We start from the raw sequence: 72,089 nt of genomic DNA, 5'->3' as shown, positions 1-72,089 counted from the left end.
TGAAGAAGACAAGGAAACAGAGAACCTCATTTGTTCACTTTTTGAGTCCGATCCCTGTTTTGATGCTGACAAAACACAAGTATCTCATGTGTGCACTTAGTGTTTTTGAACAAGTTCATGATTCAGCACACATATGAGGTAAATGACATGGAAGCCTGAAGGAACATAAAGATCATATTATCTGTCATATTCCATGAAGACTGAAAAGCAAAAGATGAAAACTTTCATTTTAATTTATTTATGCATTTAATTTTTATATCTTGGTCTGTAATAATACATGCATCTGCATGATATGTCTTGTATGCCCAGAAATGTCGTAGATTGACCATAGGAACCGAATGACCTTAGGGCACCCTTCAGTCGACCGACACTAGGTTTCTGGGCGTACTTGAAAAGACCCTAGATTTCTACACATTGTGCACAAAATCCCCAATATCACTTAACATGTCATGGGAATTACTTGAAGTGAAAATGAACTTAATAGGAAAATTTGTGAGAGGTCGGGCAACCGAACTTGTGGTGTTCAAAATACCTCGGACGGCTGAACCACTGGGAAGTCAACGGGTTGACCTAGTTTTGGGCAACCAAACCAGAAATGATCCTATCGCCCTCGGGCGACCGAACCCTTAAAATGATACTTTTTACCAACTCGGGCTGCCAAATATTTTAGTTCAAAATAGGCCTTGGGCAACTGAAGACTTGTATTTGGGTAACCAAACTTAAACCCGAGCACTCGAACCGCGGACAAAAAGATTCTGACATTTATTCAGCCAATCAAGCTTGAAATCAGGCACCCAAACCATTAAAAATGGGTTTTTAAGCTGAGTTTATTCAGGCGACCGAACTAAAGTTCAGTCATCCAAAACCTCCTGGGTTGGAAATTTTTTAAGGGCTAAAACGCCATTAATTTTTAATTAATCTTTTCCAAAATACTGAGCGTGTAACGACCTGCTTAATTTACCACATATCAATCAAATTAATTATCATTAATTTAAAACATAATAAAGTCAACCTGAACCTGTGGGTAACAGGGACACACCTATCATACACAGTGGAAACCTAAGCAGCAGTAAATATAAATTTCATTCACCAAACCATAAAGTACATTATACCACAGTTACCTACATTCCACCATAATACTGTATGTGTACAATCCCCAAAACATCAAAAGATACATCTAGGATCTTATAGCAAAAACCTACTGATCCTAGCTCAAAAACTCACCCACCTAGCGGGGTAGCATAGGCTATCTCAACGGCGGCCTCGGTCCACCTGTCTTTCTGGGTTCCCTGAAATGGTTTAAGCTGAGGTGAGACACCTCTCACTAAGGGAAATAACTAAATACAGTTATGTGACAACATGAATATCTGCGTGTTATAATAAATATATAGTACATGTCACATGCTTGAAAACACTGATAATATCATAACTGAGTAAGCATATAATTTCATAATTCTACTAAATCATATTTGTAATGCCCCAACCTAGGTCTTCCAGGGAGCACTGCATCTCTCCTCCTCCACCTGGATGAGACAACAGGGGGGCGGGCCTTATCGGACTAATGACTAACCCCACAGATCAACACGTGTCCTTTTCAGTGTGTTTTGTCCTCACTCACACACTTCTTGAGAAAACTTCCCTAGAGGTCACCCATCCCAATATTGCTCCACGCCAAGCACGCTTAACCGTGGAGTTCTTATGGAAAAGCTCCCGAAAAGAAAGGTGCACCTTGTTAACATGGGTAGTAACATCTAATCTTTTTAAGTCTTTTCATCCATGGGGTATCATCTGATATAACTAGTAATTCTAAAATTTACCCAGGATGAATAGTTAGCTGATGTCATGTATTACCCCCATGACGAGTTGTGCAGCCTAAAGGCAGGACCCGACAATGGCTGGCCGACCACTACTGAGTCAAAAATGTCTGTAAGTACGATGGGCCCTCCACACCTTGGTTCGGACTGCTAGGTGGATGTCTACAGCTCTACACTGAAATCCACATCGATTATCCATCTCCCACCCCCTCTACTAGCAGGGGCAGTTAGCACAAGTCTAAACTGAACTGAACTCAACTAAATTGTATAGCTACAGTACCGTGCTCCTGATAATTGATCTGAACTATCATTCGGGTTCTGATAACATATAATAAATGATAATATACTGTTTGAACATAAATAGATTGATAGCATTTTCTGATTTCTGTAATAACATAAATAACTACGGCCTTGCACTAATTACATTCATAAATGCGGCATTGCGCCAAAAACATGCATAATCCACGACCTTGCGTCGGCTATCAATCACGGCCTTGCGCTGAACATTTCATACATACTACTCTAAATAAATGTACTGTTTATTATATATATTCTGAAATCATAGTTTACTGTATTAACATGTTATTCTTGAAATTAGCTGAAACATGTTTTTTCTGTAAAATTGACTTAACATAATACAATATGCGTAAAATAATATTCATGCCACACAATACTAAATAAAATCATGAATTCTGTTCTGAAATCATATTTCCTGACATTTCATACTAAAGATACATATTCCTGTGTAACAGTAGTATTTTCCCAAATATACATTTCTACAAATAAGCTTATAAATAATACATACTTTCTGAACATAAATCCACTAGTAAATAATAAAAATAATTTTAATGGAAAATTACTACTTTAGTTTACTCCCTTACCTGACTACTGAAAAGTCCCTACAGTGTCTAGTCCTACACCCACCCACAGGGTTCCCCATTCAAAACCCTGAAAACAATATTTCCCTGAACAAAATTTTAGTATTTCTTCGAGTACTACATTTCCTTCAACTATGGGAAAGCCAAATACTAACTAAAAATCCTTACCTTGAATTTGGGATGGAGTTCAAGTTAGGCCACCAACGATCCACTCCAGGAGACTTGAAGAGAACTTTCCTAGGAGTGTCGTGGTGGTCTCGGATCGTCGAACTGGCAAGAATCTAGCCCAAAATCTTAGAGAGAAGGGGGAAGGGACGAACAGGAGAGAGAGAGAGAGAGAGAGAGAGAGAGAGAGAGAGAGAGAGAGAGAGAGAGAGAGAGAGAGTTTCTTCGCATGATTGCTATAGAAAAATCAAGCTTAGGCTATTTATACACCTACACTCGTCAATGAGCCACGTCACTTCGTCCACGAGGCCATGAAGGAAATTCGTTGATGAATGGCTATTCCTTATCGACAAAATTCAGAACTGAAAATAGCCTCTCGGTAATTTCTCATCAACGAGAAATGTGTCCCCGTCAACGATCTCATTAAGCATGTTCGTCGACAAACGCTACAAGACCCCTATTGAATCCTTAAATTCAATTTCCTTTCTCTCTCCTTTTCCTTATTATTTAATTATTATAATTATATGGGTATCTACATTCTCCCCTCCTTACGTTCATAAGATTCACCATCCCATAAAAAAAAAAAAACAGTCTACTTATTTTATTACTTATCCTCACTTATGGCGGAGGAACACCGTGGTTACATTTAAAGTTCTGGAAGATTACATATATAAAATAAAATTCTCCGAAAACTAAAATATTACTTACTAACTAAACTAATATATACACTAACTAACCCGCAAAAGAAACATTGCATAACTATTTACACTTTACCTGGTTATAATTGAACCTCATGGAACAATTGTGAGTATTTCTGCCTTATCTATTCCTCGAGCTCCCAAGAAGCTTCTTCTATTGCGTGATTTCTCCACAGGATTTTTACAAGAGAAATTTTCTTATTACGTGATTCCTGTTCTTTTCTGTCCAGAATCTGTACTGGTACCTCCTTATAAACTAGTGAATCACTGAGCTCTAATTCACCATAACTGATTACATGAGAAGAGTCTAGGACGTATTTCCTCAACATGGAGACATGGAATATGTCGTGTATTATGGACAACACAGGTGGCAAAGCTAACCTGTAAGCAACTGGCCCCACTTTCTCTAGAATTTCAATTGGGCCAATGAACTTAGGGCTAAGTTTACCTTTCCTTCCAAATATCATAACTCCTTTTAACGGAGTTATTTTCAAAAACACATGATCACTGATATCAAATTCCAATTTCCTGCGGCAGTTATCGGTGTAACTCTTTTGTCGGCTCTGAGCTACACTGATTCTATCTCTGATGAGCCGAACCTTATCATACGCTTGTTGTACTAATTCTAGTCCCACAACTTGCTGCTCATCCATCTCATCCCAATATAAAGGAGAACGACATCTCCTACCATAAAGTGTCTCAAACGGTGCCATACCAATGCTGGTCTGATAATTGTTGTTGTACGTAAACTCCACCAGTGGCATGAACTGAGTCCAACTACCCCCAAAATCTAGCACGCATACTTGAAACATATCCTCTAATATCTGAATCATCCTCTCAATCTGCCCGTCTGACTGAGGATGGAACGTTGTGCTGAAAGATAACTGAGACCCTAGAGCCTCCTACAAGCTCTTCCAAAAACGTGACGTGAAACGCGGGTCTCGATATGACATTATAGACACTGGCACTCCGTGAGAACAGACTATCTCCTGAATATAAATCTCTACCAGGTGATTAAGGGAGTAGCTGATCTTGATAGGAAGGAAGTGGGTGGTCTTAGTCAAATGATCTACAATCACCTAGATTGCATTCTAGCCATGCAATGTCGATAGCATCCCTAAAACAAAATCCATAGATATATGATCCCATTTTCACTTTGGGATAAAAATGGCTGCAACTGTCTTGCCAGCCTCTGGTGCTTAGCCTTTACCTACTGGAACGTTAAACACTGTGCTAAATACTCGGCAATCTCATTCTTCATACCACTCACTAATAAGACTTTCGCAGATCCCTATACATTTTCGTGCTGCTGGGATGAACTGTGTACAAAGATTTGTGAGCCTCTCCTAAAATAGTCTTTCTGCTATCAGCATCAACAGGAACACATAATCTAGAACGGAACCGCAAAGCTCCATCATCTGTAATACAAAATTCCTCTCCCTTACCATTCTGTACTCTGACCATTACCTCTACTAATTCTGGATCGTCTTTCTGAGCAGCTTTAATACTTTCTTGTAGAGTAGGCTGCACCACTAAACTGACAATACATACCTGAGGGTTACTCTCGACTAACTCTACGTCGAGTCTCTCTAGATCCATTATAATCAGAAACTAAATCTCCATAGCTGCTAGCGCTGGTCCCATAAACTTCCTACTCAAAGCATCAGCTACCACGTTTTCTTTTCGTAGGTGGTAACTGATAGTACAATTAAAATCTTTAATAAGCTCCAACCATCTTCTCTGTCTCATGCTTAGTTCTTTCTGAGTGAAGAAGTACTTTAAACTCTTATGGTCGAAGAAGATTTCACATCGCTCGCCATACAGGTAATGCCTCCAAATTTTCAATGCATGTACTACTGCAGTCAATTCAAGATCATAGGTAGGGTAGTTCTTTTCATATTCTTTCAACTGCCTAGAAGCATACGCTACCACCCTGCCATGCTGCATTAATACACAACCAAGTCCCTTCAAGGACGTATCACTGTAGATAACATAACCCTCACCCCCTGACGGGAGGATCAACACTGGTGCCATGACAAGCCTTTTCTTTAATTCCTAGAAGCTCTACTCACAGTTGTTATTCCATTCAAACCTAACGTTCTTCTTAGTTAGTTGCATCAGAGGCCCTGATAATGCTGAGAATCCCTCAACAAAACGACAGTAATAACCAGCCAGCCCCAAGAAACTCCTGATCTCCTAGTCATTACTCGATCTAGCTCAATTCACTACCGCATCAATTTTACTAAGATCCACAGAAATTCCATCCACTGAGATGACATGCCTAAAAAACACAACCTTCTTGAGCCAGAATTCACATTTGCTGAACTTGGCATACAACTTATTTTCCCTGAGTGTCTGTAAAACCTTTCTCAAATGCATCTCATGCTCCTCATAGCTCCTCAAATAGACCAGTACATCATCAACAAAAACAACAACAAACTGGTCAAAATAATGGTGGAAGATCTTATTCATCAAATCCATGAATATTATAGGAGCATTCATCAAATCAAAAGGCATAACAAGAAACTCATAATGCCCATACCTGGTCCTAAAGGTCATTTTCGATACGTATTCTACCCTTACCTTCACTTGATGATAGCCTGATCTGAGGTCAATTTTAGAATACACCTGTGTACCCTCGAGCTGGTCAAATAAATCATCTATACGAGGTAGAGGATACTTATTCTTGATTGTCACCTTATTAATTTCCCTATAGTCTATACATATTCTCATGGTCCTGTCTTTCTTCTTTACAAATAACACTGGAGCTCCCCACGAAGATACACTGGGTTGTATAAAGCCCTTATCAAGCAAATCTTGCAACTGACTCTTTAATTCTGCTAACTCTGCTAGCGCCATTTGATAATGTGCTTTAGAGATCGACGTTGTACCTGAAAGTAGATCAATAGGAAAATCTACCTCACGATCAGGTGGTAAGTCTAGTAACTCATCTGGAAACACATCTGTAAACTCTTTTACTACTGGTGTACTAGTGACCTTCAATTTATTCCCTAACATTTCCTTCACAAAGGCCACGAATCCCTGACAACCAGCGAGGAGAAATCTCCTCACTTGAATAGTTGAAACTAACTGAGGCAGGGATTGCACTCGCGACCTTATAAACCTGAATTCTGGTCTTCTTGGAGGTCTGAATATCACTTCTCTTGAACGGCAATCTATATTGGCAAAGTTAGCTGCTAGCCAATCCATACCAAATATGACACCAAACTCGTGCATGTCCAGCACTATCAAATCAGTAGATAAAATTCTCCCCTGAATATCAACTGGACAGCCTCGAAGCACCCTACTCCTACTACACCTCACTGCTAACCTGGTTGGTGTAGTTACTAACAGTTCAGTGTCTAATAATTGTGTTTCTACCCCACATAGTCAAGTGCACTCCATAGACACAAACGAGTGTGTGGCTCTTGAATCAAATAATATAATAACTTTAAACTAAAGCATGCTAATCATACCTGTCACCACGTTGCCGGTTGTCTCAGCATCACCCGACGTCAAAGCAAAAACTTTAGCTGGAACCATATTCCTCTATTGGCCTCCACGTGGCACTTGTTAGCCTCCCCGAGCAAGTCTAGGAGCAGGAGCAGCACCAGTCTGAGCCTGACAGTCTCTCATCGTATGCCCTGGCTCCCCACATCGATAGCAAATACCTCGCTTGGCATGGCACTTACCCGGGTGTCTCTTCCCACAAGTCGGGCAACCTAGAAAAGGCTGCATACCTTGGAACCCACGACTCCCCAAATCCTGCCTCTGGTCTTTGTAGTAGCCACCTCTCTTCAACAAACCCCAACTAGACCCCTTCTGGGAACCAGACGACATGGATCTCTTCCTTTGTCTTTGCTCCTCAGCCTCCAACCACTTTCTGGATTCTGCCATAGTTGCCCTATTTATCAGCTCGGCGAAATCTTGTAATTTCAATTCGACACTTGCTTATATAATTCTCTCCTCATACCTCTTTCAAATTATCTAACCTTTTTCTTCTCATGTGGAATAATGTACGGAGCAAAGCGAGATAACTTAATGAACCTCGCCGCGTACTACTACACTGTCTGCTCTCCCTGCTTCAGATTCAGGAACTCCTCAATCTTAGCTTCCCTGGACAAGGCTAGAAAATATCTATTTAAAAATATCTCCTTAAATCACTCCCATGTCATCTCTATAGGCACTGTTCTCTATTGTTCCAAGAGTTTCACTGTCATCCACCATCTCTCGGCTTCCCCAGTCAATTTATATGTAGCGAACAGCACCCTCTGTTCCTTAGTACACTGTAGTACTGCAAATATTTTTTCAATCTCCTACACCCAGTTCTCAGCGACTGCAGAATTAGTTCCTCCTAAAAAAGCTGGAAGATTCATCTTAATAAACTTCTCAATCGAGCTGTTGTAGCCTGCAAATGAACCACCCTACTCTCTGGAGTTCCTGGCAATTTTAGTCATGACTTATTGAGCCACGCTGCACAATACTGCACTTGAGTCACCACCTGCAGCGCCCGAGGGCCTAGCACCCTCATTACCACTAGCATGGACGCTACTACCTCTAGGGTCCATCCTGAAAAGACAATAAACTTAACTTAGGACCCTATCACCATAACATATCATCTAACTAGTATATTATATACTTAAGTACTTCATCATATCTGATCTTAATTCAAGGTTCAATCCGGAAACTTAGATACCCAACCCGACAATAGTTTACCATGCCTTTCTTGAAATTGCCACCCCAGGAAAGACACACAAACCATCACAGAAGTCCTGCATCTAGACACCAAACAAACCTCAAATTTCCTTATCCTATACTCTGGTATTGTTACTGCTGTATTCTAGAGTCTACAGAACCTAGCATCCTAGGCTCTAATACTAAACTATAACGACCTGCTTAATTTACCACATATCAATCATATTCATTATCATTAACTTAAAACATAATAAAGTCAACCCAAACCCGTGGATAACGCGGACACATCTGTTGTACACAGCGGAAACCTAAGCAACAGTAAATATAAATTTCATTCACCAAACCATAAAGTACATCATACCAGAGTTACCTACATTCCCATAATACTGCATGTGTACAATCCCCAAAACATCAAAAGATACATCTAGGATCTTACAGCAAAAACCTACTGATCCTAGCTCAAAATCTCACCCACAAGCTCAGTCCGCCTGTCTTTCTAGGTTCCTTAAAATGGTTTAAGCTGGGGTGAGACACCTCTCAATAAGGGAAATAAACTAAATACAATTATGTGGCAACATGAATATTTGCGTGCTATAATAAATATATAGTACATATCAAATGCTTGAAAACACTAATAATATTATAACTGAGTAAACATATAATTTCATAATTCTACTAAATCATATTATATCTAACTGTTCATAAAATCATCTTACATAACTAGTAATTCAGAAATTTACCTAAGACGAATAGCTAGCTGATGTCATGTATTACCCCCATGACGGGTTGTGCAGCCCGAAGGCGGGACCCGACAATGGCTGGCTGACCACTACCGAGTCAAAAATGTTTGTAAGTACGATAGGCCTGGCACACCTTGGTCCGAACTACCAGGTGGACATCTACAACTCTACACTGAAAGCCACATTGACTATCCATCTCCCACCCCCTCTACTAGCAAGGGCAGTTAGCACAAGTCTAAACTGAACTGAACTGAACTAAACTGTATAGCTACAGTACCGTGCTCTTGATAATTGATCTGAACTATCATTCGGGTTCTGATAACATATAATAAATGATAATATACTGTTTGAACATAAATAGATTGATAGCATTTTCTGATTTCTATAATAACATAAATAACTACGGCCTTGCACTGATTACATTCATAAATGCGGCATTGCGCCAAAAACATGCATAATCCACGACCTTGCGTCGGCTATCAATCACGACCTTGCGCTGAACATTTCATACATACTACTCTAAATAAATGTACTGTTTATTATATATATTCTAAAATCATAGTTTACTGTATTAACATGTTATTCCTGAAATTAGTTGAAACATGTTTTTTCTGTAAAATTGACTTAACATAATACAATATGCGTAAAATAATATTCATACCACACAATACTGAATAAAATCATGAATTCTGTTCTGAAATCATATTTCCTGACATTTCATACTAAAGATACATATTCCTGTGTAACAGTAGTATTTTCCCAAATATACATTTATATAAATAAGCTTATAAATAATACATACTTTCTGAACATAAATCCACTAGTAAATAATAATAATAATTTTAATGGAAAATTACTACTTTAGTTTACTCCCTTACTTGACTACTGAAAAGTCCCTACAGTGTTTAGTCCTACACCTGCAGGGTTCCCCATTCAACACCTTGAAAACAATATTTCCCTGAACAAAACTTTAGTATTTCTTCGAGTACTACATTTCCTTCAACTGTGGGAAAGTCAAATATTAAATAAAAAGTCTTACCTTGAATTTGAGATGAAGTTCAAGTCAGCCCCACCAACGATCCACTCTAGGAGACTTGAAGAGAACTTTCCTAGGAGTGTCGTGGTGGCCTCGGATTGTCAAACCGGCAAGATGCCGGCCTAGAATCTTAGAGAGAAGGGGGAAGGGATGAACGAGAGAGAGAGAGAGAGAGAGAGAGAGAGAGAGAGAGAGAGAGAGAGAGAAAGAGGTTTCTTCACATGATTGCTGCAAAAAAAATTGAGTTTAGGCTATTTATACACCTGCACTCATCGAAAAGCCACATCACTTTGTCGGTGAGGCCACAAAGGAAATATGTTGACAAATGACTATTCCTCGTCAAAGAATTTCAGAATTGAAAATAGCCTCTCGGTAATTTCTCGTTGATGAGACATGTGTCCCCATCGATGATCTCATTAAGCGTGTTCGTCGACGAGACCCCTCTTGAATCCTTAAATTCAATTTCCTTTCTCTCTCATTTTCCTTATTATTTAATTATTATAATTATACGGGTCTCTACAGAGCATGTCCCCAACGGTCATAATTTTTAGAAAATCTATAAATACCCCCTCATTACTCCAGATTAGTGAGTTTGATTAACTTTAAAAACCTCTCAAATTATTTCTTAATCAAAGTTCCCCCAAACTGATATCATTGCAAAAAATTTTCTCCTTGGGGTAAATTTATACACTTTTCGACTCTCTTTATTATTTTTGAAAATCGTTTTGAAGAGAATGTTTTACTTTGGGCATTTATTTCACATTCATTTACATTTACTCTCATTTGCAACCTCATTTATTAAAATCATTTTTGAGAGTAGCTTTAAAATTTCTTTTGGTTATTTTTTTTTTATAAGCATTTTTTTTGGAAGAAATCTTTTATTGCACAAATATCTTCTTGAACTTGAACTCCAGTTTCTCCAAACATTTTTATTAGCAAAAATCTTTGTTGAACATAATTATCATTTTGATGTTTTCATTTGTGCATTAATTATTTAGATAAATACCCTTACTCTACTGAGCACATATTTCATATCATATTAGAGTGCATGTATTGAGTTTTTAATGTGTACATTTCTGCTTGTATTTAGAAGCATTTTATCATGTACAAAAATATGTTTTATTGTCTGGTTGGGTACAGCCCGTAAATTGAGCTAGGGAGTCTCAGCCCCGTAAGTGAGATCGGTTCGGTTTAGCTCGAAAATTGAACTAGGGTTTCCCTAATCCTATAAGGAGAGGATGTAAAAGGCTTCTGCTCCGCCTGTTTAAGTGAGCAGGGTTAGTGGAATCCTTGGGGGGTATGCCCAAGGCGCGAATGTAGGCAGTATTGGCCAAACCTCGTTAACAAATGTGTGTGTCATTCTCTCTCTATCTTATTTAAATTCCTGTACTTAAATTTCAGCATGTGTATGAACATTTGTTTAATTTCATAATTATTTGCATACATGCATTTGATTTAAATAAGATATACTGCACACGTGTATGTTTACTTTCACTGTTAAAATTATTTTACATACACGCTTGTACATTGAATGAGATATGATATGTGGTGAATCGGCGAAACGTTTAAATTAGCCAAAAAAATTTTAAAAATCCAATTCACCCCCCCCCCTCTTGGGATCACACCAAAGCTAACACCATTGTCGTCATCAAATCAGAACTCTCCTGAGCAAGCTGCGGAAGAAGAAACCCAAGCTGAAATTGAGGCAATTGAAGCCACTGTGGGAGAAGAAAATGGCTAAGTGGAAATAAAGACAAACGAGGCCTCTTCAAAAGAAGAAATTACCCAAGTGCAAACAGAGGCGAGTGAGTCATCGTCAGAAGAAGACGAGGAAATAGAGAACCCCATTGTCGACATTAAAGCTGGGATTGCTGCCGGCGTCGGCGGACCAATGGAGGAAGTGGTGATAGGAAGCTAGGAGAGGCTAGAACAGAGTTTGTAGATTCAGAGGCAGCAAGTGAGGTTTTTTATGGGTGCGATTCGGGGGGAGGATAAGGCATTGACAAGCAGAGAGGAGGAGTTGATGGAAGTGTTAGAGAGGACGAGGATGGAACTGGAAGTGGAGAGATAGAGGAACGCAGGACTGGAGACGGAGGCGTAGTCTCTGAAGCTTTAGCTGTATGGGGGAATGATGGAGGACAGAGGCAGCATTAGCATGGCTGGTCGCTAAATTCAAAATGCGCACTTTCAACAGGGTTTCCCTCCCCCTCAACGTTTCATCGCATTCTCCAATTTTTTGGCCGAAGAACAGAGAAAGAGGGAGATATAGGAAAGAGCAACGAAGAAGAAGAACTAGTAGGGTTTCCTTTTGAGAGCAGCAAAGAAGGGATTTTCTTTTCTAAAACATGCGACGTGTCAAATTTTTACAGGGGAGGCGCAGCTTCACATGGAGGGGCCGGCTCCCCTTATAATTCCCCATCCTGGTTGGGTGTAAAACCTCAGTTATGCACCTATCAAATTTCCTAAACACCTGTTGGTATTTGGGGCATAACTTTTGCTAAAAAAAAAAATCCAAAAAAGGCGATCTTGGTATCTATGGAAAGCGAAGAAAAAAACCTACAACTTTCATGTTGATGGCTTTTTTTGATTTGGGTAATTCGTTGATGATTTTGGTCAAATAGCTGACAATTTCAGGCAAAATGTGGCCTATATGAAACATCGATGAATTAGGTAAATTAGTTGACAAATTGGTCAATTAGTCAACGAATGGGTCAAATAGTTGACGATTTGCTTCGAGATTCAGTCCCCATTGGCTATAAATGGCTAGTTTTCAAAGAAAACAATTATTTTACATACCCAACGTCCATAAAACAGCTAGTACTCCATTTTACCTATAAATACAAGTCCAAAAAATTGTTTTATACATTGATTTAGTAGTTCATACATTATTCCCAAGCACACTTCATTTTAGTTCATTATTTTTATGCTCAACATCTCTCTTGCTATTTATTCTAGTTGTGATTCATTACTTTGAGAGAGCTGTGAGATGTTTATTGTATCAAATATCCGCTCATTCAAGGAACATTTTTGTTGTATTACATATTCATCTTGTAAGGGTTCTTTGTGAACCAAGTGGTAAGGGATTGGTTCCCTTGGAAAAGCTCTTGGTGAGCGTAAAGGGATTTGTTCTTGCATGAAGGTTTTTGGTGAACCGAAGGGTAAGGATTCTTGGTGAACCTTGCAGCTCTTGGTGAGCAAAAGGGATTTATTCCTGGTTGTAAAGGCTTCTCCTTCTATGAAGGACTCTATAGTGGATTGTAGAATCCTTGAGTATGTCTCAAGGCGTGGACGTAGGCAATAGGTCGAACCACGTTAAACATCGATGTGAAGCTTTTCTTCCCTATACTCTTTAATTTTCATCTTGTGCATGATTTACATTTTATTTATTGTGATATAATTGCTTGTATCTTGCCAATAATTATTTTTGTAGAGAAAAACCTAAATACGCCAAAGAGTCCATTCACCCCCTCCCCCTCAAGACTCTACTGCAGGACCAACAAGTGGTATTAGAGTAAGGCGCTTAATTTATCGAAGTAAAATCCAAAGCGGAAAGATTAAATGGCGTATGTAGTGGACAGTTCAGTTTTTGAAGGGCAATGTGTGAACAAACCACCAATGTTCAATGGCACTAACTACCCAACATGGAAAAATCGTATGGTCATCTTCATTCAATTGTGCTATTTGAATATGTGGAAAATCATCTCAAATGGAGACTTCTCCTTCACGAAGAAGAATAAAGATATTCCAAAGTCAATGACGGAGCTTACAATGATTGAAAAGGGGTTAGTACAACTTAACTTCAAAACAAAATATTTTCTATATTGTAGCTTGAGCGTTAAAGAGTAAAATCACATTTGCGGATGTGAAACTGCAAAAGAAATTTGGGACAAGCTCAAAGACACATATGAAGTTAAGAAGAATGGTGATGTTGATGCTACAACTTGGAAATAAATCGATGGACTTTCCACCAATAATGAAGTATAAGAGGAAGCAGAACACTCTTGCTTCATGGCTAGCGAGCAAGAAGAGGTAAGTTCCGATAACGATGATTATGCTCTTTCATATGATGAATTAGTGAATACTTGTGTTAAAATATATGAGGAATTAGTTTTAGTAAAAAGAAAGAACAAAAATATTGAGAAAGAGCTTGCTTTATTTAAATAAAGGGAATTTTCTTTGAAAGAAGAAAATGAATCTCTTAAAAAGAAACATGACGAGCTCTTAACTACGTCTCAAAAAGACCATGAAAATTTTCAAATAGAAGTAGGAAATTTGAGAATTCAAATTAAAAATATTTTAAAAGAAAATACTCTCTTGAAAAATAAAGATGAAGATCATGGTAAAACCATTAGAGGAAAAGAAAACTCCATTAAATTCTTAGGAGTAAAAAGAAATAGTCTTTACAAAAGGAATTTGAGTTATGGTTCCTCTTTTAAATCACATGGGTATGCCTCGTCAAGTAAATATAGGGTTACTAAGGCAAAACCCTCACATGCAAACAAAATATGCTTATATTGTGAAAGAAAAGGGCACATTTGTTATTTTACCCTTATAGAGTTGCTAGAGACAAAGAAAAGAAGGTAGAATGGGTAGTCAAAAAGACTAACCTGTAAAAACCCCAAAAATAGAGATATAAAAAAAAAAAATTAGTGAATTGATTTAAAAAAAATTAATTAATTAATTAAAATTTTAATTAATTAACTAATTAATTAATTAATCGGATTTAAAAGAAATAGAAAAAAAATTAATTAAAATTTATTTTTATTTTTTTAATAAAATATATTATTATTAATATTAATTAAATATATATTTATTATTATTATTATTATTATTATATTTATCCTCCTGAAGCTTCAGCAAGCTTCAGGAGATTCAAAGTTATTTTTTTCTTCTTTGTCTTCTTCTTCTTCTTCTTTATTTATTTATTTATTTATTCTTACCTGCAACTCTCAGAACTCTCTCTCTCTCCTCACGTTCTCTCTCCCTCTCTCCTCGATTTCATGACGGATTTTTGCTCGATCGAAAATCCGAAGATACCACTGGACTCCATTCGCCGCTGCCGTCATTTCTACCTGAGCGGATCAGTGGTAGGAGCGGCGTAAGCGTATTCCCTGGGATAAGTCATTTCTCCCTTTTTCTTTAATTTCTTACAAAATATAAGCCCAATTGACGAACGGACACCACAACGAGAATTTAGGGATGATTCTCTACAAGTCTAGTGGGACGGAATTCTCGTGGGGGTGTCGGGCTAAAACTCCAAATTTGGGGTGCGACGATTATTAAGGGGCTTATTTTTAATTAATTAGCATTAATTTAGAAATGCTAAAATATTGAGCATTTTGGGTTGAAGTAGGATTTCTAGAATTTAGGGCCCGAGTGAGCGCCGCGGGTGTAATTTTGGGACCCGCAGGCAAAATTTAGAAAATTAAGTGGGGGTGTTAAATAATAGTTTAAATATTAATTTGAGGTATATGGAGTCTGGGGAAGGCTAGATGGGTATTATTTTGGAGAAATAGATTAATTAATTTTGGAAAAATGTAAATTGTAGGAGTTGAATTTCAGACGCGAAGGGCGTAGAATTTGGGATTCTAAGGAGACTCTCAGTAAGTCAAGTAAGGGGAATAAATTATAGCAGTGTTTTTAGAATTATTATTTGAATGAATATGTGAAATTGAGCATATGATGTTTTGTCTGAAAATTATTATGATATAAATATCAGATAAATTGTGTGGCATTTGAGTAATTGTAAATTGTGATATTTTGGAGAGTAAAATATAATAATGTGTAATTTCTGAGAAAATATTGAAATGAGAATTACTGATCTGATTAGTGAAAAATAATGTAATATGGTATTATTATATGAATAGAAATATTTTGCCTGGAAAATGGGATTTTGTGAATTATTGATATTGGAAAATAATGAAATGTGGTATTTATTTGTGAGTGAAAATTATTTGCATGAGAAATGAGTATTTTGGGAAAATGTGAAAAATACATGAAATATGATATATGATATTACGAGATGATGAAATGTGCACAAAAAATGATGAGAATATTTATATTGAACTGAATTGTGATATACTGGAATATAATTGATGAAATGCCAATACCGCATAATGATTGTGGGTATGTGGTGGTAAACCCTGTTGGATGGTTATGATATTCAGCACGGTACCGTTGCGAGTGGTGTTAGTGCAACCACACGGACTCTTGGAGCGTGTGGCGTGACAGTCGACTGTGCCATTGTGTAGGGTTGTTGGGCCCCCTGAGTCCGGAACAGGGTATTAGGCCGGCCAGTCGTACTACAGACGCGATATGTGATTTAATATTTGATCTAACCGGGTCGGCCAACCGCGGTTAGATCCAGCCTTCGGGCCGCACAACCTTGACCATGGGGGGAAGCATGGCGTGTATAGAAAGATCCTCAGGGTGGCCATGAGTTACAGACGCAATGTTGATATTTGATACCGAGGATACTTATGAGCCGGAAAGTAAAGTGGAAATGAAAAGTGAAAGAATGATAAAATTGGCTAAAATGAGAAATGAAAGAAAGAATGGAAATTGAGAAATAAAGAATGATAAAATTGAGAAATGGAACAGTGTGAGTTAATAATATAAATTGTAGACACCCTATTTTTGCCCTAGCTAAATAGAACAATGGGTCCCCTCTTATTTTCATTATTATTATTATTACTATTATTATTATTTTTCATTAGTATTATTATTATTACTTATTTTTACTTCTATTTTATTATTATTATTATTTATTTTTTTCATTATTATTTTTAATTTTTATTATCATTATTATTAGTATTTTTTATTACTATTATTACTATTATTACTATTATTTTATTTATTATTATTATTATTATTATTTTTCATTAGTATTATTATTATTACTTTTATTTTTATTTATATTGTTTATTATTATTACTATCATTATTTATTATTTTCATTATTATTGACATTATTTTTAATATTAGTATTTTTACTATTATTATTATTATTTATTTATTACTATTATTTTATTATTATTATTATTTTTACCTTATTATTATTATTATTATTATTATTATTATTATTATTATTATTATTACCATATTAGTAGTTATACTCATCTATATTATTTCCAAAAGAAAAATAAAAAAAAAATGTGTAATAAAATGCAATAAACCAAAAAGGAAATAGGAAATTAGGGTTTCTAAAATTTTTTTTTAAAAAGGGGGTCTCTTTTGGCTTCTGGGGGGGGGGGGGGCGCTGCGCACAGGGCCGGAGAAACAAAATAAAAAAAAACTCTCTCAAAGCTCTCCCTCTCTTATCCCTCTGGTATTCAGCCTCACCGCTGCACCCAGCAGCTCTCCGGCAACCACTTCGACCACCATCCTTGCTCCAGCAAGACTAAATCTCCACAGCATCCCTTGCTGCAGCAGCCCGCGAGCATCCGTCAGCCATAGCAGCCTCGGCCAGCAACTCCACACGGCAGCACCACCACTCCCAGCAACCTGTAGCAGTCGTGACCTGCTGCAGCTCTGCTGCACCATTCGAGCCCTCCATCACAGCCGAGAGCAAATCCAGCCGAGACCCTCATCATCTCCGGCCATCATCGCCCAGCCCCTATCCTCGGCCAACCACCACACCAGCAGCAGCAGCCGACCAGAGCTCCTTCCAGCAGCCGACCAGAGCTCCAGCTTCTCCCCGGCGAACCTCAGCTCCAACAATCGGTGGCCTCACCTCTGTAAGACATCCAGTTTTTTTTTTTTTTATTCCTATTCTTTCTGTTTCCTATTCTGATTAGTTTCCTGTTTTAGATCTAATATTGGGTCTTCATTGTGCAGGTAAGATATCCAAGTTGTATTTAGTTTATACATATATGTATATATATATATATATAGGTGTGTGTGTGTGTGTGTGTGTGTTTGTGTATACATTAAATAATTATTTTTCATCTTACAGTTTTCTTTCTATTTATTTATCTAGTGTTCATGGCAAGTTTTTTTTTTTTTTTTTTTTTTATTTTTTTCTTATATATTGGTTAATTGTTTTATATATTGGTTTTGGTTTGAGGTTTTAATGCTTAAAGTTTAAATTTTTGGCATCAATATGCATGTACTATATTGACCATATTAGTATTATTATTCGTATATTATTGATAGTAATATTATTATTATTTATATATTATATTATTATATTGTTTATATATCATTATTAATAATGTTGTTAGATTTGTTCGTATGTTACTATTAATAATATTATTATATGATTTGTATAATATTTCTAATATTGTCATCCCATCATAGGTGTATTGTTATTATTAGTATTATATGATTTATATATCATTGTTAGTAATATTATTATATAGTTGGTTTATTAATATTGTTATTATATTAAGTATATTAGTATTAGTATTACGTAGTTTGTATATTATTATTAATTACATGATTGCGTTATTCTTATATTATTGGTTTGTATATTATTATTAGTGAAATTACGGTATGGTTTGGATGTTATTATTATATTAATTATCATATTGATTTTATTAGTATTAATATTCTATTGTTTGTATATAGTTGGTATTATTATTACGTAGATTGTTTTATTATTGTTATATGCTATTATTGTGTTTATTATTTAGATTGTTTCATTATTACGTTTAGGTTTATATAGTTGATTTGCATATTTTATATTTTGGTTACGGTTAGTATGTTGATATACCTAGTAATATTGTGTTTAGTATTTTAGTGTATTTAGCATGTTAGTTTTAAGGTATGTTCAATATTATAATGGATATTACATATTATATATTTATTACTATCATATTTGTAGTATTTTAATGTACACAATATCGTTTATCTTGGTAACCTTAGTATTTTGAGATTATGTTATTATATTGTATATTAGGGTATATTTAAAATTGCTGCATTACTACTATATATTCTTAACATTGTATATCATGTTTTGATTTATTGTATTTTCATATTTTGATTTATTGTATCTTGATGTACTTTTAGGGTTGAAATTGCTTCCATATAAATTATGTACTTAGGGTTTTTGGTCATTATTGTACTCACTTTGTATTTAATATTTGTATAGCTAGGGTTGTGTATTAATTTTGGCAACCATTTTGTATTTATTATTTTCAGCAATACCTTGTTTCCATAATTCCATTATTTCTTTACTTGTGCATAGGTTTCCATGCTTTAATTTGAATTTTGGTTTATCTTTTTTATCAATTATTTCCATATGGGTGTAAAGGTATTTATAAGGTATTAGAGATATATACCATTAGGAAGATTATTGTTATTACCTTTTATTTATAGTGTATTATTATTATTATCATGTGTGAAATTATTATGTTACCATTATGATATTTAGAATGTGTATTTATTGTCAATATGTGCGTATTAATATTATTTATTATTGTCATTATAGGATTACTACTATTAATATCAATATCATTATTATTATTATCATTAGTACCATTATTATTATTTTTACTATTGTTATTTATTATTATTATTATTATTATTATTATTATTATTATTATTGTTATTATTATGTTCATTATTATAACGATTATTATTATTTTATTTTATTATATATATTTTATTATTTATTAAATATTTTTTATTTTTATAATCCCTATGATTTTAACGCGGGGGGTATGAGCCTTCGGGCTTCACGTACCTTAAGCTCTGAGGGAATATATATATATATTTATTTATTTATTTATTCATTTTTCATGTGTGTTTATTAATTCATAAAAGGAGTAGTTTAAAGAATTATTAGATTAACTTAGGGATAATTTCAAATTAATTAGGTACCGTTCGTAAGAACGGGTGCGTAGGGGGTGCTCGTACCTTCCCCTCGCGTAACCGAACTCCCGACCCCAACTCTGGTAATGTAGACCGATTCTACCCCTAACGGGGTAGTAATCATGTGTTCTAACCGCACTAAAGGTTAGTGGCGACTCCGACACTTCATGTTTTTCCTTGAAAATTAAAAATCATTTTAATTTCGCCGCCCGGGGCACACGCGCTCCCGGGACGCTGCGACAGGGTATTAGGCCGGCCAGTCGTACTACAGACGCGATATGTGATTTAATATTTGATCTAACCGGGTCGGCCAACCGCGGTTAGATCCAGCCTTCGGGCCGCACAACCTTGACCATGGGGGGAAGCATGGCGTGTATAGAAAGATCCTCAGGGTGGCCATGAGTTATAGACGCGATGTTGGTATTTGATACCGAGGATACTTATGAGCCGGAAAGTAAAGTGGAAATGAAAAGTGAAAGAATGATAAAATTGGCTAAAATGAGAAATGAAAGAAAGAATGGAAATTGAGAAATAAAGAATGATAAAATTGAGAAATGGAACAGTGTGAGTTAATAATATAAATAATTAAGGCGAAGTGAAACTCTCCGCCTGAGGGTTTACTGAGTAAGGTGAGTGCCCTGATGGGTATCAGATGTGGCCATACCCGGCTGCATAACGTGTTAGGGCAGAGGGAAGCTACCTGTATGGGTGTGTAATCTTCCCTATTCTCAGGAACTTCGCGTGTAAATATGTGTTGGAAATCATTAAATTTGATAAATGATTTTTAAGCTTATAAAAGCTTGTGTTGTATATTTATATGATTATGTGTTTGTGAATATCAGTGTATTTTCTCAAATGAAATGGTGGTTTGAAAAGTAAAGTGTATTATAATTTTACTCATTTGGCCACACACTGTAAATAATTTATTCCTTCTTACTGAGATGTGTTTCACCCAAATTATCTAAATTTTTCAGGGAACAGAGATAGGCCAGGTGGTAGAGCTCCGTGATCATAGGGAGCTGGGACCCTGAGATACAGGGTGAGTTTTGACTAGGGAGGTGTGGTTTCCTAGGATTGTATTATTTTTGGGTATGAGATAGTGTTGTGTATTTATGTATGTTGATACTCTAGGTATTGTATTCTGACTTATGTGTATATACTGGCTTCCGCTGTTAGGTTGTTTAATAAAATACTTTTTATCCGGTATCCAATGCGGGTCGGGTCGTATGAATGGTACTAGGATTGTTGACGTGGCCGATTTGTGGATATTGTGGATTTATGACGTGATTATTTATTTATTAAAAGAAAAAAAAAATTGTACGAAAATCGGGGCGTCACATAACCCCTTGGAACCCAAGGAAGAATGGGTACGAAAACAAACTACCTAAATATTAGACTATAGCTTCCTAAGAACCTACGATTAGGTAATTGATAGAAATTAGGTAGATTTAACCACACCAAGGTAAAAAGGGATTGTGATAACTAAGTTTGCACTCAAGGTATAAAATCCCAGTTTATGCATAATAAATGCTTGATTACTATGCAGGAGACTTTAAAAAATTAAGCCAATATGATGAGTTCAAATGATAAAACCCAATATGATGTTTTAACTATATATATATATATATATCCTTATTGATTGGTTAATTTCTTTTTGAAGTATTGGCTATAGCTTATGGGATTAAATAGCATGCACACCCTCACAAGCTCTATACTTATGCTTGTTCTTTACAACTAGAAAAGAATGAAACAATATTTGCTTTCGTGAGACATTAGATATCATTCCTCCAAAATGTACAAGGACTTAACTAGCCTATTTTTGGGTGAAAGTAGAAACTTTGTATTTCTAATATGAATTACTTAAGTCTTGAATAAAATTTCAGAAGCATGTTGTAGTAAGCAAACCCATCTCTTTTGGACAAGAGATGACTTCCTTAGTTATATAATTTTTTGATGATACATGCTTAAATTTGGATACTATTGAGTATATCTAAGGTATAACATATTTTATCCCTCGCATAGAATTGAGTTTTAGGGGAGTTAATTATAAAAAACATGGGCATTACACACCATCCATTCCTAAAACTCATTTTGAAAATAAATGTTGAATACTAGATCAAATTTCAAAGGCATTCTTAAGGCATGAAAATTCAGTCATCACCTAAGATCAATATACCCAACTCTGGTAGTAGAAACCTTCCTAAAATCTAGTTATGATCACTAATAGATTCTAAAGAAGTTTTCTACTTATGAATACTCAGAAGCATACTTCCGTGTTAAATTTGAGGCATCTACTAAGGAATTCGTGTTTTAATTGTCTCGAGATAAAGTATTCCTCACTCTATGCTTGATCTGTGAAAAAAAAAAATTCTTTAAACTATTAGTATTCTCTTCCCCGGGAAAGCTTTACGTAGTCATGATAAAGAATTTTTATTCATAGTATCGTATTCTAGCTCAAATTGTGAGCGTATTTTTAGTTTCAAGGGTACCTTCCCATTAGTGGCTAATCAGGAGAACATGTCTCCTATTACCAAGAGTATTATTAAATAAAGCATCGTATACTTCTAAATGCTCATTGCCAAGTTATAAGGACACACTTATCATGCTTCAATCGCAAGCATGAACTCTTTATGGAAAAAGTTCACTTTTGATTACTTTGGAATCTTGATTATAATAGCCCTTGGACTACACCCAAATCTAATAAGCATCCCATACCAAGGTATATATGAGTCATGATTTGGAAGCCAATCTAAAATCAATACCAAAGTAATTCAATAGAGGTTATCTTGACATAGGAATTATCCACCTCTTGTCTAGAGATTCACTTTATTGAGATATTTGCTCAACAAAAGCTTCAAGTGCTCAACAAAATGCTTAGGAAAATTAAATATCATATATTATGCTAATACTTATAAGAACATATCCCAAAGCTACTAACTTGCCACATAAATCATCGTCTCTTACCGATAGAGGAAAATTTGTCCTCTATAGTGGCAATAATGGAAGCCTATGATTGCCAAGTGATGAGCGAACTAGATCTTATCCTTAACTCACTTGAATCAGGTTAAGTATCGCTTTGAGAATCAAACATGAAAAGAAAATATTTATGTTTTAAAATTGAATAAATAGGCAATTCATCTTATCAAATATCTCAAAGCAATAATGGGTTCTCCAAATTCTTATCTAAACCCACACTTGTGTTCTCCAAATTCTTATCTAAACCCACACTCAACCATGGGCATCAATATGTTATGTAATGCAATTAGTTGTCAAGCATTCAACAACTTATGGTTGATTCAAAAAAAAAAAATCTTCTAAGTACTCTTATTTATTCATTGTTAACTATTCTTTACATATAAGAGTCTTTATCCATACTTCATTATCAGCTCTCAACCCTTGATAAATCAAATAGAGCTTTGTATTATTAGAAATCATCATTCACGAGTAAGTATGGAACCATTCAAACAGATGGAATAATCTGATGCTGGTGGTCCGCCTAATGACTATGTTAGGCAACATTTTGATGGGATAGATGCACGCGTTTGTTCACTAGAACATAGAATTACCACACATCTAGACAACTTAGAACAAAGGGTTAATGCTAGTTCGATAGCATGGAGAATAGTTTTAATAGGCTTTTAGAGTATTTTAAAGATAAATGAATAGTGCTTCTCTTTTTGACGATGATTAAAGGGGGAGAAGTTATGTGGTGTTATATATGTAGGGGAGAAGTGTATTATAGATTAGTGTATTTAGAACAAATCTATAGTGTTGCTTAAACGGTTCCTACATGAAATGTTCAGATTTGTTGCTTAATCTATTTTAATGAATGTTTAGTTTATTTGTTGATTTTTTGTAATATAAAATGAAATTTCTAGTTTGTGTAATTGTATGCTAAAGCTCCAATGAATATGAAACATCTAGTTAAATGTGTTAATTATGACTTATATGCATATAGTAAGGAGAAGAAAAATTTAATCTTATTTAACAATATGCATAAATTAAGGGGGAGCTTACAATTATACCTTATAAGAACACTAATGGATTGCTACCATAAAAAAGGGAGAGATTGTTGGCATTGGTGGCTACATGATCTTAATTGTCATGTTTTGATAATAACAACCCATTAGTGGTTCTAGGTAAATTAATCTTTGCATATCAAGTTATGATAAGTGCAAACTCAAATGCAAAGATCAAGTAAAATTTTAGTAGGTTAGACATCATCAAAAAGGGGGAGATTGTTAGTCTTACTGTCTACATAATTATATTTAATGTTTTTTGATGATATTAACCTATTTGTAGTTCCAAGTGTATCATATTTTTGCTGATCAAGTTAAGTACATGTACAAGTGACGAATACATGAAAGTACTAGATCAAAGGCAAAGATCGGATCGAGTAGACGTATGAGTAGGAAATGTAACAACCCGACCCTTTATACGGACCCAGATTGTTAACACTCATACAAAATACTTGTACCTGTTAAACATACGTAAACAACCTGCCCTAAATAGGGACAAACGGGTGTAACTCATACATAACTGAAATGTAAATGTTACGAAAAAACATAAACATTCATCGGGATTTCTAATAGACATATACCAGAGTTTTCTAATTGTATCCTCAAATACATATTTAAGATATAACCAATTCTTACAAGCTTCCAAAAAGATACCCTAACTAAGTTTATTACACAAGTAAAATGTTTACGTAAACTAGAACCAAAAACAACTTTCCTAGTCGCTCTAGCAACTAGGACCGACGTCCAGAAGGACCTGAAAACAAAGGTTGTATAATGGGGTGAGACACTTGTCAGTAAGGCAGAAGATATTACAATCAATGTGTGACCTCATGCACTTATTTCAATTTAAAAACAAATACATAGTATGAACATTTCCAATATTGTAATGCAACAGATGTATCAATATAAATACTATAAATTTTCCTATATTAGCCTTTTAAATCATGCATACGACTAGCTTGGTATGACATATTACGCCTATTTACCCCGTGGCACGGGTTGTGCACTGATAACTCTAACAATGCCCTGTTCGTGCAGGTACTGCCAAGTATCTATTATATAGTCCGACTGCCCCCACTTGGTCCATTATTTCACCAGTGGTTTCATTACTCTTGCAAGCCAACTATCTCTGTACCCACACTGATTCACATGTGTGGTTGCATTGTACTTTACTAGTTACGGAACTGAGCCCTTGGGAGTATGTTTCAACCCCTTTATACTAAAGTATGTTTCAACTCCTTTACTATAGTATCTTTCAACTCCTTTACTATAGTATCTTTCAACTCCTTTGGTAGCAAGTTGTGGTTCCATTTATCATATATACAATTTATAATAAAACATAATAACCTGTGCAATTCTAGTATTTTTACAAACTCATATAATCACATCGGGTATAAACCACAGCACACTATAGTGATCCAAAGAATAATGGTATTTAAACTAGCACACATCGACGACGTTGCACTTTGGGTGTAATAACCCAGGAATTTAATCAAGGACTCGTCGACGAATACAGGGGATTCGTCAACAAGGATAACATAGGGTCTCGTTGACGAGGGTATGTTTCGTCGACGAGAAGATACCGAGAGGCTGTTTTCTAAATTATGAAATTCTTCTATGAGGAGATGGTGTTCATCAACGAACCTTCTTCGTGACCTCGTTGAAAAGATGAAGTGGCTCATCGGTGAAGGCCGCAGTATAAATAGTGTTAAACTCAGTTTTATCGCAGAAAATTCACTGAAATTCTTCCCTTTCTTCTCCCCTACGGCTCCTCCTTCCTTTCTCCTTAATTTCGGCCCCGTCAACTGCTAGATCTACGATCTGAGGCTACCACGACACTCCTGGGGAAGTTCTCCCTAAGTCTGCTGGAGTGGATCGTCGGTGGGATGAAATTGGATTTCATCCTAGATTCAGGGTAAGACATTTTTGTCAATATTTGACTTTCCAGTAGTTGTAGGAAATGCTGTAGACGTTGAAATAGTGACATTTTGTTTTGAGATATATGGTTTTTAGGGTGTTGAGTGGGAAGCCTTGCCGGTGTAGGACCCGATGCAGTAGGGGATTTTAGCAAAATCGGGTTAGGGAAGTATGCTATGCTAGGCAATTCTATTATGATTCAGTATAAATTATATGTTTTAGCACATTATTATTCAGACCATATTTACAGTTTTTAGAGCCTGATAATATTGATGTTTAGTTGTGTGGCACGAGTTTACTATTAGATCAGCATAGGGTTAATAAAATTTTAAGAATACCATGATTTTCAGTATACATACAGAAACTTGTATTTTACAGTATCTTCAAATATTATGATTACGAATCACAGAACCATAACATTCAGTTACTATAGTTAATCAGATACTTCAGTTATTCAGTTATACAGATATTTCAGATATTCAGTTATTACAGTTTATTCATATTGATTTATATAATGTTATGGTTATTTCGGTTGTCACAAAATCATAGTAAAAGCAGTATTTTAGAAATATCAGTTATTTATATATAGTATTAGACCTTGATGGACCATATTCAGCCAGAAGAGCACGGTAGCTATATTCAGTTCAGAGTGCAACCCTCATTCAGATAATAAGTGGTATTCAGAAGTCGATCGTTCCTATATTGTGGATAGGCTCCCCATCAGATATGGGTTGAGGGGGCCGATCTGACTGTTAAAATTCAGTTGACTTACCTTGGTCGCCCAGCCAAGTTAGGTCCCTCCTTCGAGCCGCACAACCCTGTCATGAGAGATTAAATCATGACTTTCAGTTATCCATCCAAGGAATTTTCTCAGTTATTATATATACGTATAATCAAATTTACAGAAAATAGTCTTACCTATAGATATTAGTAGTATTATGGAAATAATATTCAGAAAAATCAATTTATGTTAAGCAACCTAGGTATGATTTATTTTGTAGCAGGTATACAGGTTTTATTCGGTTGTGTTATTTCTGGTATTTTTCAAAATCAGATTTTATAAGCATGTAGCTCACTTGCCACACACTAGCAATAGCATATTTCGTCTCACTAAACATCGTCTCATCCCATTAAATTAATATTTTTCAGGTGATCCAACTAGGCGATCAAAACAGGCTCGTGGATAAAGGGGGCTATAGTGCTACCCTGCTAGTAGGGTGAGTGCTTTTGGGAAAGAGGGGTATTTTGGTGTAGTCCTAGTTCAGTTATGTATGTATATTTTGGGAGTATTTAGCACTCTAGTATTGTATTGTATATGTATATGGTTGTAGAAGTTGGAAGTCCCAACCCGAAGTATATAGTCTGGAGGGGGGGGGTGAATAGACTTTTTTTGTGGAATACGTATTTTTCTACAAAATAAAAACTCTTGGCAAGATACAAAAAATTATATCATAATATAAATATAAATCATGCACAAGATATAAAATAAAGAGTGTAAGGGAGAGAAAGAACAACACCGATATTTTTACGTGGTTCGGCACCAAGCCTACGCCCACGCCTTAGCACCAAGCCAAGGATTCCACAATCCACTAAAAATACTCCTTCACCGACGGAGAAGCCTTACAACTCGAGAACAAATCCCTACACTCGGGAAAAAACCCCTACCGCGCTCACCAAGAGCCTTCGCTTCGGTTCACAAAGAACCTTACAACAATGGTTCACAAAGAACCTTACAAGAGATTGGAAATACAATTTAATGCTCCTTAAATGAGCTAATATGAAACACAACCAAATTCTCACTCTATTCTCTCAAGGAATGAATCTTACAAGATAAGTGAGCAAGAGATGATTGAGCACTTGTGAAGAATAACTAAAATGCAAAGTGCAAAGTGCTTAGGTTTTGGATAAAATGATATTTTTCACAAATATGATAAACAATGCTCAAAACCATATTAATACAAGTCTAATAGCTTGTATTTATAGCCCCAGAGCCAAAAGAGCCGTTAACTAGCCTTTGGAGGGAAGAAAAACTATTTTATTTGGTAAACTAGCCGTTTTCCGCCCGTTGGAGCAGTTCTACCCGTTGAATTTGTCGACTAGGCCCTGCACTCGTCGACTAACCATACACTGCACTCGTCGAAGAATCTCTTGTGTTCGTCAATGAGATCCCTAAATCAGAAAAAGTGATCAACATAAAAGTTGTGGAATGTTGTCTTAGCTTTCCAAAGACACCAAGATCGTCCCATTTGGATTTTTCTAGCAAAAGTTATGCCAAAATAACGAAGGGTGTTTAAGAGTCAAGGCTGCACTATGGTAGTGACGATTGTTTTGTTTTTCCTTGTCAAAAAGCGTTTTAATGACTTAAAATATTCTTGGACAAAAGTATATGAAATATATTGAGTTTAATGAAGATTAAAACTTGTCCAAGTGAGTTTCCCCATAAATATAAGATATCTTGTTTTATGAAAACATATTTGAAAACTCGTTTCGATATCTTATATGCTTAGTATGTCCTTTATTGAAAATATGCTTGACTTTTAGGACTTTAGAACGTAGAGCTAGTTTTGTAAAATCGGGACCAAGTTTTGAAAATGTTTATAACTCATATATTACTTAATACTTGTCCCATTTTGAAAACTTAATTGAGTATAGGATTATTTTGACAAACTCTTCGTTTTTACTTTGAAAACTATGAATTGTGAGTTTGTTATTTTTGTGCAAATCCTATATGTTCATGTGTCCTAGTATGCTTATGCAATATCTCAACTCTTACTCAGAAATCATGCAAGACACCCACTGCAAGATTTACAATACGCACTCACTGACACAACCCTTATTACAATTAATTTATACATAATAAAAACTCTGTGATGTGCTTTGGTGCTTCTAAGTTTGTGTCCTTCCAATTTTTCTATTTGATGTCTACTCAGCCCGATCTTTGCTTCTGATTTGGTACATCCGTGTATCCGACACTTTGTACCTGTACTAGATAAGATTTGCAAGGATGGAAAATACTAGAAACAACAAATAGGTTAATATCATCAAAACATATAAACCAAAATAATGTAACTGACAGGGCTAACAGTAGATACTCGACTTCAGCTTCTCGCTTCTTAGGTTGATGGTTTTATATTAATTAGAAAATAACGGAGCAGTGGAATTTCATAGTATTTATTAATATAAAAAAAAATTTAGCTGGACGCTGCACACACCCTTTCGGTTGACCCTTTTTACGTATATAACACGGTATATCTATCCGGCATCTGTTTTCCACATTTTCAATATAGAAAAATGGAACTCCAGTTCCCATAATTCATACAAATATTATAAAAGATTCTCACATTCCATTTCGATACATATGTCACACTAGTTTGATCAAAAGTTTGCTATATCGGTATAATTCAATAATCATCATTTAAATGAGAAATAAGGGATTCTAGCATCTCCTACAATATGTATTAGTGCAAATAAAGAAGTTTTGTAAAGTTTTGAGATCATACGCTAAGATCCTCATTTTTACCAAAAATCATAAAATCGACATTTTTACCTCGCGAAATTTAGCAAATAAGCAGTCAAATCATACATATAAATATAAACTAACTTTTTAGCAGTTTAGTTTTACAAAAAAACTGATGTAAACAAATTCCCCTTACCTTAAATTCGAAAATAGAAATACGTACGAATCGGTTCAAATCAACGACCCTAGATCCCCAAAACCTAAGAACCATATAACATTACTTCACTGGAATCTTGACTTCTATACTACTACCTAATCGAAATCGAAATCAGATACTTACCTCGATTTTTGGGAAAACCCAAAAATCTTCAAAACGACGATTTGATCCGCTAAAACTGTAGAGTTTCCTCTCTTGATCCTCGTAGGATCCTACGATCGTGGAAACGGACAATGAACAGCAAAGAATCGTAGAAATTGAGAGAGAGAGAGAGAGAGAGAGAGAGAGAGAGAGAGAGAGAGAGAGAGAGAGAGAGAACTCGCTGGATTTAGAGAGAGAGAGAGCTTTTGGGTTGTCTTAGCCTTTAAGCAACCAAATAGGATATTTATAGGGCCCTTGAACGAGTCAAACTCATCGACGAGGTGGCGCTTTCGTCGACGAACCCTGCTGCAATACCCCTTTTTCTTATTTATTTTCCTTCTTTACGGGTTCGGGTTTCTACAAGAAAGATTAAAACGACACTCACTCGGAAGAATTCAAGCACATCTAAGGAAGCCAATGTAGAATTGTATGTGATGAGGAGTGTTTGAAACAATATTTGTTGTAACTCTTGTGGTCTTGTTTCACGCATGTTTATTGAGCAAGAGTTGAGCAAATTGCATTTGCATATTAGTACATACGAGTATATAGGATATCACTTAAAATTAAAATAAGTCTTTCATAGTTTGAGAGTTATTGTTTTCAAAGTAAAAACAAGAGTTTTATAAAAATATCCTTTACTCAAATATATTTTTATATGGGAAAAGTTTTAAATTATATTAGTGCTATAATATTTTAAAAACTTAGTCTTGGTTGGACTTAAAACCTCAGTTATGCACCTATCAAATTTCCTAAACACCCTTCGGTATTTAGGACATAATTTTTTTCTAGAAAAGTCCAAAAAAGGCAATCTTGGTATCTATGGAAAGTTACGAAAAAAACCCACAATTTTCATGTTGATGACATCTTCTAATTTGGGTAATTCATCAACAATTTGGGGCAAATAGTCGACGATTTCAGGCAGAATGTGGCCCAGATGAAACAGTCAATGAATTGGGTAAATTAGTCAACGAATTGGTCAATTAATTAACGAATTGGGTCAAATAGTTGACTATTGGCATTGGGATTCAGTCCCCAATGACTATAAATGGCTAGTTTTCAAAGAAAACAATTATTTTACATACCCAATAGCCATAAAACGGTTAGTACTCCATTTTACCTATAAATATAAGTCCAAAGACTTATTTTATACATTGATTTAGTAATTCATACATAATTCCCAAGCACACTTCATTTTAGTTCATTATCCTTGTGCTCAACATCTCTCTTACTCTTTATTCTAGTAGTGATTCATTACTTTGAGAGAGTTATGAGATGTTTATTGTATCAAATATCAGCTCATTCAAGGAGCATTTTTGTTGTATTACATATTAATCTTGTAAGGGTTCTTTGTGAACCAAGTGGTAAGGGATTGGTTCCCTTGCAAAGGCTCTTGGTGAGCATAAATGGATTTGTTCCTGCATGAAGGTTCTGTAAGGATTCTTGGTGAACCTTGTGGCTCTTGGTGAGCAAAAATGGTTTGTTCCCGATTGTAAAGGCTTCTCCGGCAGTGATGAAGTTTATAGTGGATTGTGGAATCCTTGAGTGTGTCTCAAGGCGTGGATGTAAGCAAGAGGTCGAACCACGTTAAACATCGGTGTTAAGCTTCACTTCCCTATGCTCTTTAATTTTCATCTTGTGCATGATTTACATTTTATTTATTGTGATATAATTGTTTGTATCTTGCCAATAATTATTTTTGTAAAGAAAAGCCTAAATACGCAAAAGAGTCCATTCACCCCCCCCCTCTAGACTATACTCCAGGCCCAACAAAGTACATATTTTATCAATCTCATACAAAAGAAGAACGAACCATCTTGGGTTATGCCCGAAAACCCTGTTTCACTGTAAATAACATTTTAATTAGTTGTAGTATATAATTCTCCTTCATTTTTTATTATAGTTAAATTTGGAACTCAAACATACCGTTTCCTATGGAAATGACTTAGGGACTTCCCTAATACTACTTGGTGACACTTTTATACTAGGGAGTTATTCTCTAAGGTTTTTAGAGTGAGTCACACGCCAAGCACCCAAGAGTGGTAGGCAAGATGTCTCGCCAAGTGCCAAAGGGTAGGCAAGGTGCTTCTGTCCCGTATCGAAAACGGCTAGGAGATCCTGAGGGCTTATAAATGGGGGTGCAACACACCTAAATAAGGTGCCTTTTTTGGGAGAGGGTAATGACGAACTTCACTCCAATTTAAAATTTGAGATAATGAGAATAAGTTAAGGAAATGACTAAAATTGAATAACTTGGCTTAATCATGACTTAAGAACATATATAATTAGAATAATTATTTATAATCATGACTTGAAAATGTATTTGGAAAAATAACTTAATTAATTATGTAACTAAAGATACGTTTGGAGGAGCATCTAAAGATGCATTTAGAGATACATGTGTAGATGTTTTCGAAGATACATCTATTAACATAATTATCACTTTACTCAAATAACATTTAGACTTTATAATGTTTTTGGAAATTATAAAAAAATCTTACCAAAAGTATAATTTCAACAAAATGAATATTCCTTTTATAGTCCACATGTTTGATAAAAAATCAAAAACCTTTTAAGAAATGATGTCAATTTAGATGAATAGGTGGTTGATTGGTTGTAAAATTAACTCGTTATGTCAACTCTCATCAATAGTAAGAATCATAGAAATTGTAGAATGAGGGAGGTGAAAAGACTTAGATTAGAAGAGGTAAGGAGAGATAAAGACGGAAGAAACTAAGGAGAGAAGAAAGTGAAAGAGAAAAAGATAAAAAGATAAGACACATGAAAGGCATTGGAACCTGTTTAGCATTTGACTATTACATGATGTTTGTTGAATTGAGTTGAAGATCCTCTTATAATAACCATTGCACATGTATTTATACCCTTCTAGGGTTAAACTTACATTAATTCTATGGTTACAAGTATAAATTCAAAATAATAAATCATAATAATAGAGGAAATTTATAAAACATTTAAAATCTAATCATAAATTAGGAGTATTTCGCAATATTAAAGGTCCAATTTATTATAGTTGACGTGTTTTCCCAATGCTCATCTGTCTTGTCACTTAATGAAGTGCGACCTTCGCCTGATAACTTAGGCAACCATCATTGCCAAATATGATGGGCGAACTTCAACTAATGACATATATGACTATTGTTTGATAACTTTTGCGACCATCGTCGCATGGTGACTTCGTGTTGTATGTTGCTTGAGTGGCTACTTACAACTTCTATATTGCCAAGGTGATAAGCGATTCCATTTCTTAGGTAATTTATGTCTCACCTATAGTGTTTGACTTATGCCTATTCTAGACGATTCTTCATTTAGACATTTGGATGGACCAAGCGACGTGTGATTCACCTTTTCTAGGCAGTCTCTTTTCTAAGGCGACTATCCTAACTAAACGATCACTATCACATTTTGAGAAGGTGCACGAGGATAGCTCAATCACCATGTTAGATTAAATAGTAAAAAATAGGAAGAATTACATAAATCCCCTAGTAGTTTAACCAAAATAATGAGCAACCTTGTGGCTTTTGTATGGTCACTAAACCACTTGTAATTGTCAAAATTACAAAAAGTAACAACATTGTGTAACAATGTTGAATCAAATGTATGAAAATACTAAAAATACCTGCATCTAATTATTCAAAATAGGGAATGAATGAGAGCATTATGGCCTCCAATAACCAACATCGAGAGTAGTAGCAATGACCTCAGTGCTAGAGGCAAAAGGTGGTAATTATAACCCGCTCCCACTATAAATAAATATTTTAGATATGTATGTGCATAATTACATAATTATACACAATTATATAAATTTGTAGGCACTTAAATATATACATGACTATATATATATATATTAATTAATAATGTAATTATGTATATTTAAAGATATACACATGTATTTTTTTCTAATGCTCGAGGTATTTACATAAGTATCTATATATGTATGTAAGAAATTAATATTTTAATTACTTACAATGTATATAATTAATATATATTTATTTGTATAAGTATGTATAAAATTTAGGTGAGAAATTCATAATATTAACAAGAGAAAAAAAAAAAAAACCGACCATCTTAAGATGCTGCAATTGAATTGTAGTGATAAATCCTATATAAATTAGGTCAAAAGATAAGATTTACTTGCCAAAGCTATATTCCGATAGGTCACAAAATAATCCTTATATGCATAAATATATAAACAACTCCACCTGTGATATACTTAATGTCCTAATTTTTTTCACACACAACTGGTCTTAAGCCCAAATAAAGGAGGAGGGTTGGGTTAGGTAGCTAAAATTTTTCAGATCGCTATGATATGAATCCTTACCAAATTTTTGATAGGGTGTCCCATACAAGTAATGTGTTGCACTTGTACCACTATGGTATAGCAAAAAGTGGGCGAATGTGGGCTAGATCATTGCCTTGAAGTAACGCGCCATGTCAGTGCTTGAGTATGGTGTTAAATACATAAGGGTTCTTGTATCATTCTGGATGTGGGCAGGTAAAGAAGCTAGTTTAGGAAACTAGGATTAGATTAGCAACTTGGAATCTATGGATACTTACGGGTAAAAAACATGAAAATTGTGAACACAATGATTAGAAGAAAAATTAATATAATTTGTCTTCAAGAAACTAAGTGAGTGGGGGAAAAGGCTATAGAAATTGATAAATCATGATTTAAACTTTGGTATACTGGAAAAGAAAGACATAAGAATGGAGTAGGAATTATTATAGACGAAAAAACTTAAATAACATTGTTGATGTAAACATAGTAAGTGATAGAATTATAAAAATCAAGATGATTTTATGCCAATAGATAATAAATATAATCAGTGCTTATGTCCCTCAAGTAAGTTTAGCTGGAAAATCTTAATAGACAATTTTGGAAATATATGGATAGTATACAATGCATGCTGGGGACTGAGAAAGTATTCATTGGAGGAAATCTGAATAGATCAACAAGTTGGAAGGGATAATAAAGGTTATGAGAGGATATATAGAGGATATGGATAAGGAGACAAAAATGAGTCTGGGGAGATGATTGTAGACTTCGTTATGTCGTATGAATTTATTACAATAAATACTTGCTTTAAGAAGAGAGAAGAACATTTAATAACTTTTAAGAGTAGACAAAATAGAAGTCAAATAGAGTCCTAGTGTTAGATATATGTATTAAAAAATAAAAAAAATAATTATAAAATAAATTAGTGTAAGAGAATTAGGCTGTAGAACCTAAAGGGAAAAAATATAATTAAATTTAAAGATAAAATGATCAAAGAGGAGGATTGGACTATAGATGATGTGATAAATACAAATACTCTTTAGAGTAGATTAGCTAGCTCTTTTAAAAATATAGCAAAAGATATTTTAGGTGAATCAAGAGAAAGATTCTTGAATAGTAAACAAAGTTGGTGGTGGGATAAAGATGTCCAAAAAGTCGTAAAGACAAAATGAATTTGGTATAGAACATGACAAAAATGTATATATATGGATAACTTTGAAAAGTATAAAGAGGCAAGAAAAGGTGCAAAAAAGACCATTAGTGAAGTTAAACACATATCAATTAGTAGTTTGTATGATAGATTAGATGCAAAAGAAGGGGAAAGAAATATATTTAAACTTGTTAAAGTTAGAGAAAGGAAGAGTAATGACTTAGGAAATGTAAAATGTATAAAAAGTGAGGATGTTATTGTCTTGGTCAAGGACGAAGACATAAAAGATAGATGACGAAATTACTTAGTAAGTTGTTTAATGAAACCAAATAAAAGACTTAAACTTAGAATTGACAAATAAAGAAAATAATAAAAATATGAGATTTATTCGCAAAATTGAAGTTAACAAAGTTAAGTTTGCACTAAAAAGATGAAAAATGAAAAATCTATAAGATTGAATAACACCTCAATTGAAGTTTGAAAATGCTTAAGTGATAACATAATTATATGGTTAACTAATTTATTTAACACAATTATAAAAACTAAGAATATGTCAGAGAATGGAGGAAAAACACTTTAATACCTATATACAAAAATAAAATGAGATATTCAAAATTGAAATAACTATAGTGGAATTAAACTTATAAGTCATATAATGAAATTCTGGGAAATGGTAGTTGAACAGAGATTAAGGTTAGAAACAAGTTTCAAAAAATCAATTTGGTTTTATGTCTGGGAGATCTAGCATAGAAGTTATATATTTTTTAAGAAAATTAATGAAAAAAGTTCAAAGAAAAGAAGAGGGACTTGCATATGGTATTTATTGACTTAGAGAAAACATATGATAGGGTACCTAGGTAAATTCTATGACAGGTTTTAGAAAAAAAAAAAAGAAGAAGAAGGTGTATGTAGTAGGTATACTGATGTCATTAAGGATATGTACGATGGAGTAATGACTAGTGTAAAAACTATAGATGGTGAAATTATAGAATTTCCAATCACCATAGGTGTATATCAAGGATGTACTTTGAGCTCTTATCTATTTACTTTAGTGATGGACTAATTGGCTAAGAGCATTCAAATTGAGGTTCTATGGTATATGTTGTTTGTAGATGATATTGAGTAGAGACTAATCATAATTATGGAGAGAAGCTTTGGAATTTAGAGACTTTAGGATGAGTAAAAATAAGACAGAATATATGAAATGTAATTTCAGTAATGGTAGAATGAATATTGGAGACAAAGTTAAACTTGATGATGAAGAAATAAATAACAGTTGTAGATTTTGATACCTTGAATGTATTATGCAAGTTGAAGGAGAAATTGAAGATGATGTATTGCATAGAGTTAAAACATGTTGGGTAAAATGGAAAAGTGCTTCAAGTATGCTTTGTGATCATAGAATATCCTAAAATTAAACAGGAAGTTCTATAGAACGACTATAAGACTATTTATGCTATATGGATTAAAATGTTTGACGACAAAGAAACAAAATATCCAAAAAATAAAAATTTTTGAGATGGGAATACTTAGATGGATGAGTGGTATAATACAGAAAGATAAATTAAGGAATGAATATATTTGCGGTAAGTTTGGTGTAGCTCCTATACAAGATAAGATAAGGGATGGACAACTCAAATGGTTTGGATACTCGCAACATAGGCTACTTAGTGCTTTAATGAGGAAGAGTGAGTTAGTTACTATAGGGAGCAGTAGAAGGGGTAGGAGTAGACCTAAAATAACTTTAAATGAGATAGTGACTAAGGATTTAGTTGCTCGAAATTTGTCAAAAGGAATGGTCCATGATCGCATAAATTGATCGAAAAAAGACTCATATAATACATCACCTAGTGGGACTTAAGACTTGGTTTTGTTGTTGTTAGATATATGTGTAGACCATATATATGCAATTACGTAAGTGATTACTTAATTATATAATTATATGGAATTTTCGTGATATAACATTGTTGAGATGAGAATGCTAAGATGGATAAGTGATATAAAGTTAAAATAGAAGTTAAGAAATAAACGTATTTGAAGTAAGTTAGGCGTAATTCCTGTAGAAGATAAAGTAGGAATGACTTAAATGGTTTGAACACTTGCAATGTAGGCCATCTAGTACATTAGTGAGGCAAAGTGAGTGGCTGTGAGGGCTAGCATAAGGGGTAGGGGTAGAGTTAAGATAACTTGGAATGCCATAGTAAGTAAGGCTTTAATAATCCTGAAATTGTCTAAAGAAATTATACATAATAACATAAATTGACGAAAAATGATTCATGTAACTGACTCCACTAAGAGAGACTTAAGACTTGGTTTGTTATTATTCTTGTATATGGAATTTCGTAGGTGTAATTTTAATGCATCATTTATACTTATAAGGTTAGCATTTACATAGGTTTAAATCCATGTTTATACGTAAAAATACTCTCAACTATTTAAAGAATTATGATATATAATTTATGGAATATTGAGATGTATGATTCTTTGGAGGTTTTAACTAAAAAAGAACATTCATTTAAGGACATTTTTATTCAAAAAGTAGCATCATTTAACACATTGACCTCCATAAAAAAAATAAACGATGTTATAATTTTTCATAATTTTAAAAATCATAAGGGGGTTTTGTGACTATAATAAAATCAAAGGGCAAATCTTCGTTTTTCAATTGAACCATAGAGAGGGTTTATGTAATTTTTTAAAGAAATAAATAAAGGATTGTAAAAAATTTCATAGTATTATATGTTGTTTTTAAAAATAATTATACAACAAATCAAATGCAACTTTAGTTATGTAACTCTACTTATACTAATCAAATACAAAAATGAAAACTTGAGGTCCCATTTTTATCCTGGTTATGCTACTAACCAAATGGGGATTAGTGTTTTTGCGATCCTGCTCATTGCCTTTGTGTTCTTATTTTGTTGCGCCTAAAATTGAAATTAAATGTTATTATCTTTTATGAAAAATATGCTAAAGAATAATAATTTCCAATTTTCCCACTAAAATGCATATTCTTTTTGTATTTCATGTTTGATGATGAAATAATAAGATGAAAAATAACTATTATCTTAATTTTCAAATTCTTTTGTACTCCTCCATATGCTTTTAAAATGACTGCTTCACAAATCAAATGTAACTTTAGAGTTTGTCTGGTATTGATTTCAAGGTTTTTGTTTTCATTTTTGTATGATGAAAAAATATATTATGAAAACACATTTGTCAATTTTTTGTTTCAATTGTTAGTTTAAAAAAAAAAAACTTGAAAACTTAATTTTATGATTTTTTTAAAGACTAAATCATTCATTTTGTACATACTTTTTGATTAGAATAAAAATAAAATGATCATATAAATTTAAAATATAATCAAAATATAAATGTTCATAAAATTTTAAAATATTAACAAATAAGTCATTTATGAAATATTTTTACGATTTTTCAATTGTTCTATATACAATAGCATTGTTATGGTAAAGTGAATTTTGAAATAATAATCAAATAAAATGTAGAATTTAATGTTTATAATTTTGCATTTTTATTATTTTAATTATATTTTGAATTGTTATTTGATTTAATGACAATGTTTATTAACAATTTTAAATTAAAAATATCAATAAAATAAATGATTGATTATTATTAATTATAATAAATTTTCTCTCTTAAGGACAAGATTTGAAGTTGGAATTTTAATTCCTTTCCGACTCCAACCAAACAGCGCACAACTGTTTGTGTGGTATATGCTGCGTGTTGCCTTCACGGCCCCCCTCTATGTCGCGCTTAAAAACTGAAACTGGATGCGCGGCAGACTCTACTAGGGCCTGAGGCCAAACTCCAGACCCCAACTATATTTCTTCTCTTCCCCTTCCCCTTCCCCTGGGTGCTCTCTTCTGAAATCTCACTTCTCAGGCGGCAGCAACAAGCAGGCTGCAGGCCGTCGCAGCAGCAGCTGCAGCAGTAAGCCAGCAGGCAGCAAACCGGCCCTCAGCGGCGCCGTCCGCCAGGTCTCTCCCTTTTTCTCTGTGTACGTGTGGATGTGCCTCGGGCTTTAGGGTTTTAGGTTGTTTAATTTTGCTTTTGGTCCCCTATTACTCATCCATTTTCATTTCTGTTGTTGATAGTTGGCTCGGGATAGCTCTCCAGCTTCCCTCTTTAGATAATCAGCCATGACGGACGGTCATCTCTTCAACAACATCTCTCTCGGAGGTCGCGGTGGAACTGTGAGCTCTCTCTCTCTCTCTCTCTCTCTCTCTAAACAGGTTTTTGTTGATGTTCGTCGATCCGTGACTTAAATGAAATTGAATTTGATTCTTTGTGTTTAGTTATTAGCCATTCAAATTTTGAAACCCTAATTGCTTTCTCAAACCCTAATGTCTGTTTGTTTACGAGACCGTAAACTTTATCCCTTCATCTCTCTCTCTCTCTCTCTCTCTCTCACACACACACACACACACACACACACACCCACGCACCGACCCACGTCCGCGCGCACACAAAATTGGTTCAGAAAATTCTGTTTCTTTTTTTTTTTCTCCAAACCCCAACTCATTACATCTGAAGGCAAAAGGAAAAGCCCATTTTTCAAGTTGTAAAAAATTTTTAATTTAAATTTTCCCTAATTTTGGACTTAAATGGAAAGTTGAGGTATCAAGGTTGTTTTCTGTTTTCTATTTTTGTTTCTCATGGAGGAGAAACAAATTATAAAAGCGTATTTGTTTCTATGGTCAGATTTCTATTTTTGTTGTTTTCAGTTGTTGCCAAAAACTTGAAAATCAGATTTTATGGTTTTTAGTTATTTTGGAAACCTGTTGTCAAAATTTTAATATCCAAAAATATTTTTTTGGATTAAATTATTTATTTTATGCACTTTTAAATTAAAATCAAAATTCAATTATCATATGAATTTAAATAAAAATATACATAAATTTCAAAAAATAGTAATAAAGTCAATTACAAAATGCTTTTACTATTTTTCAATTGTTATGTCGAATAAAATTTTTATTGTAAGTAAAATTTGAAAGTAGAACAATTACAGTAAAATAATTATAATAAGTTTTATTTTTACTCTAGTAGTTCTTTTTAATGTGTATTATTTGTAATTTTATTATTTTAATAATATTATTTGATTTAAAGATGAAAATGAGAATTCTTTAATTAAGTTTTTAATTTTTAATTTTGTATTAGTTTTATAAATGTTAACCAAATAGATTGTTGGTTTCTAGTTTTTAGTTTCTGGTTTCTGGTTTCCGGTTTTTGTTTTTGATTTTATTTTCTCTAATTTTTGACAGTCATACCAAATGGCCCTTGAATGTTTTTGTTGGTTTTCCAAACCTCTCCATCTCCAAGGGGAAAAGCGGAACTTGAACGCTAACCAGGTTTAATGTTGGGAACTGCAGAATCCAGGGCAACTTAAGGTGCATGCCGGAGGTATTCTATGGAAAAAGCAAGGAGGAGGTAAAGCAGTGGAGGTTCATAAGGGTGATGTTTTGGGGGTTACCTGGATGAAAATCCCCAGAACGAACCAGCTTGGCATTCGAGTCAAGGATGGCTTGTACTACAAGTTCATTGGTTTTCGTGACCAGGTAATTTACGTTCTTAATCTAACATGTATTCTATTTTTCTTTGCTGACTGTTGAGATATTTGAACAACGTCCTTCCTTCACTTTTCCTTTATAAAATTAGGTGGTCCTTCTGATGGCTTGGTACTGGTTTGAGCATTTGCAAAGAAATTTATGAGTCCTGAATTATATTCATTTTCTTCTTGTTCTCTCTGTCTCTCTCTCTCTCTCTCACACACACACAATCTGTGAAGTAACAAATAGTTGGGTACTGCCTTTCACTGTTATCCATTCAATGAATATAAAAATATATATCATGATTTGGTTGCTGACAACTTTATCTTAGAGAGCTGAGATACAAATTCAAGTATGGGATGATAATGAATAACAGATAAGACTTGAAAAAAAAATAAAAAGTGTCATGCATGCATGCCGTTTACATGATAGGAGCTGTGCACACATGCGTTGCATAGGAAGTTGCTGCTATGTGGCTGATGTGGGAGAACCCACTGCATGAGGCTTTGCTAACACAGTCAATCAGTCAATTTGGCCCTTTATTGCCCATGGTTTAGTAAACTGAACACTTTTATGGGGCTTAAAATTTTAATGCGTGTCTGAGTCATTGTTGAGTTGGCAGAGTTGGCATTAGCTTTTGCAGTATTGTACTCTTGTTAGATGCAAAAAGGCTTGGACTGCAGATGCCTGGGACAGTGGATGAGACGTGTAATTATCAAGGATGCTGCAGAATTCATGTGTAATCAAGCCTGGATCTGCTGCAAGAAATGGCTTGTTTGCAACTGCAATACTTAAGTTTTAAAATTTTCTGTGCATTTAGCTGTTGTTGTGGTCTCTTTATTGTGTTGTTAGTGTTATCATTGACGAAATTTGCTAAGATTTTTTTGAGACTTTGGGTTTAAGTTTGTTGGACTTTTCCTTGGAAAGTTGAAGCCAGCGCGTTTGTGTTCCCTTTTTGTCACTGTCACTGTAATTCTATTTCTAATCACAAATGTTGAGGAAATCTGCAAGTTGAATTCAGTGGTATGAGCATGGGCATAATTTTATTTCATCCTACTGGCCCAACATGCAATTCATGGTAAATCTGAGAAAATGTACTTTTATGCCATGAGAGTTTGTTTTGTCGCAGTTGGTCATCATTTTGAACATTTTAATGTCAGATCAAAGCATGTGATTTGGATGTTTCTTAGGGTGTTGATTGGTGTTTTGGTTCATTGGATCTTTGTATTTAAGCTTTTTACTAGGTTTGGGGGGACAAGAAGGGTGGTCCTTATTTATTTATTTATTGTTAGACTGTTTGGGGGGGGGGGGGGGGGGCTCTCAACCGCTTATATCTTTATAATTTTCTAAAATTTATGGGTTTTACCTTCCTCGTATATGCATGTGTGAAGATTTAGGATTTTCTTGCAGTTTTTGTATATGGAGGTCTTGTATTTGAGTGGGTCATCCTATAATATTTTTCTAAAACTTGCCCTGCAGGATGTCACTAGCTTGACGAATTTTTTCAGGAACTCTTTTGGGATAATTCCAGAAGAGAAGCAGCTTTCTGTCAGTGGACAGAACTGGGGAGAGGTTGATTTAAATGGTGAGTGAAGTTATTTTTTTGTTGCTGCCTTCCCTTTGTGCTTGTAACTAAATTACTTCTGATTGTTTTTTTATAGAAAAAGAAGAAATGCTGTTAAAGGAGGAAGAATGTAATTAAAAGGAGCATGAAAAATCCTCCTAAGAAAGGAAAATGAACAAAAAAGAAAAAAATCACAACCAAAATAGAGCAGCTTTCCAATCACACTATAAATCTGAAAACCCCCCACCCCCCTTAAGACACCCATCTGCAAAAAACCCAAAGCAAAGTCAGATACTGAATCTAGTCCAAATGTAGTTACCATATCAAGATTTGAATCATGAATCGAAACTCCATTTTTAGGAATCGAGAATTGAATCAAATTGTAAGGTTTGGTACAAATTCCAAAATAGAGTCCAAATTATGTGCATATATTGATATACGAGCAAAAAGAAAAATGGTAAAATAGATTTAAATATTAACAATAAAAAGTCATTTTCATGTGAATGCTTTCCCTAAACAATAAAAAGTAAGGGAATGAGTCAAGAAAAATAACTAAAAAAAATTTGAACTTTATGTTGTTTAAGGGAAGGAATCAAGGAAAAAAAAAAAACTGAAATTATGGTGTTCATTATCAATTAAGAAAAGAATCATATTTCATACTTGAAAAAGAGAAAACAGTTAGCATAAAGAATTTACAACAGTTGAAGAAACTACTAAAAAAACATCTTGAATTTTGGCAAATGACAACACAATGAAACATGAGTGCCCCCTTAGCTGATGAGTGTTCTGTCCCATCTTCTTAGTGGTTGGACACTATACTCCAAGAATGAGTAATGATTCTGTTAAAATGAGACTTAAAGTTCTATTTCTCCTTTTTTTTTAGCATAAAACTGACAGTCAAGGAATGTAAGGTAATCGTGTAAAATAAAATCCATAAAAACAAATATTGTTTTTGGGGTTTTAAACCAATTGTGTCTGTTAGGATATGATAGGTCTAGAATTATGCGAATCAATGGATTCAGATTGATTGACTAGATTCACAGTGTGAATTGATTGATTTGCTAGTAAGGTTCAAATTGATTTGGCGTTGGTTTTTATGAATTGTATGAATCGAACTGTGAATTGTTTGATTCTAACTATGATCCCAAAGCAAAGATGAAGGCATCTTTTTTGTGGTAATCCCACACTTCCAACACTTCATACCATTTCCCCTCCTACCAAAGGCATAAAGGAAGTAGCCAACAAATCCTCCATCAAATGAGGACAACCCAACTTCATACCATTTCTCCTCCTACCAAAGGCATAAAGGAAGTAGCCAACAAATCCTCCATCAAATGAGGACAACCCAACTCTCCCCATAGGTCCAAACAAACCAAAAATCTTGTTTCAAACCCTCGGAGGACAAGAAGAGTGCAAAAAGAGATGGGGATGAGAAACTGATCCTGAACTATCAAAATAAAGAGATCACTCATTTGGAGATAAAGCCTTAGAAGGCCTCCTACTTTGCAACATATTGGTGGAGTTGACTCTGTTAAGAACAATCAACCAAATAAAAGATTTAATCTTTGAAGGGAATGCTGGCCTTCCAAATACAACAGTAAAGCTCAAATGATATGTTTATGTGAATCAAATGATCCAAAAAGAAAAGGCTTAAAACCAACCACTCTCCCCCCCACCCCCAAACACACACACTTACACTTTCACACGCCAACAAAAAAAAAAAAAAAAAAAAAAACAAAGAAAAAAACACAAGAGAATGGAAACCCTTGAGCAAACCTAGCGAGGTTGAGAGTTCATCCACCTCTCTCTTATTAAGAGATCTTTGAAAGTGGAAAGCCCAAAGAAAGACATTCCCCAATTAATGATAAAGAGCGAGGAGATAACCCCATTGTGCAACAAGGACAGGCGCTAAAGGTGAAGAGCATGAATAAAGTAGAATCATCACCTAAATATCTTGGCAAAGCAAATATGAGACCTGTTTACCAAGAGCAAATTTAGTAAATGGGATAAAAAGAAAGTAATATTGGGAAACACATTTCCAATTACTCTCGAAGGAACATCTTATCCCCATATTTGCTTCCCAACCATTCTTGTGCCTGCTAAATTTGCTTTCAATAACTTCGTGCCAAAGAAAAATTTTCTTAAGGAAACCACCATAACCATATACCCAAAAGAGTAATGTTTTTAGACACCAAATTGCCAAGTTTCTCATGGTCCTCTCAATTCTCTTAGCAACACTTCAGGGATTCTGAAAATGGACAAGAAGTACTGAGGTACGAGAGAGACAAGCTTGAATGAGTGTAATACAACCACCTACATAGAAAAAGAGCACTCTTCTGCCCATCAAGCCACCTAGAAATATTCTCCAACACAAAAGCCAAAAATCCAAAATACCAAAGGGTTACCTCCCTAAGGAAATCCTTATTAAGTCAAAGGCCACTCAAAAATTCCACAACCAACTAAAGTGTCAAAATCCAATGTTTGACAATCTCTCAAATTAATACCAGCTATCCCACTTCTCGCCAAATTTAATTCAAGCCTAAAACCATCTAAATAATTTGTAAGATAGTTAGCACATTCAAAATAGATACTAGATTCCATATGATCATCTAATAAAAAATTGTGTCATGAGCAAACTGAAGTTGAGACACCCTACTCCCTCACTCCCTGCTCCTAACCCTCTCATAAAGCTTCTATCCACTTCCTTATCTGTCAACTTGCTCAAAGTTACAACCATGAGAGCAAGCAAAAAAGGAGAAAGTAGATCCTTTTGTCCAACACCCCTTGGTGCCTTTTGAACCAAGACGTAAAAAAAAAAAAGCCATCCTTGGACCACAAGGCTCCCTGCTTTTCAAGGGTAGGGGGAGGGTCATCACGGTTACGCAGCCTTACCCCTGCTTTTATGCAGAGTGGCTGTTTTCTTGGACTTAAATCTGTGACCAAACGGTCACAAAGGAGCAGCCTTACTGTTGATCCAATGACCAACTTAGGTTGACCATTAATAATGACTGAAAAAGAAGCATTAGAGAAGCATCCCCTCGTCCACATCCTACATCCATCGGTAGAACATTTTCTAGCCAAAACTGGACCAAGAATTTGCTACTAACTTGATCATGAGCCTTTTCAAAAAAATCTAGTTTGTTGACAATTCCCCCTTTCTTTCCTCCGAACATCCTTCACAACCTCGTTTGCTTCTAAAATAGCATCTACAATCTGTCTATCGTCCACAAAAGCACTTTGACCCTATGATATAGTCTCTCCAATCACAAACCAAACTATTTGCAAGAACTTTAGCAATAATCTTACATTGGCAATGAGATCAATAGGTCGAAATCGGCAACCGCAATTGGCTGAACTCATTAGAAGTCTTCATTAAGTCATCCCTAATCACATCCCAACAATCTTGAAGGAAATATATGTTGAAACCGTTTGGGCCTAGAGTTTTGTTCTTGATGCAGGACAAATGTTAGAATAGATAGATAGATAGAGCATACTTATGAAACATACAAAGCACATTTAAAACATAAATTTTAAAATAAAACGTAAAACCTTTTATTCTAATGGACAAAAGACAGAAGAGAGAGAGAGAGAGAGGAAGTTTGGTGAAGCTCGAGGACATAAAGGCTCGGATTTCAAATGGTTTGGAATCCGGGGTGAATTAGTGCGGGTGCTCTTTGGGCCCCATTGTTCACTAAATTCAACACTGGATCCTTACAGCACAAATGAGCCGACACAATAGACAAAATGAAATTCTTGCATACTGATGAAGAGAAGAAACATAGCTGCAACTTTTGAATTTTGAGGCAGCATGTCAAAATCAAACTTTTGTTGCAGTGGATGAGTGCTCCTGCATCTTTTGACAAATATTATTTCTTTTTTGAAGACTTCATCTTTGAAGCAGCTTCAACCGTCTGATCTTTCTTATGAATAAATTCGTACTAGTTGTTAATATCTGAACCAAGTAAATTCAGATCAATGGTCTTATGAGAATCACAATCATTAGAAGAATCAAAGTCGTCTGATTCAATTGTGTGATCATCTTGATTAACTTGGACTTCATGTTACTTGATTTAGATTTTCTTGAACAAAGTGAAATAGTGTCATCTTCTTCAAGGACTTTCTTTTTATCTTTTGACTTTGGATATGAACCTTGTAATGGAGAATCATATCCAGAGGCTTGAACAAGCCAGGCACGAACCTTGCCTTCCTGCATGGTAAATTTGTCCCGCCATCTGACCTTGTAAATTCTTCTGATAGTTTTTGAAAAACATATTGAATTTTCTTTTGGAAGAATTATAACATAGTCGTAACAAAAAATCCAGGTTATCATAAAATATGAACAAAATAGTAGAAGGCTTGAAGAATCGTTAGACAGGTCCTAAGGATGATGAAAATTCTTTTGAAACAATTCAAAGTCATTTTGAATTGATTCTGGGAAAATACGTTTTTCAGGACCGTAGAATCTAAACCATGATAAAAACTATTTGGGGAATTTTTTCAAAATCTTTTGATCGAAATGAATAAACCAAGAATGTCTGTAGTTACGAACAAACATGGTGTTGAACCAGGCATCAATGTAATCTTTGTAATCATAGTTTTGAGGACAAAAGACTCCCCGAAACCTTCTTGAGATACGTGGGTGCTTACCCCACTCGGAAGGAGAAATAATTTTCAAAATTTTGAGTTTTGAAAAATTGACTTTTGAAACATCTTGAAGATCATAGTTATGATCTATGAAAACAGAGTTTGTTTCAATTAAAATTAATTCATAAAACTTCCGATCCTTCAGAGGGTCAGGAGTGTCAAAGTGACATCCTCTGAAGAAATAACTTTTGATAACTTCAAAGGGGGAAAATGATTCCCATTCGGGTTCAATGGCAAACAAATCTTCGATGATATTTTTATTACACCCTTTGTAGACTTATGGTGAGAAGAGGAAGAACTTTGTTGGCCTTCCATGATTTCCTTGAATGAAGGGGTTTGGACTGTTGAGGGTTTTGTAAGGGGTGAAAATCTATTCTGAGTTGGGACATCTTTTGAGGAGGTGGCTTTTGAATAATAATCACTTGTTCTTTGTTGAGGCATTTTTCCCCTGTAAGAAATCTCTTGTAAGAAAATCGGGTATTGAGTTGAAGTTCCTTTGATAAATTCAATTTGAAAATCAAAAACTGAAAAGATGGCTTGCCATCTAGCAAAGATTTGTTTTAAAACAATATTTTTGACATCTTTTTCTAAAATGTCTTTTGCACTTTTACAATCGATTCTAAGCAAAAATTCTTTATTGAACAAATCATCTTGAAATTTTTGAATACATAAAACTATTGATAAAATCTCTTTTTTGACTGTTGAATAGTTGACTTGAGGTCTTGACCAGGCACCTGAATGAAATCTGACTAAGGTTTCTTTTGATCCTAACCGTTGTTTGAGAATACCTCCAAATCCAACATTAGAGGCATCTGTTTCTACTATCATAAAGGCTTTTGGATCAGGAAGATTGAGGCAAGGTAAGGTTTTGACTAAGGCTTTGACCTTAATAACTATTTGAGTATGCTCATCTGTCCATGCTGGCGGATTCTTTTTCATTCTTTTGAATAGTGGCTTTAAGATTATCCTTATATTAGGAATAAAATCTGCCACATAATTTAGACATCCTAAAAACATTTGTAACTGATTTTTGTCTTTGATTTCATTTGGAAATTTATCTGCAAACTCTAATGATCTTTGAATTGGAGTTATTGTATTTTGTTAAATATTATGACCTAAGAATCTAACATTTACTTGAAATAATTTGATCTTAGGTTGTGAAACCACAAGTCCATTTCTTTTGATTACTTCAAGGAATATGTTCAGATGTTTGAAATGTTGTTCTATTGATTCAGAGTATACTAAGACATCGTCTATGTATACAATTGTGAATTTTGTGTAAGGATTGAATATTTCATTCATAATATTTTGAAATTCGGAAGGTGCATTTTTAAGGCCAAAGGGCCTTACATTCCATTCGTAATGTCCAAATGGTATCGTAAATGCAGTTTTGTATTTATTTTCTTTAGCAATCTGAATTTGCCAAAATCTAGATTTCATGTCAAACTTTGAAAATATTGCAGCATTACATAATTTATTTAGTAAATCCTTCTTATTAGGTATTGGAACCTAATTCATTGTAAAACTTTGTTCAAAGGTTTGTAATTTATAACGAGTCTTGGGTCTCCACGTTCTATTTCAGCTTGATTCTGAACATAGAATGCTGAGCAACTCCAAGGAGATTTACTTTTCCTTATTAGCTTTTTATCCAGTAAATCTTTAATTTCCTTTTTACAATTTTCTAATAACTCTTGATTCATTTGAATAGGTATTGCTTTTGTAGGTATTTTGTCTTTTGTAAAATCTTTTGTGTAAGGTAACTTTACCATATGCTTTTTCCTAGACCAAAAAGCATTAGGTAAATACTAAAGAAAAAATTCAAAATATTCATAAGACAATTGCAGTAAGTATTGTTCAAAATCCAAATGGAAATGTCAAAATAAATTTTCAATCATTGTTAACCAAAAGTAGAAGTCTAGGACAATCAAGTTCGAGACAATCTGAAGATTTAGGTAGGAAAAGTATTTCAAGTGTTTATACTGAGCCAAATAGATATCATAATTACAGACTCAAAGGAATTAATTTTGAACCTGAAATTCCACAAGGAATTAATTTAATAACTATGCGCCTTACCTTTGTGAGGCGAGTGCCTTCGCCTTGCGCTTCATGCCTTGGCTCCAGGTACCCTTTGTGCTATATATATATATATATATAGAGAGAGAGAGAGAGAGAGAGAGAGAGAGAGAGAGAGAGAGAGAGAGAACATTTGACTACAATGTCTGATACCAATTTGATGCAGATATATATGTCTATATGTATATATATATATATATATATAGAGAGAGAGAGAGAGAGAGAGAGAGAGAGAGAGAGAGAGTGACTGCAATCTGGTTCAAACAATAACTGGACAATAACTTACATGTCCAGCACTTATACCCACTGCTAAGTAGAACACATATTTACATAAAAGCCCCAATAAAACAAGAAATTACAAAATAAATGTAAAGTACTTAAATACACAAAATAAACCTAAATTGACTAAACTTCTAAAATAGCAAGACTCTCCCAAACTAAAATATAAAAACCTAGATACAATATGAACATCTAATATCCTCTGTTGCTGGTTGGTTCTCCATCAGTTCCTCTATCCCAAACACCACTGCCCTTCATTCCCCTCCAAAGGCCTCTCCAAGCAAGTCACCTCGTTAGAAGAAATTGGGCTCCACTCCAAACCCTCAATCATAGGTCTAAACCCCATCCTTTCCTTAAAAAGGCTTGAAGATTCAATCAAATAGGAATCAAAGACTACCTCAACCGCATCCTTGTCCCAAACAAATAAAATTCCAAATCCCTAATGAAATTCCTTCTCATCTTACGATAACCTATGAAATTTTTTTGAATTGCAACCACGCTCCTTGACTCTTGCATTTCATCTTCTGCCTCCAACTCTTTACTTGCCTAAAGACCACCGCTTCCAACTCATTTTTGTATTAGATTCTCTTAGCCTTCTTACACTCCATCAAACACCTTACTTCCTCCTCCTTATCCAACAGGCAGAGGTCAATCTATCATGAAGATAAAAACTAGATTTTTTGGCCCTAATATCCCTATAAACTTCCACATTCTACTTCTTCCACATCACCTTAAGCCTCTTTTAAGTTTTTTCATAATCCTAAAACGTTCCCACCCCTTCCTCACCTCCTCATGCCAAGAGTTCATGAGCAAAGAATGAAAAGATTCATGTTCAAGCCATGTCTTTTTGTACCTAAATGGAGCAGGACCATATTTGACATTGCTAGACTAAAGAAAATAGGAAATGATCAGATGCTGGTCTAGACAAAACACTTGGGAAACTTATCTTTCCATGCACTACAGGACAAAAACCTCTCTATCTTATTAGTGTCCGATCTATCCCACTCATAATCCAGGTAATAGAAGAGCATTGTACAAAAAAAAGTCCCTCAAACCACACTTCTCAAATAAAACTATCAAAATATAACACCCTAGAAGTGGTCCTACCTCCCCCTTTTCTCTCCTGAGAAAACCTGAAAATGTTGAAATTTCCCCATAAAATTCACCTAGGATGTTGAAAGGCATACATTGCAGTTCGCTTATCCCATAAATAAGGCCAAAGAGCTGTCCTCGGAGGACCATAGAGCGACATGATGCACCACTGATCCCTACCTCTAATTTCTAACAACATTGACAGAGAAAACAACCCAACAAGACAAATAGAATTAGCATCCCACACAATCAACACCCCTCTTCCCCTGATGTTCCATTCGAAGGAAGAACCTTCCATTCCTTACATCTACCCTTCCAAATTCTCCTTATCACCCCTATCCACACTGTCAAGTTTGATTTCCTAGAGAAAAACAGTATCAGTAGAACTTCTAAGGAAAATCTCCCTAATTCCCTTCTTCTCCACATCCCCAGACCCTTGGCATTCCAATCGATAATCTTCATTATTTTACTAATTTATCCCCCTCCCACCTCGCCCTTTGATAAAAACAAATAACTCAAAGAGAAAGCAAATTTGTTTAATTCTTTTTGCACCATCTTTTCCATCTCTCTGTCCTAGGAGATGCTACCATTTTCAACTTTTGCCCTAATGGACTCGTTGACTTAAAATCAAATCCTCAAGGAGTTTTGTGGATCCCTATTGCTTCCACCCCCCAGTGGGATAATGGCTATATCCTCTCCCTTATTTAAATCTTTCCTTTTGGCACAAATAAATCTCAGCCGCTTTGAACAAGTTAAGAGTGGTTATAATACCTTTTTGAGGATGGTAGCCCCCTTGAACCTCCAAAATAGGTTCAATCCCAGCTTTCTCCTTGTTATTACCTGAAACCAAATGAAAAAGAGTTCCCCACACCCACCATTTCTGAAGTGCCCTCATTACTTGGACTGAATTCGGAAAATGGATGCTCTAGTCTTTCATCCCATTTCTGCCCTCTACTGATCTAGTAACACACATTAATCTGATTCATGTAAACTCCATGTCATAATCTGACACTGAAAAAACACTCGCTGAACGGGAACAGTGTGATCTGAATGAATGGGCAAATGAGAGTAAAAGCCATATTTTCCTCCATTTCCAGGTAGCAAGGTATATTTGGAATAAATTGTTTTCTTGTTTTGGCGAGGAGGGGGCAGCTCTGGAAACCATTCATGTTTTTTTGATGGTGAAATTTTGGGGTTTTGGGAAGAATGAAAAAGTTAGAATTTTCTGGAACTGTGCAGTGTTTGTATGCAGTTCTGTGGTTGCTCCTGCATAAAAGGAATGCTAGAATTTTCAAAGATCAGAACAGTTTTCCAAACTTGCTTTGGGAGAGAGTTACCATTTATGCTTTTTTAAGCTCATTCTTTTGGGGTTTTATGGGGTCTCTCGCTCTCCAATATCCATAGGGATTGGAAGGCTGCTCTGATGTAATTTTTGACTTATTTTTTGCTTTCTTTTTGGAGGATTCCTTATACTCTGAATTGTAATTATTTCTTCTCCTTAATAGTTTGCTTTGTTATTCCAAAAAAAAAAAAGATCTGAATGAATATGCAAAATCTGTTTATCTGAAGCAAAATCCATAACCTCTTCTGTATTAGATTGAGACCTGGAAGACCTTTCAAGCACCTGCATGCCCATTCATATAGCTATGTCTTTACTCCAAAACCCTTCTTCGTGGATAGCTGATGCCCTTTTGAATCCTTTCACTTATATACATCATTCGAATCACAGTCACCTGTAAACCCCTTGATTTCAAACTCTTGATTCCCTTTAAAAATGCCTTGCACCTCTCATATATGGGCCAGGCCCAGTGTAGGTGTGTCTCATTCAGGTTTGAACAGTTTTCAAGCCCATATTATTTGGCCTCATTTTCCCCTGATTGAGCCCATTAAAATTTTGAATGTGATTTTGCCAATTCACTGAGATCCTTTATTTTTTCGAAATGAATTAAACAAATCTTGAGATCCTCTCCCCTTCCCAACATTACGCCATTCAGTCAGTCTTCTCAGATCATTTTCGACTAACAATTTTGGACCACCACCTCACTGCACCCATGGAATTCTTTGCTGGAGCGGATAGAAGAGCATCTGCATAGGACCTATCCAGACTTATCTGCACCATAAATCTTCCCTTTTTGTTTTTGATTTATCTGATATTTCTTAAACTGCAGTTGCCAAGGCAAAACCACAACTCTCCAACCTTTGATTTGCCCTCTACACTTGCTGAAATGTCCTTCAAAGTACAGAAAAGAATCCATTTGGGAAACGAACTGAGCTGCTTCCTCCTTGATCTAACTCTCCCCAAAGGTGCTGCTTGTTCTTTATTAACTTCATTTGAAAAAGCCCTCCTTCCATCTTGAACACCAAGCCCCAATTACAACCATCCAACCCAAAATGCCCCGACCTAAATGCAGAAATTTTTGAAGCACAATGCATTCCATTTCTTCATTATTCAATCTCTGCGGCTCTGCCACTCAGTTATACGAACTAAATTATTCTGTCAAAACTGAAGATCTTTCTCTCTGCCTTGAAAGAATGATGATACCCCATTTTTTGAAAACTGTTGTTGGTTAATGTTATGCCAGTGGGTTGAGTGAGGTTGCCAGCAAAGATGCAATGTAAAAGGAAGAGATTCTGGGTTTAATGAAGTTAACGCAGTGAGTTTGCCAGCAAAGATGCATTGTTGAGAGGAGATTCTGGGTTTAATGAAGTCCATCCTAGATGAGAGATGAGATGAGAATGATATGGCATACTTTTTTCTTTTGGTGTATGGATAGTTGGTCTCACACAGTTTCAAATCAGCCACCTCCCTCATACAAGTTTTCCTCCTGTTGTGGCTAACTGGCTGCATACTTACTCATGCTTCATTTTAATTGTCACTGTGCTGTCATGCTGGTTTGATGATTTTGATTTTGAAAAATCTTCTATGCCATTTTCAGGAAATATGTTGACATTTATGGTCAATTCAAAGCAAGCGTTTGAGGTGTCTTTGGCAGATGTCTCGCAGACACAGCTTCAAGGAAGGAATGACGTCATCTTGGAATTCCATGTGGATGATACAACTGGGGCTAACGAGGTCTGTTTCTTACAGTCTCTGCTTATAAAATTGTAGCTTATGTTCTCTGATGGGTATGAGGCGTGCAATCTTAATGCATGTGATGCCGCTGGTGCCTGTAGTGATCTCTATATTTAAATCTGGGCTGATAGACTACAGAAGTGGAATCTGTGATAATGTTGTTCGTTGATAATTTTTGTTGCAGTAACTAATTTAATTGCTTTTATCTCACAGAAAGATTCATTGATGGAGATAAGTTTTCATATACCTAATTCCAACACTCAATTTGTTGGTGATGAAAATCATCCTCCTGCTCAGGTGACTTAAGCTTGCTGTATGAGAACTGTTTGCTTACTCATGGGCCATTTTTGGCTGACTTTATGTTAATTTGCATTACTCTAGGTTTTCCAAAAGAAAATTATGTCGATGGCAGATGTTGGTCCAGGAGCTGAAGATGCTGTTGTTACATTTGAGGGGATTCAGATTCTTACACCAAGGTATATGTTTGACAATGCTGAGTGCTAATTGAGGATAATTATTTGTTCTAATAGGAATCATTGTGATCTTTGCTCATCTGTGCATATTATGCTTCTTCTTGGATGTCATTATTTCTTTTCAGATAGGGGTAATTAAACTTTATTAATTTTTTTGTAGGGGTCGTTACAGTGTTGAACTTCATCTTTCCTTCTTGCGGCTGCAAGGACAGGCTAATGATTTTAAAATTCAGTACAGCAGTGTTGTTCGCCTTTTTTTATTACCTAGGGTATTTTTCTTGCCTCATATTATTTTAACATTGTGTATTGATCATGCACACATATTCAAAACTCAAATGAACCTTTTCTCTATTTATGCAGTCTAACCAACCACACACCTTTGTCGTTGTTAGTCTTGATCCACCAATTCGAAAAGGGCAAACTTTGTACCCACATATTGTGTTGCAGGTATGGTTGTTCTGGCCAAGTATCTATTTGGGCTTGGCTTTTTATAGTTCTGCAACTAATTTTTTCATCTCTCTTGTTCTTCAGTTTGAGACGGACTATGTGGTTCAAAGCGAGTTAACGCTAAGTGAAGAGCTTTTGAATACCAAGTACAAGGACAAGTTAGACTCAACATATAAGGTAATTTATAAAACATTGTTTCAATTTTATATTCCATAATTAATGACTCTTTTGTATTTTGGCATAAATAAACTTAAGAAATTTGAAATAAAAATTGTTTGTATCAGTAATGAATCTATTTTGAAATTTATGAGTTTTGGGAGGCTTCGGTTTGTGAATTTGTGGTGTTTTTATTTTTATTTTTTGCATGTTTTACTCGTTTTGATCCGACAGGGATTCATTCATGAAGTATTCACCCTGATATTGCGTGGTTTATCTGGCGCCAAAGTTACTAAGCCTGGAAAATTCCGTAGCTCTCAAGATGGTTATGCAGTCAAGTCGTCATTGAAAGCTGAAGATGGAGTGCTATATCCTCTTGAAAAGAGCTTCTTCTTTTTACCCAAACCTCCAACTCTTATTCTCCATGAGGAGGTACAGACATATAGTTGTGCTCAACTTGTGTGATATATATATATATATATATTAATAATTTTATCTTATTTGTTGATTACCTGTTATGTGAGAATCTTACTTGTTGGGTTTTGTTTTGGCTTTTCTTTATTAATATTAGATTGACTACGTGGAGTTTGAGAGGCATGCTGCTGGAGGCTCAAATATGCATTACTTTGATCTACTTATAAGACTAAAGACTGAACAAGAACATCTTTTCCGAAACATTCAGAGGAATGAGTACCATAATCTTTTTGATTTCATCAGGTTAATACATGTATTTTTCCCCCTCAAAAAAGGATAGAAGTTATTGTGATGCAAAGTACTTACCATTTGGTAATATGCAGTATGAAGAAATTAAAAATCATGAATTTAGGAGGCGTTCAAACTGCAGAAGGGGTTGCTGCTGTTCTGCAGAACGAAGATGATGATGCTGTTGATCCACATCTTGAGCGGATCAAGAATGAAGCTGGGGGAGATGAGAGTGATGAAGAGGTAATTTATTTCACTTTTATGCATTTCTGGGTTGAATCTGCTGTGAACTTATTATTATTGAATCTTGTTGGCAGGATAAATATTTTGTTGCTGTTTGGTCTCCATATTGCATCTGAAAATAGTTGTTGGTTATTGTTTGTTTCCATTTCCTCAGCATCAAAATTGCATTAATTAAAATGTGTTCTTTTGCATTGCACACTAGCTGAGAATAAAAAATGATGTGGCACTTTTTTAAACTTTTAAAGAACATAATTGGTTTTATTTGTTGTCAAAATGCACTGCCGCGAGCTGTTTTGTAGCTTTATAACATGGATGCAGGATCAAGATCTGGCTACAAATTCTTTCTTTTATTTTTTCTAAAATTTAAAATCTCTGTTTTATTCTTCTCCCATGACAGCTGGAACTTCATTAGTTTTAGCCAATTTAGATTACAATCTCGCATGATTGGCAACACCATAGATGTGACCTGCTTTGACTGAATTTTGCTTTAACCAGAAACAACGATGAAATCTTTTGTAAACGTGCCACTAGTGTCTTCTTCACCCTGGCCATACTAGTGCCCCATACTAGCACTAGCAACTTAGTAGGGCCTTGGAGGTTGCTTGTGAGCATGCTAGCATCTCTATCACCAAACCATAATCCATGGCCTAGCATTACTACCTGTAGGCTTTAGCAAACCCCAGCCTGCGATTTAATTCTTATTTTCGTCAACTTCGTTTGCACAATTTAACTGTTGCTCCAGTCATTGCCTTCAGATTATCCAGTTCTTGGAGGGGGGAGGGAAGGTTGACAACAGAATCAGAACAAGTTTTCTATTTTTAAGCGAACAATATAAGTTTTTGTTTTCAAGACATTTGAAGGTCTTGAATGTTTTTATTAGTTGATTTTTGATCTGGTTCAAATGCCATCATGAGATTTTGATGTAGCATGTGCATGTGTAGAGGAAGGGGGGATGGGAGGGAGACTTTTATAGTTGCACCATTTTGACTTCTAAAAGTTTCTGAATTAAATGGAACACTGCCTCTTTATGCTCAAACAGGTTTTATCAAAGTATCAAACTCATTTCTAACATGTTTCCCCACCAGGATGAAGATTTTGTTGCTGATAAGGATGATGGAGGCTCTCCCACTGATGACTCTGACGATGAGGATTCTGATGCTAGTGAGAGTGGAGGCGAGAAAGAGGTATGCCATTTCTGTTAGTTTCATTTGATCAATCTATATACATCTTACATTCTTTGTGTCCTCATTAAATGAATGGTTATGCAGAGGCCTGCTAAGAAGGAGTCCAAGAAAGAAGCATCTTCTAAGGCATCTTCTTCTAAGAAGAGGTCGAAGGATGTAGATGATGGTGGTTCAAAGAAGAGAAAGCAAAAGAAGAAAAAAGATCCAAATGCACCAAAGAGGGCCATGTCCGGTTTCATGTTTTTCTCAAAAATTGAAAGAGAGGTGGGTTATTTATTTATTTATAATTTTTATAGATTTTGATTATACTTTCTATGTCTAGTTTCAAATTTATTTCTTTAGTATTGGATATGTTTATATGTACCTTTAACTAATATGAGGCTGATCGTCTTTATCAAAAGAAAAGCATTAAAAGAGAGAAATTTATTGAAGTTGTAAAAAAATATTTAAAGGGAATGGAAAGGTATGAAAGGTAGAAAGCAAGTTGTCCTTCAACAGATAAAAAAAGCCAAAAAATCACAAAAGAGATGAATCTTCTTGCAATCAATCGATGAAAGACATGCTTTGATGTCAAAGTCCAAAGAGAAACACAGTAAAAGACTCTTATCCTGTAACAAGTGGAAAGGTTCTAGCATTGTTTTCCACTCTAAGCCAAAAAATGGCAAACCAACCAAGCACATTTTACGAAACACTTTTGAATTGAGTTTTGTTGAAACCCCAAAACTTTATCATTTAAAAAAAAAAAGCTATCCAAGTGTGAGGAGCCGGCATACCTCTCCAGCAGAGGTAAAAGGAGTAGACAGCTGCCTAGCCTGAGAATGAAGAAATGAGTGTTTTCACTTGTCTCATTAGGAACTGTTACTGGTTATTGTGGTTATTTAATATTATTAATGTGTAATTGCTATGTTAGTGTAAAAAAATTGCTATGTTAGTAATTGCTAGATATAAGGGCATTATGGTCATTTTCATGCACTCGCATATATTATAAACAGATGGAGAGACTTATCTTTGTTATAAGATCTTCCAGTTTACCCAATGCTCCAACATGTTATCATAGCAAGCTCTGATCTAAGGCCCAGTCCGCTTTTGTTAAAGAGTCAAATTCTATATGCAGTTCTGGTGGCTAATGAAGAGGTTGTTAAAAGGAGAGATAAACTGGGCATTATTTTCAAATTAGATTTTGATAAAGCTTACAATATGGTTGATTGGGGATTCCTGGATAAGGTGATGATTAAGAAGGGTTGTGGGTTCTTATGGCGTAAATGGATCAAAGGTTGCCTTAGTTTGGCCAACTTGTTTGTTATAATTAATGGAAAGCTTAGGGAGTGGTTTGGGATGTCCAGCGGGTTAGGACAAGGGGATCCATTATCTCCTTTGTTGTTCACGTTGGTTGTGAATGGTTTGAGTAGGCTTTTGTCGTGTGCTCAGGAATATGGTATGATTAGGGGTTTGGAGGTAGGTAGAGATATGGTGGTGGTGTCACTTACAATTTGCTGAAGTTCGTATTTTCATTTTACAGAGTAATATTGTGAAGTTTTGGAAGGTTTGTGCACTGCCAAAAATTTTTGAGAAGATTTCAAGACTGAATTAATTTGGTTAAAAGTGGTTTGGATGGCATTAACTTGAGCAGTAGGGAGTTGGAAGGTTTTAGATCTCTTACGGGGTTGCAACTTGCATTCTTGGCTCCATATCATATCATGGCCTTCCTCTTTTTGGGTAACCCGTCGTCCGCTGCTTTTTGGGGATCTGGTGCTTGAGAGGGTAGGGAAGAGATTAGAAAGGTAGAAGAAGGCTTATGTTTCTTTGGGTGGCAGGACTACTCATTAGTGTTTGTCTCTCAAATACTCCTCTTACTACCTCCCTCTTTTTAAAATTCCTATGGAAGTAGCTGAGAGTTTAGAAAGCTTATGAAAGATTCTTTGTGGTCTGGCATTGGGGAGGATACGCGGGATCGTCTCACTAGTTGGAAGGTGTTTGGGAGACCAAAATTGGAGGGAGGACTGGGCATCTGTAGTTTGGTTTCTAAAAAAATTTCTTCAGTAAGCAAATGGTTCTGGAGATTCCCCTTAGGGTCTAGTTCCTTTGGTACAAAGTAATAAGATTATCTATGGTATTCATAAAAATGGGTGGGATGCTAAGGGGACTGGGAATTGGTTCTCATGCTTGCCATTGGAAATTTCTCTCTCAAGTTTTTGGCTATTTTTGGGTGGATGGGAGTTCACTGGAATACCCTTTGTATCAATTGTATAGACTTTCATCTGCACATAATGGTCCTTATTTTGCATTTTATTCTTATGAGAGGGGTCTTTTGTATCAAGACTTTTATTTTTTCAAGAGTCTTAATGAGAGAGAGAGAGAAGTGCTCGCTTGCTTACTGAGTGTTCTGTATTCATTCATTTTCAAAACCAGGGGGATATTATTTGTATTGGGGCTCTTCGGATTCTTTCTCTTCTAAGTCTTCTTTTGTTCATTTGACTAAACCTATCACTCCCTGTCATTTTCATCTGTATAAGTAGTGTGGAAGGCTGTTGTTCCCTTCTAGGATTTGAGCTTCCAAATGGGCTGGCTCTGAATAGGGTTAATACAAATGACTTGCTTCAGATTAGGAGGTCATATAAGGCTCTCAGTTCTCACGTCTGTTTGATGTGTGGCAAGGGAAGTGGGACAAATTGTCATTTATTCCTACACTGTGAGGTGGCAAGGGTGCTGTGGAATAATTAGTTTTCTTACAGTGGTGAGGATTGGGTGGCTCCAAAGACTACTTACAAATTCATATCAGTACAGTTTTGGGGCTTCGGGAGGAAGAGAAAGAAGGAAAAGGTTTTGGTTTAGTGTTGTTTTTGCTATATATGGACTCTTTGGCTTGGAAGGAATGCAAAGATATTCAGAGATCATAAGAATCCAATGCATTTGATTTGGGGAAAGCTTCATTTTTTGGCTGCATTTTGGGCTTATTCTTTTGGGGTTTTTAAGGGTAGTTTGCTGCCCGATATCCAGAGGGATTGGAATGCTGCACATTGATGTAAATACTTTATTTTATTTTATTTTTTGTTTTTGTTTTTGTTTTTTGTTTTTTTTTTGCTGCAGAGGATGGCTTGTCCTATTTTTCCTGTAATTTATTTTATTCTTTCCTGTAGTATTGATAAAAAAAAAAATTCTGACCTAAACCAAGTGCATAGCTGTCAAGCCAAACCCTAAACCTTGTAATCCTATGTAAACCTGCCACTAGAGGAGGATCATCCGCACCAATAGAAAGCAGAAGCAATCCCATATACAGCAACAGAACATACTGGCCGAAAGGGCTGCGAAATTTCAGAGGGAGGCCCATGCGCCTCCAAATGTCAGCCAGCAGTGCTGGACTCATGTGCCTGTGTGCTATTGGCACTGTTTTTGCTTCAATTTCATCCTGAATTATCTTAAATACTTTGATGTTCCTTAATATCAAGTTGGTCAGGCCTTTTGTTCAAAGATTTAACCTTTTTTACTCTTTCACTCGTGGCATTTTGCAAATGGCTGTTTGGCACTGTTAAGGTTGTCTGTTAGTGTCATGAGGTTGTGGCAGTGTGTGTTAGTTTTGTGGGACTCTGGCAGTGTTATCTTAGTTTGTTTGTGACTTGTTCGTAGTTGTTTTAGTTTGCCTTGTTCATGGTTGTTTTGGCTGTCAACCTTGTTTATTGTGGTCTATTTGTGAATGTTGGGATGAAGTCCATGAATTCCAGAAGTATGTTTCCTTCATCGTTGCCACAGAAAACAGCCAAGAAGTTGGACAGAAAGAATTATGTGCAGTTGTCTGAGGCCGTCAAGATCTATTTGACAGGGTTAGGTAAATCCGAACACTTGTTTCAATTTGGGAGAAGCCTATAGGTAGCAGATATTGGTGCCAGCAGCAGATAATAATTGTGGTGTTATTGGTTGGAAAATTTTTTTTCTTGTGGGGTTAGCATGATGAGAGAAAATGCTTAGTGGCTTCTAGGCTGCCAGTCTACTACAGTATTAGTCGAACTGGGAGATTGATTTTTTAGTCCTATTTTTTTGTGTTCTTTTTCCACTTTTTCCTGTATAAAGCTTAGAAATTCATTTTAGTTGTAATTTGTAATTTTTTATTCATTTTAAAGCTTATTTATTTTGATATTTAGTGTTTTTAATAATCAGTCAATAAATTTAATTTTTCTCTTGTTAAAATGGCACACATTTGCATATTATAAGTTCAGTTTTATTTTTTATATTTTTATTACACAGATGAAAACATGTTCTGTTACATTCCATTTATGTTTTTGCTTGAAACATGCACGTTGTGTATTTTATATTTTGTTATATTCATGATTTCTTATCCTAAATGTCACTTATAATCAATAGAGCAGTGGAAAGTTGCTAGTGGATGCTTCTTCATGGTAGCAACTAAAAACCAAGATTGACATCCAAATGTAGTATAGGTTATATTTTAGATTGATTAAAATTTACCATAAATCATTTAAAGCACTAGTATGTAGGCTTAGTTTGTTTATGACAAGACGTGATCTGTTACTCATTATGTAACATTGCAATGGCTGTGACCATTATACGATGACCAATACTGTTGGACTGCCACTATTTTTTTAAAATCATGCTTTCAACACTTTCTTTCTTGTATATACTGATTTTACTTTTTTACCACTGAAAAAAGGGGGGAGACAATTGTGGAGGAAGCTGCATAATTTATCAAGCTGATTTTCCTTTGATTGTAGTGATTTTTCCTCAATATCTGCAGCTTTGGACTCAATTCTTGAATGGACAACAAGAAAAACACTCATTTTGTGCGTGGAGTAGTTTGAATAAGCTAATGTTATATTGCAACTCTTTAAAATTTGTTGGGAGGAATAGTTGAAATGATTTTGTTCAGAGATTTGAGGATTCTAACTTTTTTGTGCATGGGGATGTGTGGGAGCTTTAGGTTTCGAAAATTGTAATGGTATGAAGTGTGAATTTGGAGGGTTTAGGTTCTATGGTGATCATTTATTAATAGCTGTTCTATTATTTATTATCTTTATGCTCTACTGGAATTGAGTTTAAGGGTGCTTGCTCTTCAATATTACATTACATATCTTGTTGAGTGCAGAACTTGAAGAAGACCAATCCTGGAATTTCATTTACGGAGGTGGGGAGAGTGCTTGGAGACAGGTGGAAAAAGATGACAGGTATTATGGCAAAATCTCTGAGATTTTGAAATTTTGCTTTTGTATCTTTCATGATATCATATGATTCATTAATCTCCTGCCATTGATTTACTCTGAGGTTTGTTAATTTGAATGTCCGATTTTTTTTTGTGCTCAGTGGAGGAAAAAGAACCCTTCGAAGCGAAGGCTCGTGAGGATAAGAAACGTTGGAAAGATGAAGTGAGTGGCTACAAGAATCCACAGCCAATGAACATCGACTCGGGGAATGAATCTGATAGTGCTTAAGGTTTTTTGGTTGTTGGGGAAGTACTTCATCTGTTTTTATTTTTATTTTTTGCCTTCTTGTTTTGGTTGTCATCTATACATACAAACACCATAGTTGGATGCTATCATGAACTCCTTCCATATTTTGGAAGATTACTTCTGTTCCATGTTTAGAGACAATATGAATGCTTCCTTTTCTCTGCAAGTGCACGCTTGGTTGGAATATATATGAATAGAATAGAATCAACTACGTGGCTTGATTGCTTGCGTATTCTTCCTCGAATTCTTATATTCCATTTTTGCTACCCAAATGTGTTGGAAGAGGCCTCTCTTGTTTACCACAATCAATCTTTCATGCTCTTTGCATTCTTATGATCCCCCCTTTTTGTTTTTTTTTGACCTAATCATATTATTCCATTTATGTTTTGAATTTCATTTTACCTTTTTGTAATTTAATTATAATTCCTTAATAACATTTTTGAGGATTTTCGAGCAAATTAATGGGATACCATGTGATATTTTATTTTCAATTTTTCTTTCATAAATTTCACAATACTATTCTAATCCACTAAGTGAAATGGTTGACACCTCTTTTTTTTAAAATTTTTTTTAGTAGATCAACAAATAAAGTTAGTTCATGATCCACCCATCAGGGGCGTCTCTCTAGCTGTGTGTTTTTCCCTCTGCAATTTTTATTTTGCTCATAGTTTCATCTTCTCACTTTTTTAACTAGCCTTAACAAAAATATCTGGAAAAAGAAATTGAAGGTATTAATTTTTAATGTTTGGTTATTAATATTTGATTTTTAAAAAATATTTAAATTAAATGAAAGCTTATTTTAATAATATTTAATATTGAGTAAATATTCTTAGAAAATGAATTTACTTGATTTTTTTTTTTTGAATTAAAACCTTAATTTAAATGGATGTAGGGAAAAAGTAGACAAATTTGTGTGATTGATGCATTTTGAATGAGTACTTTTATAATGTTTGGGCAAAACATTGTGTCGTGGGTGTCAATTTTGTTGGATATTATTTTATAGTTAGTTTTCGATTTAACGGCATTTTAGGACTACTATTTTTCAATGAATAAATTTGTGTAAAGTAATAACATAGATTGTCACAACTGAATTTAGAATTCATTAAAAAATGGCACGCATTATCTTATAAAATCTTAAGGATAAAATGTGATGAAAGTTATGGCTATTTTTCTAAATAGCCTAAGTTTATGATTTAGTAAGAGGCATCGATACTGTTTGTGTTATTTAATAAAAATAATATTTATAAAACGCGCAAGCATGACTTTGTGCTAGTGCGCGCACACAAATATTTGCAAAGCATATTTGTGTTTATATGTGTATATCTTTTTGAGGTAAGCACAAGAGAGTCAAATTAGGCTTATAGATTTCTATGTTAAATTTAAATATGGATTGAGTCAAACATTTATATATATATCCCTATATTAGACCCAAGTATTAGAGGGGTCGAATTAGGGAGGCACCTCTTTGTATTAAGCTTGAGAATCTAGAGGACAAAGTGAAGTTGAAGTCGAGTAATGTCTACCTTAGACCAAAATATATTCTACTAATGCCACCCATTTAAATATAAAAATATTTAAATTAACTTAAATAGAAATATTTAATTCCCAAATGCAAAAGAAAACATGTGCACATGGAGTAGACTCGTGCATGAAATGAGAACGGATAGACCTTGATAGAAGTACATGCAAAAACCGAAGATAACGACTCTAAAGAGAATAAATAGGCTTTTTTTAAAGGGAATGTATCCTAATCTAGTCCAACCTCGCTAATACTCAAGTCTAATACACAAATGTATAAGTAATTAAATTTATACGTGTGTACATGCATGTGCACAAACACATGTATGTGTGCATGCACACACACCCCCGCCTTGACAATTTATTTATTTATGCATAAAATAAATTTTGAAATATAATATTTCAAGAAAGAACCATAATTTTATTGTTGAATTTGAATAAAAAGATAAGCAAAGCCATTTCAAGCAAAATAAATCCATAAACTAAATAGGTTAAGTACTATTGATGTAGGGTGTCTATCTCTAGGTATTCTTAATATTAGGAGTCCTTAGGTATTCTTAAAAGATATTAGGAGGTAAATTGTAATTTTGAGAAACTTTATAAACAATGGTAGTGAACCCATGTACTTATGATATATATACTTTGGTTACTTGTAGCATAAGCAAAATGGTTTCTTTACCCCATAAGTTCTCATTTTCATTTTACACACATCTAGACTTTTACCCATTATAGTCGAGGACTTTGTAATTCCTTTATTCATTTGATGAATTTGTGCACCACTTTGTGTTAGGGTGAATACCCAAACCTTTAGTATAGAAAAGCAATTTAATGTGCTTTGAAGTTCTGTTTTTTTGCTACTATATTTTATCTTCTTTACTTTGTTGTTCTAGTAAGCTTTTTCTGCTAGGTGTGAGGTTTGGCTTTTGATTTGTCAACTTTTTACAAACATGTCGTTGATGTAGGATTCAATATTCCTTCTAATAAGCTCTTTGAAGATATGATTTTCTGACTTATAATAATAGGTGATGTCCCCCACATTTTTTAATCTAAATGGCATGGCATGGTGAACGTAGTAGTGCGCCCTTTTAGTAAAAAATTAGTGAGGTTTTGTCCTCATCCTTCAACTCATAAGAATCTTATTATAACTAGCCAGAGAAGACATCCATGAAACTTAATAGCTTGTGTTGAATAGTACATCCACTAGCTTATCAATCTTAGGCATAGGGAAGCTATCCTTTGAGCATACTTTTTTTTTTTCGTCCCATAGATTCAATATAGACTCACCATTTCCCAATTGCTTTCATAACTAATAGAACAACATTAGCGAGCCAATTGCTATAGCATACCTCTTTGACCAAGCCAAACTTCAAGATTTTTTGGATCTCCTTATTTATATGTTGTCCTATTACAATTACCATTTCTTATGCCTTACTAGTCGGGAGGCCAAACCCATGTTTAATTGGCGCATTGTGATGTAGATTCAATAGTGACCATGTCCATTATGGTCTATGCAAGCATATCAGGCTTCCTTTATATAAAACCCACCTATTCCTCCCCCAAGTAGAGGAAATTAAGCCGCCAAAGACAATTTGGACCTTCTTATAAAGTCTTGCATATTTAGCTCGACCAATTCCAATCCTTTTACTATAATGATTCTCTTTTCTCTAGTTTCCTACTCCTTGCCATTTTGAGGCTCTTAAAAGTCAATATTTCACTTATGATACTCTATTTTTTCTTCTATATTGCTATGCAACATTGAATGCAACATCGAATACCACATTGCTAGGTGTCACGAGCTAAGCTTGTTCAGGGCATTATGCTTGCCTATGACCGCTTATCTCGTGTGTTTGGGATGAGTTTCCATCATGTAAATACTAGTGTAGGGTTATTTTCTAGTATTTATTTCATTGTAAGCCAAATAAGCCAGTATGACTCCTCGGTCACTTTGATGTTTCCTAGTGCTAGAGTGAGAATGACCTAGAAAGCTCTTTAGGGGAGGGTGAGTGTTCATCAATCATTGTAAAACTCACTAGCAATTGTCAACGTGCTTAGCCTACTTGCCTCCCTCGCTAAGTACAACATGTCAACGGAGGATTTGTTAATGAATTACGTTTGCTTCAATATTTACTGCTTGGTTGCCACGGCTTTCATGAATTGATTATTATTTCCGCTGCTATCTGATTGAATGTTAATGAAAGTGCATCGTGGATGAATGTTGGTAAACAAAAGGCTGGCTAGTTAAGCAAGAGTGCTTTAGCTAGCGCCGCACAGCCCTTCACAACGGTGTGAAAAAGGCGGACCGTGACATTTGGTATCAGAGCCCAAGTTGGTGACACTTGGTGAGAGCCCAAGGTTGAGTTGCTACGTGAATTCGATTGCCTTCGTTGTTGGGTTTGGAAGCTTTGGTAAGTGACCATGGCACCAAACAATGCTGAGAGGATCAGCGTGCTAGAAGCACAGGTTGAAGAGTCAACCAACACTATGGCCGCGGAGGTGGCCCAGATGAGAGAACTTGTTGATGAAGTGAGGGGATCACAAAAACATCAAGCAGGTTTGATAGGCGACATGTCAGAGGACTTTCGCCACACAGTGGAAACTTTGCAAGCCCGGATGGCAGATCTGGATGCAAAGGTAAATGTGATGGTTCTTGCTATGGGGAACTCCAACACTTCGGGAGTTAGCAAGACCAAGGTGCCAGAACCCAGGACGTATGGGGGTGCCCAAGATGCCAAGGAGTTAGAGAACTTCTTGTTTGATGTGGAGCAGTACTTTTGCGTTGTGAGGATGGCCTCAGAACAGGCAAAGGTGGATACTGCGACCATGTACTTGGTTGGTGATGCCAAACTGTGGTGGCGTACCAAGTACAGAGAAATTGAAAATGGAAGCTGTGTGATTGATAGTTGGGCAGACTTGAGGAGAGAGCTCAAGGCCCAATTCTTTCCTGAGAACTTTGAGTATCATGCAAGGAGAAAACTGAGAGATCTCAAGCATACGGGGTCAATCAGTGAATATGTGAAACAATTTTCTGCTTTAATGTTGGATATTCGGGATATGTCGGAGAAGGACAAGTTGTTCTATTTTCTAGAGGGGATGAAACCGTGGGCAAGAACTGAACTTCATAGACAAAGGGTTCAAGACTTGTCAACTGCACAAGCGGCTGCAGAACGCTTGACAGACTACGCTGGTGATGAGACCACTTCATCCAAACGGTTTGGCGGAGAGGGAAACGGTGGAAAGTCTTTCAAGAATGGCAAACCCAAGAGTGGGGGAGCCGACTCTAAATCATCAACCTCACAGGAAGCTTCGTCGTATCAAGGGTTCAACACACCCAATGGAAAGGGGAAGAGTAAAATTGAGTGTTTCTTGTGTCGGGGTCCTCATAGAGTTTTTGAGTGCCCTCACAAAGCATCACTTAATGCCTTACAGGCTTCCATTGTAGAACAGGCAGTGGAAGACGATGGGGAAGAGGATGAAGCCTCGAGGGTGGGTTCAGTGCGGTTGGTGAACGCATTGGAAAAGCAGGCAAAAACACCGAAAGTTACACGAGCAAAAGGGTTAATGTTTGTGGACTTGAGGATAAATGGGAAGAGTACTCGCGCTATGGTGGATACGGGAGCTACTTATAATTTTGTTTCGCAGTTGGAAGCAGGAAGACTCAACTTATCCTTAGAGAAGGATACATGACGCGTGAAAGCAGTTAACTCTGTAGCCCAGCCTACTTTGGGAGTAGCCAAGCAAGTGGCTATAAAGCTTGGACAGTGGGAAGGTCATGCGAATTTCACAGCGGTGCCATTGGATGACTATCCAGTCATTCTAGGAATGGAGTTCCTAATGGGGACGAGGGCAGTGCTAATGCCTTCGGTTGGTTCCCTGTGTCTGATGGGAGATCACTCGTGCATGGTGCAAGTCGTTGCAACGAAAGGAGACGAAGAGAAGTCCCTTTCAGCCATACAACTCAATGAAGGATTGGGTCAGGGTGAGCAGACACGTCTAGTCACGGTGGTGGTAGACAAAGAAGTAGGCCAAGAGCTGGAGCCTACGACCATCCAAGCGGTGTTGGATGAGGATAAGGAGGTGTTTCCGGATAAGCTGCCTCAAAATTTGCCTTCACGACGGACTGTGGAGCAAGAGATCGAGTTGTTATCAGGAGTGAAACCACCTGCTAAAAGGCCATATTGGATTGCGCCTAAAGAGATAGTAGAGTTTGGGAAACAGCTTGATGAAGTGGAAGTGGGATGTGTTCGCCCTTCCAAAACACCGTTGGGAGCATCGGTGTTGTTTCAGAGGAAACATGAAGAGCATCTACGGAAGGTGTTCGACAGGCTGAAGGGAAACAGTCTGGATGTGAAGAAGGAGAATTTCTCTTTCGCTCGGCGGAGCAACAAATTCCTTGGTCAAGTCGTTGAACAAGGTCGTATCCGGAGGGGTATGGAGAAGGTAAGAAGGATTCAAGAACGGAAGATCCCCACGACAGTGAAGGAGTTGCGTTCCTTTCTTGGCCTTACTAGTTACTGCAGGAAGTTCGTTAAGGGGTATTCGCGGAGAATGACTCCAATGACAGGACTACTGGGGAGGTATTATTGGCCGCACACGCGGGATGATATGGTTGATTATACCAAAACTTGTCTCACTTGCCAACAAGACAAGGGGGAGCGGGAGAAGTATGGTACTTTCATGGCCGCACCAAAGTACTGTTTGGCAGAGGGGACGACACAATTGTTCCTTGTGACTATTGTGAAACATTGGGGTGTTCCCCAAGTTATTATTTGTGACCAAGATTTAATGTTCACTGACAACTTCTTGACAGAGTTTTTCAGGATATTCAGGTCACATCTTGACATCTCTTCGAGTTATCATCGACAGACAGATGAACAGATGAAGAGATTCAGAGAGCTACTAGATGAGTACTTGCGCTATTGTGTCAATGACAACCAGAAGAATGGCGTGCAACTACTTGATGTGGCTCCGTTCTGTGGCAATGCCCAAAGGTGCTCAACAACCAACAAGAGCCCTTTTGAGCTTGTTACAGGCCAGCTGCCGCTGTTACCTCACACAGTGGGCAAGCCGTACAGACGAAAAAGTCCCAGGGCGTACATCCTCACCAGCGAAGGGAGAAAGAATGCAGAGTTTGCCCAAGCCTATCTGGAGAAAGCTTCTAAGCAGATGAAGAAGTGGGCAGATCAGGAGAGAAAACCGCAATTTCATGTCAATTGCCTCAAGCCATTCAACGCCAACACCAACGACCTGAGCAGAAGTCAGTCAAACAGCGCAGAGTTGAAGACAGTGCAACCTGACAGACATGATGTTGAAGAGATCCTTGCAAACAGAATGTTCATATCCTCAAGGAAGAAGTGGCAGAAGTTCCTAGTGGAGTGGAAATGCCTTAATGACAAAGAAATCAGCTGGATTTCTGCGGAAGATTTGAAGCCATTCGTGGACAAAGTTGAAGTGTACCTATAGCCAAGAGTCTACGAGGACGTCGACCGCATAAGTGGGGGAGAATGTCATGGGCTAAGCTTGTTCAGGGCATTATGCTTGCCTATGACCGCTTATCTCGTGTGTTTGGGATGGGTTTCCATCATGTAAATACTAGTGTAGGGTTATTTTCTAGTATTTATTTCATTGTAAGCCAAATAAGGCAGTATGACTCCTCGGTCACTTTGATGTTTCCTAGTGCTAGAGTGAGAATGGCCTAGAAAGCTCTTTAGGGGAGGGTGAGTGTTCATCAATCATTGTAAAACTCACTAGCAATTGTCAACGTGCTTAGCCTACTTGCCTCCCTCGCTAAGTACAACATGTCAACGGAGGATTTGTTAATGAATTACGTTTGCTTCAATATTTACTGCTTGGTTGCCACGGCTTTCATGAATTGATTATTATTTCCGCTGCTATCTGATTGAATGTTAATGAAAGTGCATCGTGGATGAATGTTGGTAAACAAAAGGCTGGCTAGTTAAGCAAGAGTGCTTTAGCTAGCGCCGCACGGCCCTTCACAACGGTGTGAAAAAGGCGGACCGTGACACTAGGCAATTATCTAATCCCTTTGGCATTTTGCAATTCCATGTGAATTGGGTTGGAAATATTTATTATCAAATGGTGTATTGATTTGAATGCCTTTAAGAACTTCATGTTAGTCTAACCCAAGATGGCTTTGACCACTGAGGGATTTCATACCACTAGGAAGTCAACCATGATATTCACCTTCCTAGGGATAATGCCTAATAACGTCAATAAATATCCATCACTAGACTTGCCTACTTCTCCTATGTATAGACCTAGAGTGGGTTCACCACCTCAATCAAACTAAACAAACATTCTTCCCATTAAAGGTATCCCAACACAATATATCCACTGAGTTTCTTCTGTTAACGAGAACTATCTTCATGCCATATAGTCACTGCTAGGATATCATCATATGGAAATTATAGTCTAAATAGGTATTCATTTGAGAGTAAGAATAAATCCTTTGGGGATACAATATTGGAATGCATAGTACTATTTCTTTATCTTCTTGTTTGGTTTCTTAACGGAAAATTGCCAAGCTACAATCCTTTTTGTAGATCAGGAGTTTTATGAATCTCATAAAGTTCTCATTATGATGATTAAATTTCCTTAAACTCTTCTTATGTTAGTCAATTGTTTCCATAAACCTTTCTAACAAACCTTAGCTTGCTTAATAAGGGCATTTATCGGATTATTAGATTGCTACAAACTTTGGTGTCAAGCCTAAAGTCCTTGTGATTTTGTCTGCGTAGATTCCGAAAACTGGAAAACAAGGGTCTCCCTCAGCTAGCTCATTTCTTTCCATCTTTATCTCCTTCTCCGCTTCTTGATCCTTTTTGGATTGCGAGGTTCCTTTGTTGGTTTCTTTCATTTTTCTTATATATTTTTCCTCAACTCAGAATCACTTCTAGCATTATGGTCCCCTCTAATGGAGCTTAAACAACGTCTTTGGGACCATGCATCTTAGAGGCCGAGAAACTAGAATTAGATGGTCGGACATATAATAGGGTAGTGTCTTCCTTATTGGGTTGATTTCTTTAACTATGATAATGGCAAAAACTCTGCCCACATGACATCCAACACTCTCAGATAGCCCAGTGCTAATAGAATAACTCTTGCTTTAGATTTGTAAGGCTAGATGATCTTTTAGCTCGATGACTTAAAGGATCCACACTACCATCATAGGACTCCATAATTAGCATTTGAAAACTGCAAGGCAACGATTTATCAATGATTTTGCATGTGGGATGGTGTTTCCTCCAATTGAGGTATTCGCTCCAATATATATCTGTCGCAGCATGTGGATCAAGAGGATCTGATGGCTTGACTCAGGATGGCCAGGGATGGGAAATTTATCATTTAAGGAGACACATACACCTATGCTAGAAAACTGTAACAGAAGAGTTCTAATATAGCCAACAATAATAACACACATACATCTGTGCTACAGCAATCTATTTTTAGATTCTATTTGTAATAAAAACAATAATAATATTAACATTTTAAAAGACACACAAGTCCACAAACACTACAAAAAAACTGGTTTTTAGTAACGAAATTATTAGTGACGGTTTTAATTTCGTCACTAAAAGTGATTTTTTAGTGACAGGTTTTAGAAATCGTCATTACTAGTGTAAGTATTAGTGACGAAATAGCAACCGTCTCTAATATTTTCGTGACTAAAACCCAAATTTTCTCACCGAACCATCGCGGTAAATTACTTTTCATGCGCAAACTAACCCAAGAAAATATTAGCGACGTTTTTTAGAGTATTAGTGATGAGATTAAAGGGTCACTAAAAGACACTTATTAGTGACGATTATCTAACCATCACTATTAATCATTATTAGTGATGGTTTATAAATACCGTCACTAATAGTCTTTTATTAGTGACGGTTTTTATTAGCAACGAATTTTTTAAACCGTCACTAATAGTCTACACTATTTTGCTTCCTTGCCAAAATCAGCAACTGTTCCTATATATCCGCTACTATGAAAATAGTCTCCTACTGGCCCATCTGAATTGTAAATATCATCGTCACGAGCAACCCACCTATGTATAGATATTATATTGAACTAAACTGTTTCTTTCGCGTGTATCCCATTCATTTTTAGTACTGTGACAATGAACAACTTCAAAAGATTGCTGAAACTCTGTGGCATTTAAAAAATTAGTTCATAATTGCATAACTTGACCACAACATCCTTGGTCTATACACGATCATTCCAAAGGCAATTATCAACTTCAATATGTTTAATTATTAAATATTTAAGAGAATCTTGACAAATTAAATACTTCGAAACTAACCTAGCTGATGAGTCAGACCTCTTAAACTCGAAAGCGGAATGATCTGTATTTGCCCAATTCGGAACTGGGATTGTTCTTAACATAGTGGATGAAAAAGATAAAAGAGTTGTCATTTATATAATAGTGAATCTTGGTTGAAAGTATTCTCCAAATTTAAACCTTTTGAATTAAAGTTATCATATATATACCTTTTGGAATGACCGTGTATAGACCAAGGAAGATCGATGTGGGGTGAAGTTTTGCAATGATTGGACTGGTTTTTGAAACGCAATAGATC

General features: G+C 35.6%; 1 protein-coding gene across 2 annotated transcripts; it reads left to right on the top strand.

The window, feature by feature from the left end:
* The first annotated feature begins 38,715 nt into the window (after positions 1–38,715).
* On the top strand, positions 38,716–62,149 carry LOC131150850 (FACT complex subunit SSRP1). 2 transcript variants are annotated; one of them, XM_058101896.1, is made up of 17 exons: positions 38,716–39,028; positions 39,146–39,244; positions 40,421–40,606; positions 42,077–42,182; positions 53,186–53,322; positions 53,536–53,619; positions 53,704–53,798; positions 53,956–54,064; positions 54,156–54,242; positions 54,327–54,419; positions 54,633–54,830; positions 54,970–55,115; positions 55,196–55,343; positions 56,429–56,527; positions 56,612–56,791; positions 61,623–61,701; positions 61,838–62,149. In XM_058101896.1, the coding sequence occupies exons 2-17, from the start codon at positions 39,191–39,193 to the stop codon at positions 61,963–61,965; spliced, it is 1,929 nt and encodes a 642-aa protein (XP_057957879.1). In that variant the 5' UTR covers positions 38,716–39,028; positions 39,146–39,190; the 3' UTR covers positions 61,966–62,149. The 2 variants fall into 2 exon arrangements, with proteins under 2 accessions (XP_057957879.1, XP_057957870.1); XM_058101887.1 differs by having other exon boundaries at positions 38,738–39,048.
* Positions 62,150–72,089: the final 9,940 nt, after the last annotated feature.

Source organism: Malania oleifera, chromosome 1 (assembly GCF_029873635.1).
Source record: "Malania oleifera isolate guangnan ecotype guangnan chromosome 1, ASM2987363v1, whole genome shotgun sequence".
NCBI lineage: Eukaryota > Viridiplantae > Streptophyta > Magnoliopsida > Santalales > Ximeniaceae > Malania > Malania oleifera.
Note: the sequence above shows the minus strand (reverse complement) of the source record. Positions and strands in the feature narration are given on the sequence as shown.

Excerpts from the sequence above, each read along its gene's own strand:
- LOC131150850 (XM_058101896.1), top strand. The coding sequence starts at position 39,191 with ATGACGGACGGTCATCTCTTCAACAACATCTCTCTCGGAGGTCGCGGT. Across the intron at positions 40,607-42,076 it reads TCATTGGTTTTCGTGACCAG|GATGTCACTAGCTTGACGAA; the intron begins GTAATTTACGTT and ends CTTGCCCTGCAG. Across the intron at positions 61,702-61,837 it reads CAGGTGGAAAAAGATGACAG|TGGAGGAAAAAGAACCCTTC; the intron begins GTATTATGGCAA and ends TTTTGTGCTCAG.